Source organism: Somniosus microcephalus, chromosome 16, assembly GCF_052327205.1.
Source record: "Somniosus microcephalus isolate GS21.2 chromosome 16, FLI_Smic_1.0, whole genome shotgun sequence".
In the NCBI taxonomy this organism is placed as follows: Eukaryota; Metazoa; Chordata; class Chondrichthyes; order Squaliformes; family Somniosidae; genus Somniosus; species Somniosus microcephalus.
The window spans coordinates 46,207,417-46,279,505 of record NC_141002.1 but is presented as its reverse complement, the minus strand read 5'-3'; the positions used below and the strand labels follow the sequence as shown (position 1 = coordinate 46,279,505).

Below are 72,089 nucleotides of genomic sequence, written 5' to 3'. Positions count from 1 at the left end.
GGAACTACTTCACTCAGAGGGTGGTAGGTCCATGGAATATGCTGCCCCAAAAAGCTGTAGAAGCTACATCATTACATAAATTTAAAACAGAAATAGACAGTTTCCTAGAAGTAAAGGGAATTAAGGGTTACGGGGAGCGGGCAGGAATTTGGACATGAGTTTAGGTTCAGATCGGACATGGCCCTGTGGGTAGCGGAGCGGGCCCAGGGGCCGTGTAGCCTGATCCTGCTCCTATTTCGTGTGTCTAATTCTGTTAGATTCAGGAGATGGTTCTGTGATAGTAGATTGGCGGTTAGGATCAGATCAGCCATGATCTTATTAAATGGCGGAGCAGGCTCGAGGGGCCGATTGGCCTACTCCTGCTCCTAGTTCTTATGTTCTTATGTAGTATATGAGCCATATGACAACTCAAACTAACTTTTTGTACTTTAGTTGCTGTGAGATCTTGTACAATATCTGAGTAGACCAGTCACACTTGCAGTTCGAAGATCTAAATTTCATCTTCCCCATCTCAACCATGACTGTGGAAGGGTGAATGGGGCAGGTGAGTAGGCCAGCTCCGAGGTCGGAGCTTGCTGCGCGTAACCAGCATTACATTTATTATAGGAGAGCTGCAAATCCTTTGGTCTCCTCGCACCTCTCAGTAAGTAAAATAATATGCCTCATTATCTAATTGTTTGTGTAAGTTATAAAAATTGCTTTGTTTCACCCTTAAGGCTTAACTAAATGAGATGGGGAGAAACAAGTTGGATGTTAAGCCATTAGCTATTACCATTGTGTTGGTGTCTTTTCACTAGATCCGCTTGGGCCCCTGACTGGCTCGCCACCCTGATAACAACTCATGAAGATAGCAAAGAAATTGTTGCCTTCTTTTGCATCTATAGCTCTGTATGTTTAGCAAAACTTTCTTTACGTTTTCATCTTCAGTGGTTGCTTTTTGTATATGATGTATGTATGAAAATCCCTGGTCATCAAACTGCTGTTCATATTATGATCATATCCTGGGGTGTAGATCGGCCTTTGGAATTACTAGAACATTCAAGAAACTTTAGTGGCAATACCATTCTAAGCAATGCAAACATTGTGCACTCAAAAGACCAACTGGCCTCAAATCAGTATACACAATTTAACTACAGCCTAAATAATTTCAGTGAAATTGAACAAGTTACACTGCTCGTCTTGCGTTGGGCATCTCAAAATCAGTTGACATCAATGCAAAGTGTACAGCATAATTGCCCCCTAAAATTAATATTTGGGTTAAAGACTGAAGTTGACAGTGAGACTGGAGCAGACACGGGATTGGGATTTGAGTCAGACCAGGATTGGGGGCGGAGAGTTCAGACAGTGATTCAGGACTGCAGCCAGGAAAGGTTTTAGTTTTTTTGCAGTGCCTGATTTTGAGGAGTTCACTCTTAACTTGTTTTTGTAAGGTGACTCCATTCAGCCGAGAGTTTATTCATTCACAGTCCTAACAGAAGACCTTTTTTTGGCAAACGGTGGGGTCATGGGCCTGAACCTCTTTCTGCCACCCATTCTTTATCTGTTTCACCAGCAGTACCTCTCTAGCTTCCTTTCCATGCTGTCCTGATGACCAGGTACTGATCCATGCTGCTCACTAACGGCGAAGCTGTGCAGGAGGTGGCGGTCTCTCAGTACAGGGCAGCATTTTCAGTGATTTTTTGTCTGACTCGGGTTACAGCGAAGTAGTGAGAAAAAAGCCAGAGCCCGGACACCATCACCAGGCAACAGTAGGCCTCGAGAGATCAGCTATTACCATCACTGGACCTGCTTGGGCCCCCGTGTAATTGCGCGGGTTTCATGGCCTACCCCTGCCCTGTATAATACTGCTTTATTAAAGGTGCTGGCTTTCAAATAAAATGTTAAACTGAAGCTCATAAGAATGTAAAGATTCCTTGACACTGTTCGAGTAAGAGCAGGGCATTCTTCAAACTTCCTAGCCAATGGTCATCTCTCAAGAAACACCAAAAAGGGCTCATCTGGTCACTGATCTCATTTGTTCTTTGTGGAACCTTGCTGTGTGCTTGTTGGTTGTTATGTTTACCTACATTTATAAGGACGTGTCTATTCGCAACACCAAAGTTCTGATTGGTCACCTTAGAAGACAAGATTTATGACTGGTCCCCTTGGAGGACAAGACACCCAGCAGTTTCTCTGGAATGTGTAATTAGATCCTGCCTGCCATGTAATCAGTTACTTTCCAAAGTGTAATTCGAGTCATTCTGACTGCCAGGCTCCAGACAGAACAGAGCTCACATAGAACAGGGCTCACCCTCACGTGTTGAGACCTTCTCCCACTTCCTGCCCCCCACCCCGCCCACGCCCAAGTTTCTGACGACCTCCCCACCCCCCTTCAAGGTTTCTGATCTTCTCCCCCTGCCCAAGTTTCTCCCCCCAGCACCCAGCCCCCCGACCTTCTCTTTCCCTTCCCCACCCCCGACTCCATAGATGGTGCGGGGGTCATGGATTGTTAACAGGTTTACAATAGCAAAATACTGCGGATGCTGGAAATCTGAAATAACAACAGAAAACACTGGAAAAACTCAGCAGGCCAGGCAGCATCCGTGGAGAGAGAAACAGAGTTAACGTTTCAGGTCGAAGACCTTTTGTCAGAACTGGAAAGCAGGAAATGGAGCAGATTTAAAAGCAAGTTTAGGGGCTAGAAAATGGGGGAGGGGGACGAAAGAACAAAAGGGAAGGTCTGAGATAGGATGGAAGGCAGGAGAAGTAAAGGGGCATTAAGAGATATTCAAGGCAAGAGGAGATGGTAATGGGACAGGTTAAGAAACAAAGGATGGCTCTAGATGAAGTGTGAATTGCGCTGGCAGAATGAAAGACAGCTTGCCATGTGGGAGAATTTTTTTTTAAAAAGGCACCAACAAAAAGTGTGGATAAAAAATAAATAGTGATAGGGGCTGAGGTTATGATCTGAAATTGTTGAACTCTATGTTGAGTCCAGAGGGCTGTAAAGTGCCTAATTGAAAGATGAGGTGCTGTTCCTTGAGCTTACGCTGAGCTTCCGTGGAACAATGCAAGAGGCCGAGGACGGTGAGGTCCGAGTGGGAATGAAGGGGTGAATTAAAGTGACAGGCGACCGGAAGCTCGGGGTCCTCCTTACGGACTGAATGGAGGAGGTCACCTGTCACTTTAATTCACCGCTCCATTCCCACTCAGACCTCACCGTCCTCGGCCTCTTGCATTGTTCCACGGAAGCTCAGCGTAAGCTCAAGGAACAGCACCTCATCTTTTGATTCCGCACTTTACAGCCCTCTGGACTCAACATAGAGTTCAACAATTTCAGATCATAACCTCGGCCCCTATCACATTTATATATTTTGTATCCACACTTTTTGATTGTGCTTTTTTCCCCTCCCACATGGCAGCTGTCTTTCATTCTGCCAGCACAATTCACACTTCATCTAGAGCCATCTTTTGTTTCTTAACCTGTCCCATTACCATCTCCTCTTGCCTTGAATATCTTAATGCCTCTTTACTTCTCCTGCCTTTCATCCCATCTCAGACCTTCCCTTTTGTTCTTTCATCCCCTCCCCCATTTCACAGCCCCTAAACTTGCTTTTAAATCTGCTCCATTTCCTGTTTCTTTCCAGTTCTGACGTAAGGTCTTCGACCTGAAACGTTAACTCTGTTTCTCTCTTCACGGATGCTGCCTGGCCTGCTGAGTTTTTCCAGCGTTTTCTGTTAACAGGTTTATTGTGTATGAAGTGAATAGGGACAGTGTCGTGACTTCCAGATTTCGTTCAGTCCAACGATGTCCCTTGCCACACATGCACCAAGCTTTCCGAGAAATCAACCAGGTCAAGTGGGAGGAGAGGGAGAACATGGTGCGGGTGTAAAGAGTTGGAATAATGTAATACGTCTTACCATCTGGATCACGTTCTCCTTCTCGTTCCCCTCCTCCCCGCCCCCCCTTAGACCTGGATCACGTTTTCCCCCATCCCCGCTGTGCTCCTTACCCAACCCCTAAGTTCCTGACCCCCTCTCCCTCCGATGATCCTCTCTTCTACCCCGGCCAGCACGGACCCAATGACGAGCCTTCTCCAACGGAACTGAGAAAAGTGTGGTCCACGCTGCAATGGAGGCTTAAACTGTTGGGTACTGTGCATGCGCGGCCTTGGTACCTGGCACGCGTGCGCAGGAGGGGATCAGGTGCGCACGCGCGGCTCCGGTATGCCTCACGCATGCGCAAAAAGCCATAAAATGGTTCGGCAGATAATCACTGAATTTATAATACAAGTTCTTTCTACCTCCTTATTTCCACTGGCAAAGACCTGTCCATCTGGTGCATCAATCGGCAGCTACGGTGGTATAGAAGCCAGTCTGTCCCTCGTTTTTTTTTACTTCCACTATAATAGTCCAGCTGGCCATCAGTTATCAATGGACAGTTATTGTGCTAACAAAAACCTTTCTGATCAACAGTATTACAACAGCAAAGAAACATTGCTGATGAATGGAGGCACCATATTGCTACAACTATCAGTTTGTTTTGAGTATCAACTGGGGAGATAATCACTGAAAAGAGGAAGAAGGAAAAATAGATCAGTGCATACTTCCAAGGAAAAGGAAAGCAGGAAATGTAGAAGGCCAACAGAATTATGTTCAATAATTCCGCAACCCACACTCTCTCACAATTGGTAAAACTCAGTTATGAAGAATTTTGCTTAATCCTGAAGTCTTTAATTTGTTCTGTAATTTAAAAAAAAATGATTGCATTAGGAATAGTGCTCTGGAAAACAAAATAGGGTCCTCTGTGAGGGTACCAAGATATATAGATGAAATTGAAGCACCATTATATTAGTATTCTGATGTTAATTCATCAGTAGTGGCCTCAGTAGGTCATTAAAGCATATACACCCAGATATTTTCATCATTTTTCATGACTTAAATGAAATTCTCCAAAATAACCAAAAATAAGCAGAACAATTGGAAATGTTTATGTTAATCATAAACCTTCATAATTGTTTGATTGTTGAGAGGACACTTTGCTTCCCCCCCACCTTGCCTGGGCACTGGACAAACGGCGTGCACACAAAGTGCACTCAGCCTGTTCAGACCTCAGAGCATCCAAATTTGGTTGAGCAAGTCATTATCATGGCCCAGACGAATTTCTAAGCCTTTGTCCACTCCCTGGTAGGTCCTTGTGCTAGGAAACAGGAGTAAGAACAGAAGGGCAGCTGTGCTAAGGGACCAGCTGCCAGCCTTGGAGCCTTCTTGCTATTGTTGGAGAATAGCAACCAGAGGATCTCCAAACTTTAAGATCTGTTGGGGAAACGAAGAAAAAAGGAGAGCATTTACCTTTGTGGCATCCCTTGTTTTGCTGTCTGGCCTGTTCAGATCATCCAAGCCAAGGGGATTCAGGCACAAGGACCACCACTAGCTTCTCTGAGCACCTCTGAAAATGGGCTTCCTTTGGCTCCATCAAAAAGAAAGTGAGGTGGGATGCCCCTCATTACCATGCCTGCCCAGGCCCTGCATCTGTTCTAGGCACAGGCCCAAGACTGCTTATCTCTTGGGAAATATGAAGAGCCAGAGACTCAATTTCACTGGTCTCTGTACCCTTTTCATCTCCACAGCCCCAAGGATTCCAGCATTCCCCAGGTGGTAGAGGGAGTAATATTGAGGCCCGTGACTTTTCACACAATTATAGAAATTCAGCTTTCGTTATTATACTTTTATGTCCCTTTCTGTTACTTTTTTTAAATAGTGTATGCTGATGACATCATTAGCGTGCCAATGCGATTAAACTGAAATACCACCCTCGATTGAAATGAACAAGTCATAGAAAGGCCCTGATTTTAGCTCTGGGCGGGTTTGGGGGAGGTAGGTAGTAAGGTGAATCAGAATACGTGGGAAGTGAGTGGAAAGTGGCTACTGGACGGCCCATGGCCACTCAGCAGCATGCAGGTAGGTGTGGGGAAGGAGGTTCCAAGAGGGTCTCATGAGAAAGACCAAAGCAAGGAAGGCCTAATCTTTCCTTGTGGGGCTCTGAGGAGCAAAGGGAATTTTTTTAAATACCTGACCTTTCAGGGCCTCTTCACATCCCAATCTTCTGACTGTCTTCAGTCTGATGGGAAAGCTACAGCGGCTTCCCTGCTCAGGCTCGGAGTTAAAATTGCAGTCACGGTCCGAATCATCGAACCCCCATCTGTATATTTAAAGAAGGACCCCGCTGGTTTCAGGCAGGCGCCTTTGCTGCCTACTCAGAAGACCAGATTAAAAATCAGGATTGGTGTGAAGCATGCGGGAAGTCATCCAGGGCATTTTAACTGCTCACCTGCCTGGTTTTCGCCTTGTGTGTAGGGTTAAAATCCCCCAACCCATACCAAATGATTAGCCAAGTTAGAGACAAAAGTTCATCCTATCCACACCCCAATGCTGTGATAAATATTCATAGCCTGAATTTAAAAAATACATTTTAGAAACATACGGCCCCGATATTAACTGGGAGACGCGGTGGGAGTTGGGGGGGTTGGTTTGATATCGCGTGGGAAACCTGGAAGTATATTCAGCATATCTGTCGGTGGCTTTTTAACTGAGCCACCTCAATATAATTTTACTTCCGGGTTTGATGTCCAATGTGTGGCAGTAGGCGTGATGAGGACCCGCATGATGTGATCTCAACTCTAGTATTTAAAGCCCCAATCCAAAGATGCAATTTGGAGGAGTTGAAGTTGAGAAGAGAGGAGCCACTTCAACAATGGATTCGAGATGTTCAAAGGCTGTGCTGTAGGTTTTGGAGCCTGTGAGGGCCCCGCCAAAGACTGCTCCACCTGCTTGGCTTCACTGATGCCTCCCTTGATATGCTGCTGGGGGCTGTGAGGATCTGTAGGGACATACTATTCCCCTGCAATGGAAGGAGAAAACTGGTCGCAGAAAGAAAGAAAGAAGGCGTGGTTGGAGGTTGCCCAGGAGGTCAGCAGCAGGAGCATAGTGCAGGAAGCAGTTTAATGACTTAACCAGGTCAGGAAAGCTGAGTACAGCAGCACTTTCACCTACATACATCCTGCTTGCTGTGCACATCACCTCACGCCCTCATTCTGCTTTTTCAAGCCTACTGTATCACATCACTCCTCACACCCATTTACCTTGAAGGTGCACCCATCGATTCATCCAACACTCCCACTCACCCTCATTCTTAAGCAATTTTATGCCTCTCCCTCAAAGTCACCATCACCAAATGCTCTCCATCCATCAGCTGAACACATGCCATTACACTCAGTCATAGGTCTGTTCTTTCTTCATTGCAGGAGAAGAGAGAACAGAACACCAGGAAGAGGGACAGAACCAGGAGGTGGCCCTCCAGCTACCTCACAGCTGACAAGTGCAGAGGAGGAGGCACTGGAGGTCAGTAGAGCTTTGGTGTGGCTGGCAATTGGAGATGTGGAGACAAGGATCTCCCAGCTACCTGGTGACATCCTTCTTAGGCAGTCCCTCGGAACTGAGGATGACTTGCTTCCACATTAAAAATGAGTTCTCAGGTGACTGATGAGTCCAATGCGGGACCTACAGTCTCTGTCACAGGTGGGGCAGACGGTGGTTGAAGGGGCGGGTGGGTGGGGTGCTTGGGTTGACGTGCGCTGCCTGCGCTTGGCTTCCGCTTGCTCCCGAAGAGACTCCAGGTGTTCGCCGCCTTCTCGGATGCTTCTCCTCCACTTTGTGCGGTCTTGGGCCAGGGATTATCAGGTGTCGGTGGGGATGTTACACTTTTTCAAGGAGGCTTTGAGGGTGTCCTTGAAGCATTTCCTCTGCCCACCGGGGGCTCTCTTACCGTGCCGGAGCTCCGAATAGAGCGCTTGTATTTGGAGTCTTGTATCGGACATGCGGACAATGTGACCTGCCCATCGGAGCTGATCGAGCGTGGTCAAAGCTTCGATGCTGGGGATGTTGGCCTGAGTGAGAACACTGATGTTGGTGCACCTATCCTGCCAATGGATTTGCAGGATCTTGCGGAGGCAGCATTGGTGGTACCTCTCCAGTGCTTTGAGGTGCCTACTGTATATGGTCCCTGTCTCTGAGGCATACAGCAGGGCGGATATCACTGCTGCCCTGTAGACCATGAGCTTAGTGCCGGGTTTGAGGTCCTGGTCTTCAAACACTCTCTTTCTCGGGCGACTGAAGGCTGCACTGGCACACTGAAGGCGGTGTTGGACTTCGTCGTCGACGCCTGCCCTTGTTGACAGTAGGCTCCCAAGGTATGGAAAGTGGTCCACGTTGTCCAAGGCCTTGTCGTGGATTTTGATAATCGGGGGGCAGTACTGTGTGGCGGGGGCAGGTTGGTAGAGGATCTTTGTCTTACGGATGTTTAGTGTAAGGCCCATGCTCTCGTACGCTTTGGTGAAGGTGTTGACGATGGTTTGGAGTTCGACCTCCGAGTGAGCGCAGACGCAAGCATCGTCTGCATACTGTAATTCGACGACAGAGGATGGGACGACCTTGGATCTGGACTGGAGGCGACGGAGGTTGAACAGTTTCCCGTTTGTTCTGTAAATTAGCTCCACTCCAGCTTACTGAGGGTGAGATGGAGTATTGCAGCAAGGAAGATCGAGAAGAGCATTGGTGCAATGAGTCAGCCTTGCTTGACCCCGGTTCGTATGTGAATTGGGTCTGTGGTGGAACTGTTGGTCAGGATCACGGCTTGCATGTCGTCGTGAAGCAGGCGGAGGATGGTAACAAACTTTTGAGGGCAGCCGAATTTGAGGAGGACACTCCATAATCTCTCATGGTTGACAGTGTCGAAGGCCTTTGTGAGATCAAAGGCGGCCATGTACCTGGTGACATAATTAAATATCAGCCACCCACATGTCATACGGCACTCAGTGATGTTGACTTGATTTCAATAGCGAGTGAAATATGATCATCTTCATAATGATAAGTTGCAACATTCTTACCTTGCCAGTACGTATTCGTGTCTTTTATCTCCGACAGGGCCTTCACACGCGCAGCAGGAGTTGCTGAGGTCATGGACAAGAATTCCTCAGAGGAGCTGCATTCTTCTGAGGGTGCATCGTCACAGAACTCATGCATACCATGCACCAGCTCAGATACTCACCCTTCAGAGAATCATTGAGCAGCAGCAATGTGTGATGCACTGACAGGCCTTCCAAGCACACTCACCACAACTGCAGAAAGAATGGAGGAATCTGCCTCAGTATGAGTGGGTTGATGTCGCAGGCCATTGCAATGATATGTTCTTCCATGGATAGAGTGGCCAGTAGGACAGTTAGTTGGGTTTTCACCTGGTGACTCACACCACAAGTGAGCAAGAACAGATGGTGGTGGCAGGGATAGCAGTGGAGAATCCGTGTCTGAGGGTGCAGCCCTCTCCAAGCTCTGCTCAGCTAGACACAGATGCTGTACCTTGGGGGCTGTCGATGAAAAGGAAAATTATATGAGCAACAGCAGACAATGTGTGATGCATTGACAGGCCTTCCAAGCACACTCACCATGACTGCAGAAAGAAATGGAGGTGTCCACCTCAAGCATGAGTGGGTTGATGTCACAGGCCACTGTGATGATGTGTTCTTCCATGGATAGAGTGGAACATCAAAAACTCCAATCAAATGAGTACTTGCATGCCTTGACAACGGCTGTGCATATTCTGGATGACAAGATGTCTGCCACCTTAAATAGCATGACAGATACCTTAGCCTTGGCCTTACAGCACCCCACTGATCTGCACCAAGTGCTCCCCAGCACTGTGGTAGCAGTGAAACACGGCTGGGCCATGAGAGGGATGATGGCGAAAGGTGGCATGGAAGTGGGGACTCCACTGAATGCGCTTCCACTTCTCGCCCATTGCGCCCCCCTCAGTCAATAGCCCACATGCTGCCTCATCTCCCAATGGCCGAGTCTGCACCTGCACAGGTGCAGGTGGCGAAGTCTTTGGTGGGGCCCTCATGGGCTCCAAAACTCAGAGTTCGTCAGCCAAGAGCATCTCAGCAGTCAGAGCAGGGATGTGAGCAGCCTTCCTCTACCTCTGCTCAAGCCACAGGAGTTGCACCACATAGGAGAAATGGGAAAAGGAAGACTAAAGTTTTGTAGTTTCACAATGGTATGCATATGGGTGTATGGTAAAATGTTATGCACTTAAGTTTCTGTTCTTTACTTGAATCACATAAATATTATTCTTTTGCACCACTTTCCTGTCTTGTCCATTCTTGGATGCTGGGTGGCAAGTGGCTTTTTTAAGTTGTTTGATGACGAATAGGAAGACATGAATTAACGGGGACCAATGGGGGGGGGGGGGGGGATGTGAAAGGGGTGGTTGGTTGTTTGCAGGACTGGTTTGGGCCAGTGGCAGTGGGGGGTAGGGTGTGGTGGGGCGCGAGTGGCAGGAAGAGTGGCTGTTGCATGTGCTTGTGAGATCGGTCCACTGGTGTAACCTAAATGAACCTGACAATAGCAAGAGCATCCTGGCAGCAATGTGAGCAGCTGTTGGTGCATTGCCCTCATCATCCTCCTCCTCCTCGGAATCCTCCGAAGAGGATCTCCGCTCTGCACCACCTTCCTCCTACAGGTGCAAACCTCTCTGTTGCGCAATGCTGTGAAGAGCACAGCACACCACGTCCATTCTGGACACCCTGGCTGGTGTGTATTGAAGGGTGCTTCCAGATCTGTCTAGGCACCTGAAGCGCATCTTCAGCATGTCGATGGCTTGTTCAATCACAAATCTTGTGGTGATGTAACATTCATTGTAGCGCTGTTGGGCTTCATTGGTTGGGTTTCTGACGGGTGTCATAAGTCAAGTTTTAAGTGGGTATCCCTTGTCTCCTAGCAGCCACCCCTTAAGTCTGCTTCCAAGTTCGAAGACATCAGGGAGCTTGGACTGCCACAGGATGAAAGCATCATGGCAGGTCCCCAGCAATCTTGCGCACACCTGCATAAAGATCTTTTTGTGGTTGCACACCAGCTGTACATTGATGGAGCTGAAGCCCTTGTGGTTAACAAATACTCCTGGTTGATCTGTGGGTGCCCTGATTGCCGCTTGTGTGCAGTCGATGACACCCTGCACATAAGGGAAGCCACCCAGAGCTGCAAACCTGAGCATCCGCTCATTCTGACTGGCATCATAGCAGGCAAAGTTCACATAATTTCCGGCCCTGACAAACAAGCCATCAGTCACCTGTCTTATGTACTTTTCGGCTGCTGACTGCGAGATCCTGCAAACCTCTCCAGCAGAGCCCTCAAGGTAAGGATCTGGAGGCAAAAAAGTTGAGGGCAGAGGTAAAGCATGGCCAACAGGTTCAGCTGGCAGCAGGTTTTCTTCTAAAAGGCTGCAGATGTCTGCACCACCTGACACAACAACTGGAGCCTCCTGAGACACTGCTGTTCGGTCATGCCAAGGAAGATGATCCTCTGCCTGTAGACCCTGTGTCATGGGTAGTGCCTCCTGCAAGCTGCACCTCCCTGCTGCTACCCTCTCTCCTGTGCAGCTACAGGTCTATGATCTGCAGGCTACTGCTGGTCATCTTGTTCCTCATCTGATGTCCAATCTAAGGCAGCCAAAGTGCCACCCATCCTAATGTGATGGAACAAACCTCCAAAGCGTAGGACCTAAACTCTCAGCAAAAGTACTGTGGACAAACCCTTTGGCACTAGCAGGTAAGAAAGCAGCTGTGAGTACTGAGTATTTATTGCAATATTTCCATGAGATTGATTCAGCCCCCTCAATTGCCGCTGTGTTCTCACCTTGCTTTCACTGGCGAGTTTCAGAAGCCCGGGAAATCCATGGATCCGACGTTAAAGTTAAAACTGTTGAAATATTGCTTTAATTGAGCGATTAACGTATGTTAATAGGAAACTTGGCTCTCCCGAGGGGGTTGCGCACACGCAGCCTAACGCGCTGGAGTGAAATGTGCAAGTCAGTGGGTTGGTTTTAACCCCCCTACCCACACCCAAACTCACACGTTCCTCTGTATTTAAATTCCCCCCATAGTTCCTGAAGGCTAAAATGATAATGCACTACTAGCGTGGAACTGAGCCTTGTAGGACAAGTCGCAGATTAAATCACTGGTCTGTGCTTAGTTAGCTGATTTTCTCCAGGCTGCCAGTGGGGTGCTGGAATTTATGTCAGTGCACCTGGGATAAGCAGGGGAAAACTCAGCCAATGTCCCCCCTCCATTTGTACAAAGTATCAGAGGGTAGCCAACACCTGTGGAATCATACAAGCATGAATCAGCTCCTGCAGAGGCGGAAAGAATATTACAGAAAAAAAATCTTCTATATTAAAAATCTCTCATTAGAACGCAATGGCTATTCACAAACCCTAATTCCCTGGGTCACGATCTTACATTTCAAAATTCTATGTACACATTCTATTGGGTATGCTAATGTTATAATGTAAACACTTATCTGTAATTATTACATAAAATGCAACTAGTTGGCACAGTATTATCTATTCCCAACAAAAAAAAAACTGAAAATGCTTTCTGAAACCTTTTCATCCAACATAATGGGGTCACAGTCTCAGAATAAGGAGTTGGCCATTTAGGATTGAGATGAGGAGAAATTTCTTTACTCAAAAGGTTGTGAATCTTTGTAATTCTCTACCCAAAAGGGCTGTGGATGCTCAGTCATTGAGTATATTCAAGACAGAGATCGATAGATTTTTGGATACTAAGGTAATCAAGGGATATGGGGATAGTGTGGGAAGGTGGAATTGAGGTAGATGATCAGCCATGATCTTATTGAATGGCAGAGCAGGCTCAAAGGTCCGAATTGCCTACTGTTGCTCCTATTTCTTATGGCCGGAAAACACCGTATCGGGTCCTGACCGAATTTGTGGCCTTTCAGCAGACCGCCACCAAAATTAAGGTGCGAGTGCACTGGAAAGAACACAAATTTTCATGGTCCAGTTATCTACTGAGTTTCAAAATGGTAAGTGATAAAAATTAAGTACATAGGTAAAGGGATATTTATCAAATAAAAATCACTCATTTACAATTTTCACAGAATGAACAAAGTTGTGCGATTCAATTTTAAAAGCACCAGTAAAAAGCCCAGAATACTATTCAATAAAAATAGAATTTAACTTATTCAGCTACTGTAAATCAATGGTTCTGATGTTATGCTCCGCGTGGCATAAACACTGCTATTATAAAACAGCATATTGTCTGAACAGTGCCACGAGTGATCTACTAGTATTTATAAATAAAAAAGTAATGCTAAAATCATAATTCATTAGAACGGTTTCAGTTTTAAGCTGCAGTGATACTACACTGCCAGTCAGAGACTGGTAGCTGTAGATTGCAAAGCTCGGCTGCAAATTGTATCCTTCTGCCAGGATAGAGTTCTTGACAAGCATGCTAACCTGATCAGTTACACTCAAGAACAGCACTGCACAGCTCTGGCAGCTATATTTTAACGTTAGAAGAAAATAGGTGAGACATTAAACTAATGGCCCAGAAATTCGGGTCCCAACGCGTGAGTACAGACGGAGTACTCACGCGTGGACCCGATGGAAGTGCCGGAATCTTGCATGCACTACGCATGCGCAGGAAACCGGCACTTCCGATCCTCTGAACCAAGGGGTTCAGAGGTCGAACGCGTGCGCGCGGGAGTCTGCGCGTGCGTGTTGAACTTCCTTTTTTTTTAAACAGGTTTTAAAGTGCGGGTAAGTCTGTACATTTTAGAAATGTAAAACGCAGCCATAAGGACTTCATTTTCAAAGGTAAGTGGTCAATTATTTAAAATTAAAACATTTTTTCCACAGGTTTTTTACTTTTAAATACTTTAAAGCAAGGTAAGTTTATTTTTAGCCCCGTTTTTTTATAAAATTATTTTTTTCAAAAATTTAAAGTTTTGTTTAAAATAGTTATTTAATGTCATTTATAGTTTATTTACAAAGTGTGATTTAAAAATTTTTTTTATTTGAAGGTAAAGTACAGTTTTACAGCCTCAGCATTTATACGTTTTGACAGGTCTATCTGTCAAGACTTATGAATGGAGCATTCCCTGCTCCGATTGGCTGCCTGTTGCTCACGTGATCCCAGGGGACGCATCGCACTAACTACGCCCCTGGGACACGCCAGCATAGCGCGCCAGCCTCTGGGACAGGCCTCGGAGAGGAATTCCACGCAGGCCAAGAGGTCAACTGCCGGCGCGCTAGGTAGGTGTAGGTCGGGGGCTTGCACTCGCGGGAAGCCCCCGACCCAAATTTCTGGGCCATTGTTAAACTTGTAGTGTAAATGTGCACTAAAAAGCTTCAATAGTAACTTTATAAAGTGCACAGAAGGTCCAAATACAGCTTCTCACTGGACTGAAGTTATACTGTACCCAGTGTTAAGCTCATGTGGTAGAAGTGACCTCCTGGAGGTGGATCTCATACCACTGAGCTTTGTAGACCAATTATCATCTTCTAGTGGAATATTTTTGGTGCATCATTTGGAAGCAATTCCATCGACACTTCTTGTTAAATATTCTAATTCCTTTGTTATTCATGTGATTCTCTGTTTTTCTTAAAGTTCCTAAAAATACACAACTTTTTTCTTAAACTAAAAATATCTTGGAGTCCCAAATGCCTGTCTGTTTAAAACAAATACTCAGTATTTGGCATCCACAGATGACAGAATATTTAACCATTTCCTTGCAAAAAGAAAATTCCAGAAAGCGAGTTCTAATATTAGAAGTGCTGAAACAAAATAATGGGGAAGCAATGGCATTGTAGGTTCAACCCACTCACTCGTGACTTACCAATCTCAGCCAGAAATACGAAATAACAACAGAAAATGCTGGAAAAACTCAGCAGGTCAGGCAACATCCGTGGAGAGAAATTTGAGTTGACGTTTCGGGTCGAACCCTTCTTCAAAACTGGAAAGAAAAGAAACTAGATCGAAGGCAGGGCTGCGATCGGACAAAAGAATAAAAGAAATAAAAGAGATTAGAAGCTAGACGAGATGGTAATAGGCTGAGATTGGGTGTAAAGTGTACTGGCAGGGCAAGAGATAGCTGCCAGGTGTGAGAGAGAAACAAAAGGAAAGCGAGGGGGGGGGGTGGGGAGAAAGGAGTGGAAAAATTACAAGACAAAATGAAATAGGGGCCGAGCTTATGATCTGAAATTGTTGAACTCGATATTGAGTCCGGAAGGCTGCAGAGTGCCTAATCGGAAGATGAGGTGCTGTTCCTCGAGTTTACGTTGAGCTTCCGTGGAACAATACAAGAGGCCAAGGACGGTGAGGTCCGAGTGGGAATGGAGCGGTGAATTAAAATGACGGGCGACTGGAAGCTCGGGGTCACCCTTACGGACTGAATGGAGGTGTTCCGCAAAGCGGTCACCCAATCTGCGTTTGGTCTCCCCAGTGTAGAGGAGACCGCATCGTGAGCAGCGAATACAGTATACTAGATTGCGAGAAGTACAAGTAAACAGCAGATTCAAACTCATTTTTTCCCCAAGGTGAATGGTACTTGGACCCATACCTCTAAATAGTGTGAACATAAAAAAACACTGCTTACTACACCAGTGAGATACATGGATGAGTTTGCCATTCGGACTTGAATTTGAACCTATTTCCCCAGAGGTAAATGGTGTTGACCCACTATGTCACCTGGGCCTCACTGGGGAAAAAAACTTTAAATAGAGGGACAATTTGTGGCCACTATTCCCTACTGTTTCATCAGAAAAGTAGGATCATAAGAACGTATATAAACAAAACTGCAACAAATAATTCAATTTTTTACTTGTCAAATATATATTGAGCACAGCAGCAGTAAAACATGTTAATAGACAGCTGTTTTTATTTTCTTGTCAATTTTTCTCTTTCCCAACTCCCCGCCCCCCCCCCGCCCCCGCTCCCCTGTCCTTGCTAAGGTATAGGGTATAGTTCCATAGGTCCAATCCCCTCAGGTACCTCGTTCAACTGGTCCTTATTCATGTGTGAGACTTTGCGTCCATACAAATTTAATGCCTTGTTAAAAGGATGGGTAGAGGAATTTGGTATAAGCTTATTGAGTGTTAATATGGTGAAAAATTACAGGTGAGGTTGAGATTTATCAAAGAAGGATGGGCTCTTTGTGCTGAACCACCAGTTCCTGTTCCTAAAGATTCTTATGCTCAAGATGTTTTCACCTATATTAACTTCATCATATTGATAAAAGTATTGATTTAAAATTGTATTGACTTTATTGTACATTTTTCTTCCATTTTAACTTAGTTTTCAATCATCTTTTGAGGTTCCCTAATCCTCATACCATTTCTTGGATGAGGGTAGCCAAGCAACCTTCTCCCAGGGTACTGCGAATCTTGCTCTAAAAAAAAACCTAATGTACACTATAGAACAGTCCTAATTTTTTCTTATGTGATTTTCATTCCCTTGATGCAGCAGCTACAATACTTCCACCCAGAGACTCTCCCAATATCACAGCACATATCAGAAACTCAGCAATTTAGAGAACTGCACCCGAAACCCACACCATACCAGGTTGTAACGGACTGTGTTAATGTAAAATCACACAACTCAGGTATCAATGTCAGGTCAAATTCATGATTTTGCATTTAGACATCTTCTCATCTGCAGATAACATAAAACTTGGAAGTATAGTGAACAGTGAGGAGGATAGTTTTTTTATTTGTTCCTGGGATGTGGGCGTCTCTGGCAAAGCCAGCATTTCTTGCCCCTCCCTAATTGCCCTTGAGAAGGTGGCGGTGAGCCGCCTTCTTGAACAGCTGCAGTCCTTGTGGTGAAGGTACTCCCATAGTGCTGTTAGGGAGGGAGTTCCAGGATTTTGACCCAGCGACGATGAAGGAACATCGATATATTTCCAAGTCAGGATGGTGTGTAACTTGAAGGGGAACTTGCAGATGATGGTGTTCCCATGTGTCTGCTACCCTTGTCCTTCCAGGTGGTAGAGGTCGCGGGTTTGGGAGGAGCTGCCGAAGAAGCCTTAGCGAGTTGCTGCAGTGCATCTTGTAGATGGTACACACTGCAGCCATGGTGCGCCGGGAGTGAATGTTTAAGGTGGTGGATGGGGTGCCAGTCAGGCAGGCTGCTTTGTCCTTGATGGTGTCGAGCTTCTTGAGTGTTGTTGGAGCTGCACTCATCCAGGCATGTGGGGAATATTCCATCACACTTCTGACATGTGCCTTGTAGATGGTGGAAAAGCTTTGGGGAGTCAGGAGGTGAGACACTCGCCTGAGAATACCCAGCCTCTGACCTACTGTTGTAGCCACAGTATTTATGTGACTGGTACAGTTAAGTTTCTGGTCAATGGTGACCCCCAGGCTATTGATGGTGGGGGATTCGACGATGGTAATGCCGTTGAATGTCAAGGGGCGGTGGTTAGACTCTCGTTTGTTGGAGATAGTCATTGCCTGGCACTTGTGTGGCGCGAATGTTACTTGCCACTTATCAGACCAAGCCTGAATGTCATCCAGGTCTTGCTGCATTCGCGCATAGACTGCTTCATTATCTGAGGAGCTGCGAATGGAACTGAACACTGTGCAATCATCAGCGAACATCCCCACTTCTGACCTTATGTTTGAGGGAAGGTCATTGATGAAGCAGCTGAAGATGGTTGGGCCTAGGACACTGCCCTGAGGAACGCCTGCAGCGATGTTCTGGGGCTGAGATGCTTGACCTCCAACAACTACAACCATCTTCCTTTGTGCCAGGTATGACTCCAGCCAGTGGAGAGTTTTCCCCCCCCCGATTCCAATTGACTTCATTTTTACTAGGGCTCCTTGATGCCACACTCGGTCAAATGCTGCCTTGATGTCAAGGGCAGTCACTCTCACCTCACCTCTGCAATTCAGTTCTTTTGTCCATGTTTGGACCAAGGCTGTAATGAGGTCTGGAGCCGAGGGGTCCTAGCAGAAACCAAACGGAGCAGGTTATTGGTGAGTAAGTGCTGCTTAATAGCACTGTCAATGACACCTTCCATCACTTTGCTGATGATTGAGAGTAGACTGATGGGGCGGTAATTGGCTGGAGTGGATCTGTCCTGTTTTTTTGTGGACAGGACATACCTGGGCAGTTTTCCACATAGTCGGGTAGATGCCAGTGTTGTAGCTGTACTGGAACAGCTTGACTAGAGGTGTGGCTAGTTCTTCAGCACGACAACTGGGATGTTGTCGGGGCCCATAGCCTTTGCTGTATCCAGTGCGCTCTGTCATTTCTTGGTGTCTTGCGGAGTGAATCAAATTGGCTGAAGACTGGCTTTTGTGATGTTAGGGTCCTCAGGAAGAGGCCGATATGGATCATCCACTCAGCACTTCTGGCTGAAGATGGTTGAAAACGCTTCAGCCTTGTCTTTTGCACTCACGTGCTGGGCTCCGCCATCATTGAGGATGGGGATGTTCATGGAGCCTCCTCCTCCCGTTAGTTGTTTACTGATAATGGTAGAGTGAGGGATATGCCAGGCCATGAGGTTACAGATTGTGGTGGAATACAATTCTGCTGCTGCTGATGGCCCACAGTGCCTCGTGGGTGCCCAGTTTTGAGTTACGTGATCTATTCTGAATCTATCCCATTTAGCACAGTGGTAGTGCCACACAACACGATGGAGGGTGCCCTCAGTGTGAAGATGAGATTTTGACTCCACAAGCACTGTGCGGTGGTCACTGGAAAGATGGATCTGCGACAGGTAGATTGGTGAGGGCGAGGTCAAGTAGGTTTTTCCCTAATGTTGGTTCTCTCACCACCTGTCGCGGGCCCAGACTGGCAGCTATGTCCTTCAGGACTCGGCTAGCTTGGTCAGTAGTGGTGCTACCGAGTGAGGACAGCAGATTTCCTTCCCTAAAGGACATTAGTGAACCAGATGGGTTTTTACGACAATCCGATAGTTTCATGGTCACCATCACTGATACTAGCTTTTTATTCCAGATTTATTTAATTTACTGAATTTAAATTCCCCAGTGATAGAGTTCAAGTGATAGACTTCAAGAGGATATAGACAGGCTGGTGGAATGGGTGGACACATGGCAGATGAAATTTAACACAGAAACATGCAAAGTGATACATTTTGGTAGGAAGAATGAAGTGAGGCAATATAAACTAAAGGGTACAATTCTAAAGGGGGTGCATGAACAAACAGACCTGGGGGTATATGTGCACAAATCATTGAAGGTGACAGGGCAGGTTGTGAAAGCGGTTAAAAAAGTATACGGGATCCTGGGCTTCATAAAGAGAGGCATGGAGTACAAAAGCAAAGAAGTTATGATGAACCTTTATAATTAAGAATATAAGAACATAAGAAGTAGGAGCAGGAGTAGGCCATACGGCCCCTCGGGCCTGCTCCACCATTCAATAGGATCATGGCTGATCCGAACCAAGACTCACATCCACTTCCCTGCCCGCTCCCCGCAACCCCTAATTCCCTTATCAGCTAGGAAACTGTCTATCTCCGTTTTAAATTTATTTAATGTTGCAGCTTCCACAGCTCTCTGAGGTAGCAAATTCCATAGATTTACTACCCTCTGAGTGAAGAAGTTTCTCCTCATCTCAGTTTTGAAAGGGCAGCCCCTTATTCTAAGATTATGCCCCCTAGTTCTAGTCTCACCCATCAGTGGAAACATCCTCACCGCATCCACCCGATCAAGCCCCCTCACAATCTTATATGTTTCGATAAGATCGCCTCTCATTCTTCTGAATTCCAATGAGTAGAGGCCCAACCTACTCAACCTTTCCTCATAAGTCAACCCCCTCATCTCCGGAATCAACCGAGTGAACCTTCTCTGAACTGCCTCGAGAGCAAGTATATCTTTTCTTAAATATGGAAACCAAAACTGTACGCAGTATTCCAGGTGTGGCCTCACCAGTACCCTGTATAACTGAAGCAAGACTTCCCTGTTTTTATACTCCATCCCCCTTGCAATAAAAGCCAAGATTCCATTGGCCTTCCTGATCACCTGCTGCACCTGCATACTAACCTTCTGTGTTTCATGCACCAGGATCCCCAGATCCATTTGTACTGTAGCACTTTGCAGTTTCTCTCCATTTAGATAATAACTTGCTCTTTGATTTTTTCTGCCAAAGTGCATAACCTCACACTTTGCAACATTATATTCCATCTGCCAAATTTCTGCCCACTCAGCCTGTCTATGTCCTTTTGCAGGTTTTTTATGTCCTCCTCACTCACTGCTTTCCCTCCCATCTTTGTATCGTCAGCAAACTTGGATATGTTGCACTCAGTCCCTTCCTCCAAATCGTTAATATAGATTGTAAAGAGTTGGGGTCCCAGCACTGACCCCTGCAGAACACCACTAGTCACTGATTGCCAACCCGAGAATGAACCATTTATCCCAACTCTCTGTTTTCTGTTAGATAGCCAATCTTCCACCCATGCCAGAATATTACCCCCAATCCTGTGATTTTTTATCTTGTGCAGTAATCTTTTGTGTGGCACCTTGTCAAATGCCTTTTGGAAGTCCAAATACACCACATCCACTGGTTCCCCTTTATCCACCCTGTTTGTTACGTCCTCAAAGAATTCGAGCAAATTTGTCAAACATGACTTCCCCTTCATAAAACCATGCTGACTCTGTCCGATTAAATTATGCTTATCCAAATGTCCTGTTACTGCTTCCTTAATAATGGACTCCAACATTTTAACAACCACAGATGTTAGGCTAACTGGTCTATAGTTTCCAGCCTTTTGTTGACTTCCCTTTTTAAATAAGGGCGTTACATTAGCAGTTTTCCAATCTGCTGGGACCTTTCCTGAATCCAGGGAGTTCTGGAAAATTACCACTAATGCATCCGCAATCCCCACCGCCACTTCTCTCAAGACCCTAGGATGTAAGCCATCAGGTCCAGGGGATTTATCTGCCTTTAATCCCATTATCTTACCGAGTACCACCTCCTTAGTGATTTTAATCATGTTTAGCTCCTTCCCCCCCCCCACCACCCCCCCCCATTGCCCCCTGTTTGTCCAGTGTTGGGATATTTTTAGTGTCCTCTACTGTAAAGACTGATACAAAATATTTGTTCAGCGTTTTTGCCATCTCCATGTTCCCCACCAAAAATTTCCCGGTCTCGTCCTCTAAGGGACCAACATTCACTTTAGCCACCCTTTTTCTTTTTATATAACTGTAGAAACTCTTGCTATCTGTTTTTATATTTTTTGCTAGTTTACTTTCATAATCTATCTTCCCTTTCTTAATTAATCTTTTAGTTATTCTTTGCTGGCTTTTAAATGCTTCCCAATCTTCTATCCTCCCACTAGATTTGGCTACTTTATATGCCCTTGTTTTCAGTCGGATACTATCCTTTATTACTTTACTTAGCCACGGATGGCTGTCTTTTTTTTAACGCCCCTTTTTCCTCAGTGGAATATATTTTTCTTGAAAGTTGTGAAATATCTCCTTGAATGTACACCGCTGCTCATGTACCGTCTTACCCTTTAATCTATTTTCCCAGTCCACTTTAGTCAACTCTGCTCTCATACTTTCATAGTCTCCTTTATTTAAGCTTAGTACGCTGGTTTGAGATCCGACTCTCTCACCCTCCAACTGAATTTGGAATTCAACCATGTTATGGTCACTCATTCCAATGGGATCCTTTACTAGGACATTTTTTATTAATCCTGTCTCATTACACAGGACCAGATCTAAGATTGCCTGTCCCCTGGTTGGTTCAGTAACATACTGCTCAAGGAACCCGTCCCTAATGCACTCTATGAACTCTTCCTCAAGGCTGCCCTGCCCAATTTGATTTGTCCAGTCAATATGAAAGTTAAAATCCCCCATGATTATAGCTGTTCCCTTATTACAAGCCCCAACTATTTCCTGATTTATACTCCGACCAACAGAGTTGCAACTGTTAGGAGGCCTATAGACTACGCCCACTAGTGACTTTTTCCCCTTATTATTCCTTATCTCCACCCAAACTGTTTCACTATCCTGATCCTTTGACCCAATATCATTTCTCACTATTGTAGTGATTCCATCCTTTATTAACATAGCCACCCCACCTCCCTTTCCTTCCTGTCTGTCCTTCCTAATTGTCAAATACCCCTGGATGTTCAGTTCCCAGTCATGGTCACCTTGCAGCCATGTTTCTGTAATGGCCACCAGATCATACCCATGTGTAGTTATTTGTACCGTCAACTCGTCTATTTTGTTACGAATGCTGCGTGCATTCAGATAAAGAACTTTTAAATATGTTTTGTGACAATTTATTCCTGCTTTTACCCCCTTTACTACTTTACCTTTATCTTTATACATTCTATCCCTTCCTGACACGCTCTGGTTTTTAATTCCCCCACTGCTACCTTGCTCTATTGCCTTCTCCGCTGACATTTTTATTTTTTGCTCTCTTGAAACCTCCCCCTCACTAATTAGTTTAAAGCCCTCTCTACAGCCCTAGTTATTCGATTCGCCAGGACTCTAGTCCCAGCACTGGCCAAGTGAAGTCCGTCCCAACGTAACAGCTCTCTCCTGTCCCAGTACTGGTGCCAGTGTCCCAAGAAGCAAAACCCATTTCTCCCACACCAGTCTTTGAGCCACGCATTTAACTCTCTGATTTTATTTATCCTAGCCAAATTTGCTCGTGGCTCAGGTAGTAATCCAGAGATTATTACCCTTGTGGTTCTGTTTTTTAATTTAGCCCCTAGCTGCTCATACTCCCTCAGCAGAACCTCTTTCCTTGTCCTATCTATGTCGTTGGTACCAACATGGACCACGACAACTGGATCCTCCCCCTCCAAGTTTCTCTCCATCCCAGAGGAGACGTCCTTAACCCTGGCACCGGGCAGGCAACACAGCCTTCGGGACTCTCGCTCTCGGCTGCAAAGAACCCTATCTATCCCCCTAATGATACTATCCCCTACCACTACAACATTTCTTTTTACTCCCCCCACTTGAATGGCCCCTCATTCCACGGTGCTGTGGCCAGGTTGCTCATCCTCCCTGCAGTCCCCGTTCCCATCCCCACAGGGAGTAAGAGCCTCGAACCTGTTGGACAAGAGCAAGGGCTGCGGCTCCTCCAACACTACCTCCTGGATCCCCGTACCTGCCTCACTCATAGTCACACCCTCCTGTCCCTGACCACGGTCTACATCTGAATTAGTTCATCCTCAGCTGGAGTACTGTGTCCAATTCTGCACTTTAGGAAGGATGTGAAGGCCTTAGAGAGGGTGTAGAAAAGTTTTACAAGAATGGTTCCAAGGACGAGGGACTTCAGTTATGTGGATAGACTGGAGAAGCTGGGATTATTCTCCTTAGAGCAGAGAAGGTTGAGATTTGATAGAGGCGTTCAAAATTATGAGGGGTCTAGACAGAGTAGATAGAGAGAAACTGTTCCCATTTCGGAAGGCTTGAGAACCAGAGGACACAGATTTAAGGTGATTGGCAGAAGAACCAAAGACGACATGAGGAAAAACTTTTTTACTCAGCGAGTGGTTTGGATCTGGAATGCACTGCCTGAAAGGGTGGTGGAGGCAGATTCAATCATGGCTTTCAAATGGGAATTGGATAAGTACCTGAAGGAAAACATTTTGCAAGGCTATGGGGAATGGGCGGGGTGGGGGGGGTTGGGACTAGCTGAAGTGCTCTTGGAGAGAGCTGGCACAGGCTCGACGGGCCGAATGACCTCCTTCTGTGCTGTAACCATTCTATGATTCTATCCCAGTTTGTATGTTGGTGTATTTTTTCTAAATTAGTCATATTTTTCCAACATTGACAGATTCTTTGCTTATTATTTGACACAGGGATTATTTGTTATTTTTGCTAAAATGTTGGATGTGTGGGGACATTGACGAGGACAAGATCAGGCTTTGCCGGATACCATGTAGTTGGAAAGCCTGCCAGCATTCACTGCCAAGAATCTCTCATAAAAACTGATTACTTAAGTAAAGTACAAGAGACGAATAATATTCATGGAATCATACTACAGCAAGAAGTCAATGCCTTCAAGAGGGAAGGAAAGTGGCAGAAAAAGGAGCAGGAATTTTGTTTATAATTTAGTTTGTCACCACCCCAAACATTCATACCATTGCTATAATTATAAATCATAGGCTCATTTTTTTCTTTCTCTTCTTGAATTTGACATAAAGAACCAAGCAACAACCAATCATATAAACTGTTGTATTAACTTAATGGACTAGGAGACTTGTATTGAAAGCTTTTACAGCAAAGTCAAATCCCAAGAGTGTTATTGTGGATTGAAGCCAGATTTTGTTAATTTTGCATACAATATTTTTCTTTTTCCAGTATGCTTGCAAGAGAAAAAAATTCTTCCCATTACTTCCATTTCTATTTTTATCTTTAAATAGTAACATGCAACCAATAATCTTACCATCTCTGTAAACATAAGTTCTCTTGATTTTATTTCTCAAACTATCTTCCTAACATTTGTAGTTTTATGAATAACAATACTTGTGACCTTGATAGTTATGTTAGATTTCCACCCATTTTGTGTCTTTGCAACTTTTTGGTCAAGTTTTGTCCTGACGTTGGAAGTGCCTTCCAATTTTGAGTTGATTATATTAAAATTCGATCCTAACGACCTCACTTACTTTACAACCTTCTAGACTCAACATCGAGTTCAACAATTTCAGACTATAACCTCGGCCCCTATGTTTTCTTTTCTCTGTCACATGGCAGCTGTTGATGATTCTGCCAGTCATTTACACCTCATCCAGAGTCATTGTTTGTTTCTTAACTTGTCCCATTACCATCTCCTTTTGCCTCGCACCATCATCCCTTTTGTCTTTTAATCTCTCCTGCCTTCCATCCTATCACAGACCTTCCTTTTTGTTCTTTCCTCCCCTCCTCCCTTTCCCTGCCCCACACTTGCTTAAAAATCTTGTTACTTCTCCAACTTTTTCCAGTTCTGATGAAGGGCCATCGAACTGAAACGTTAACTCTGTTTCTCTCTCCATGATGCTGCCTGACCTGCTGAGTGTTTCCAGCATTTTCTGTTGTTGTTTTTGACCTCACTAACTTGTCTGCACAACTGTCCTGGCATTTATGCCAGTGTAGAGCTCAACCATTTACTTACCCATATAAAATGGGTACCATGGTGTAAATTTTATAGAGATGGCATTTAAGATACCTATGGCAAGATTTGTAGCAACATTGTCAGGCTATTTTTGTTTCTCTCATGTTTTCACTTAGTTGGTCAGGAGGATTTCTGCCAACTGTTGTGCCACTGCTATATTTCTGGTACATTCACAATTTGGGGACATTGGGTTTCTCAGTGGCACTCCCCTTTTACTAATGTTGTTTGGAGCAAGAAGAGGAGGGACAACGAGAGATGGTGGAGTTGAGGAAGCCATGATCTTACTGAATGGCGGAGCAGGCTCAAAAGGCCGAGTGGCCTGCTCCTGCTCCTATTTCTTATATTCTTATGAGATGCTCGGCAGTTAGGGTTACCAACTCTGGTTGGACATGTTCCTGGAGGGGTCATCACATGACCTCCTGCCTCCAACCTCCCCGCCCCCACAGCCCTGACATTGGTTGCCCAACACATCCATCCTCATGGGGCACTACCTTCCAACACCAATTGGAACGCAAATAGACTCTTCGGGCCCGATTTTGTGGATTGTGTGGGAAATGGTCGGATTCCCCGAATGTGGGGTTCTGACCCGAAAAAAAAATGGGTCAGCCAGCTGCACGCAATTTTCCCTCAAGTGGCCAATTAATTTCCAGCGTGTGGACAGCCTTGCTAAATGTCCATTTCTAGTCAGAAAGCCCCACAGTATGATGTCATCATTCGTGGTGCTTTCAAGGTCCACAGCAAGCATTGCTTCCTCTGTTGGCTTCCAAACGAACCATACAGGATGGCAGAGGAGCCTGCAGCAGCTGTGGCCATTGCCAGACCCCGAGCTGCCTCCAAATTCGACGAAGCTTCACTGCAGGCATTATTGGATGGGGTTAGGGCCCACAGGGAGGTCCTCTTCCCTAGGTCAGGCAGGAAGAGGCCTCCCACTGAGAACAAGGCTGCATGGATGCAGGTGTCAGCATATGTCAACTCGAATGTGCATGTAACCTTGGCATCACATCTCTAACTCCTTCCTCTACTCCCCCACAGGACCATCCAGAGCCCCCGTCCCCACTGTGGTGGAGGAAGAGGCTGTGCAGCCAGACTCCTCAGAGGAAGCTCCAACCTCTGAGGGCGCAGCATCAGCAGAAGTAAGCGCACCCAGCACCAGCGCAGACACTCACACCTCGGGGGGACCTTCGGGACATAGAGTAGTGTTGTCACCTGGTGTTTCACAGCTCACAAGTGAGCCTCAGCAGATTCTGGAGACAGGGACAGCAGTGGAGAGTCCTCGTCAGAGGGCGCAGGACTCTGCCAGCTCAGCTCAGCTGCGCTGCATGTCGACCCTCTGCCTCTGGGTCCATCCGCAAGAGAAGAGGTGATGGATCTCCATGCACAGATGCAGAAGTCTCTGGCAGGTTTTGTCTCCAGGGTCGCTGCGAGTGTGGAGCGAATGGAGGAGTCCATAGCGACCATGAGCAGAGCCTTTGTGGAGTCATTGGTGCATGAACGCATCACCATGGAAAGGTTGGCAATCTCCATGGAGGAGATAACTTGCCAGGGTACGGAAAACATGGTGAGTGCTCATAAGAGAATGACATCTCTTGAGGAGCGTTGGCCATCTATTGAACAGAGAAACCAGACCTTCATGGAAGTCCTTCTGATTAGGACTGCCAGTGCAGATACGGGTCCCCATGGCCCCCTAAAGCACAGCAAGATGCTCTCAAGCCACTTCCAAGCGCTGGCCCCTTCTAGCCTGTGCAGCTTCAGGTGAGTGAGCAGCAGCCTGGTGCTCCTGGTGCTCATCCTGCTGTTCCTGGTTCTGCTGCTGCCGCCTCTGCTGCTGGAGATCCTCTAATGGCAAGAAGGGAAGGAAAAAAATGCGTCCCATGCTTCTGGTAGATGCCTCCGCTGAGGAAGTGCTGAGTGAGGGTGGCGAGAGGGGCTTCCCAGGAGATCACATTGGAGAAGTGTGTGAGGCTCCAACCTTCCACAGCTGTGCCTAAGCCTTGAAGAAGTAGCCCCAAGCCTGCAACAAGGTCCTTCAACATACAAATGCTCTCCGATTAAATCGCAGCTTTCCCGAATGACCTGCAGCTGAGAGCAAGCAAGCTGGCAAGCTTCACGCCAGGTTTCATCAGCGGGCTTCCCCGCAGACGTGTTTAGCGTGGGGAACCCTTGAAAATCGCAAGGGCCCCTTAAAATGGCATTAAACATGCCAATAATTGGTGATTAGGGTCCCGACGGCCAGTCCCACCAGCGGCGGGCGGGACTGATACGGGTCGCAGAGAAACGGCGGTCCGAAAGTCGGACGGGTTGGGGAATCAGGCGGTGGGGGGGGGGGGGGTCGCGACCCCCTATTTCTGCGATTTTCGGCCCCCGCCTGCCTGAAAACCCGCCCGACGGCTGGCAGAAAATCGGGGCCTTCATTACCCGATTGGATGATTCTTGACTGTCAGCCAAACAGCCGTTTTTTCCCCATGTCCAATATTTTTATAACAAACAAAAGTGTTTGTAGAGAATTAAAAAAAAAACATTTTATTGCCTCGATGATATTTGCGCCTGCATCAGAGGCAGACTGCACACACCTGCCATTACCTCGACACCCACATTTACAGGCAGAAGTGCAATTTACTGGCAATGATCTTGCTACATAGGCTCTGGGTCAGTAGAGATAGACGCAGAGCTATGCTACCAGCTGCAAGAACTAACATGCACCATAGAGGTGGCATGCCAGTGCTAGTAATGGTCAGCTGTGCCTCATAATCTTTCTCTGTTTCCTTCCAGGCATGCTTCAGTGGAGTGGCAACCAGGGCCACCTTCCTCACTACCACCTCATTCAGCACCACCTGCAGTTCCCAAGCCAGCAACAGACAGTTGTTGTGCTGTTTCATTATTTGCCTACAGACTCAGTTTCCTGCATCCATATTTATTGTACCAACCACTGGGTTTTTCCAGACATTTTTGTTACCCAAACAAACTTTGAAAAAGCTGAAATGTATATTAGAATATAACCAGTCTTTGTAAAGGCTACCATTTTTATCCCCATATGTGGCCATTTACCTTCAAGTGCCTGCATTCCTTTAAACTTATACATTATCCATTGTAAGCAGTGGCTGCTTACACATACCTGCCACACTCTGGCAAGCTCCCATTGACAGTACTACCAAGCCCAACAAAATCCAAGTGAAGCTGACCTTGCTAAACTAGGTGAGGTCAGCACATTAACAGTGCCTGAATAACACTCAATTAGATCACATTTAGTAAAACTACACCATTATTTCTTCCAAATAACTCCCACATGTCTGTGATATGCACATTACACTCAATAGTGAAATGCTTAATTCAGTCCAAACACTATAATGTTCTTTTTCTGCCATATTAATCCTTACTGTCTCTTTTGTAGAGAGCACAGATCAATTTTTTCCAACTCTAACATGTTCTTTTGATGTATATTTTTATGCTGCTCTGGAGATTAAGGAGTCCCCAGTTTGAATCCTTTCAGGGTTCACTCAGCCTTTCATCCTTTTGAGGTGGTTAACATGAATACATTTTCTTAGGAGGGATGGGGGAAGGAAGATAATGCTGGGACTGTGCTGGTCACACCATAAAAAATATTCTCTGTGAACACTCCTGGCTGTGAGCAATAGTTCTACCTCATGCTAGCATCTGGTCATTAAAAGATAGATCTCACTGGGTTAGATTTTCAACTTGCTGCCCAAGCGTTAAACTGGCATTATGGATCGGCCACCTGTTATAGAACCAGCCTGATTTTCCTTTCCATTGAGTTCAAATGCAAATGAATATCGGGCATTTTCTGAAACAGGCAGCCAATCTCCAACACTAGTTTTATGCCCGGGCAACAAGTTAAAAAACTACCCCACTCTACATATTTATTTGATGTTTTTTTTCCTCTTCATCAAGGTGAAGGATGCTCATGCTCAAGAACTTAACACTTCCACTTTTGCATCCAAACTGTGCAAACACTTCCAGAGTAAATATAGCATAGCTCTATGCAGAATAAAGCTTCAGCAACATATCTTAGCTCTCAACCTCAGACGAGGACTCTGCTGCACCTGTGTCATACCTGACCTAGGTCTACTGAAGGATTTAACTAATTCTCAAGTGGAAAATTATCCATTGCTTTTTGCAAGCTCTTTTAGCAGAACGTTAAATTCACCCTCACTTGCCAATTTAAAAAAATGCATTGATATATCATTTTGCACGGTAAATATTGAGTGACCTTTGAACATGTCCATAATTAGATGCATGTTGCCACAGCACAGTACAACTTGGTAGTATGTAGAAGCAACATGGTATTTGTGAGGCACTTTGTAGCAACTTTTTATTTGTAGCAATTGTAGTGACATTGACATTTTAAGATGAAGATGACAGAATACTCTCCCAAAGTCTTCCCCCCTCCCAATTATTCTCACACTCCAGCCAAATGATTGTTAGTCACAAGCTAATTATGGATGAGGATGACCATTCAGCCCATCTTAATTCATCTAGAAAAAAAGACCCTAAGGTCCCCTCATTGCTGCATCCTTAAATGATTTCTGGGTTTTTGCCTCCATAGCTCTATCTTGAGGTCTATTCCAATGTTAATCACTCTTTGACATATATAATTTGGGAAAGAATAAAGGGTCTCAAATATGATAGGGCTGCTGGGCATGACAGCCTTCGATCTAGGGTGCTTAAAAGAAATGGGAGATGTACTAAGTGAGCCCCGACTTACATATTTAATAGCTCAGAGACTGGGTTTGTTCCCATGAATTGGAAGGAGGTTAATGTAGTACCAATATTTAAAAAGGGCAGCAAGTCAGAACCATGAAATAATAGGCCCATTAGCTTAACTGCAGATATTGGAAAACTGTTAGACGGGATCATTAGAGATACCCTGTATGACAGAGATACACCTGGACAAAGTAGGCTCCCCACCAGAGACTCCCCACAGGGCTTCTGGAAAATAAAGTCATGTCTCACCAACCTGCTTGAATTACTTGAAGAGGTAACTAGGTTGGTGGATGAATGTAGCCCTGTCAACATTATTTATTTTTACTTTCATAAAGCTTTTGACGAGGTACCTTACAATAGGTTACTTTATAAGAAATTCCTGTGGGATAGGAGGGCGGATCATGGATTGCATAGGGAAATGGTTGTGATCTTGCAGGTAGAAGGTTGTCATTAATGGTAGTGGTTCTGCATGGAGACTGGTTACTAGTAGAGTTCCGCAAGTAACATTTTTGCAAATAAGTGGTGGATAATGTCAACATCAAAGAAAAAGCCAAGGCACCTTCAATGACTTTCAATGGTACCACTATCGCAGAGTTTCACCACCATCAATATCTTGCAGGTCAGCAGGTAAGCTAAACTGGAGCAGCTATAGCAGCACTGTGGCTACAAGATCAGGGCAGAGGCTGGGTGCTATGATGAGTGGTTCACCTGTTGACCCCTTAACATCTACAAGGCTTAAGGCAGGAGTGTAATGGAATACTCACAACTTGCCGGAATGTGAACACTAAAAAGTGCAGCACCGTCCCAGGATAGAGCAGTTTACTTGATCAATGCCCCTGCCACTGGACTCAATATCCACCCCCTCCATCACCAACACACTGTGGGTGCAGAATGAACTGCAGCAATTCCCCAAGTTTACTTCAATAACACCACCATCTCCTATGACCCCCAGCACCGAGAAGCACAAGAGTAGCAATGTTGTGGGAACACCATCACCTCCAAGTTCCCCTCCAAGTCATGCACCATCCTAATTTGGATATTATCACAATTCCATCATCATTACTGTTGTCAAAATCATGCAATTTCCTACCCCATACCATGTGGGTGTACCATCACCACAGGTCTAAGCGGTTCAAGGAGAAAGCCACCACCAGATTCTCAAGGCAATGAAGGATGGACAATAAATGTAGACTGGCCAACTTTACCCACGTGTTGACAACAATTTTTTTTAATGCCTTTGTATCTTCCCTGCTGTCAGAAACCTAGAGGAAATGGAAGAAACCTGGTGAAAAGGAAGAGTTAAATCTTCATAAAAAGATCGACTAAGAAAAAGAAGAGTTCCACTAAGACAACTGGAGATAGATCAAGCAGTAGGAGATCAAAACAGGTAAAGAAACAAAAAGCGTATAGATTGTGAGGGACTAGTCAAAAAGATCACAAGATATGGCAGGAAATGCGGGGGTGGGGGGGTGCCGGGGGAGGCACTGCAGAGTAAGAATAAAGGGAATTCTTGGGATAGGGTGTATGAAAGAGAACAAAACAGAGAATGCAAAGGGAAGCCACATGGATTACAGGAGATGTTAGAAGTGTAACAGAATGGGAAGAAAGAGAGTGTGATGAGTACAATTAATGGGAAGGAGAGAGCAAGAAATCCCATGAGAAAGAGAGCAAAAGATAACATGGATTGCAGTGTGACAGACAGATGAGTGAAAGCAAGAGATACTGTGAATTGCAGCTAAAAAAACCCCAGAAATACAGAGGAGGGAATAGAGTACAAGGAACTTGCAGAGCAGAGAAAACAGATGGCAAGGAATAGAGTCAGATGAGAGCAAAGTAGCAAGGATTGCAAGGGACAAGTAGTCTTGCTCAATTTTTGTTTGCGAACATTATTCATTTGGTTAAGTCTTGGTATGCAGGCAAAGGTTTTTAAATAAAACATGTGAGAATTTGGCTGAGAGGAGCAGATATAAAGAGTGGGAGAAGCAGCTGAGAGGAGCGGATATAAAGAATGGGAGGATCAGCTGAGAGGAGCAGGTATAAAGTGCGGGAGAATCGGCTGGGAGGAGCAGGTATAAAGCATGGGAGAATTGGCAGAGAGGAGTAGTCTGGATGTGATGCAGGGAAGAATCTGAAAAAAAAATTCTAAATTTGAAAAAGTGACGTCAGAGGAGTGTTGGAGCCCGAGGAACTGCAGCTAAGCGATGAATTTATTTTATAACCAAGTCAAGTGTACAATTTATTAGTTAATCAGATCTAACGGGATAAAATTTAAATTAACTAAATAGAGGATACTAACCTTAAAGGGTTCCGAATTTTCATTAAATTAAAATCTGACATATATAAATAATAAATAAGTATGTAATTTGTTTTTTTATTTTTTTTAAACTAAAGCAATCTACCTAATTTTAATTCAGGCTATCAATAAGCAAATAAATATAAAAAACTGGAGATGGCAGGGTAGGCTATGTGTTGGGGCTATGTTATGTGGGAGTTTATGGACAACGAGACTGCCTGGAATCCATAATCTGCAGGAAATATCTCTGTCTTCAGTCACTCCGGTTCAGAGTCATTGAGCTGGAGTGTGAGTTAGAGGCACTCCGAAACATAAAGGAGGGGGAAGAATTTCTAGATAGTTTTACCCAGAACACAATCAGGATGGGGAGTGTGCAACTTTCACGGAGCCAGGTAGCAGGGACTTAGGTGAGGTTGAGAAGGAGGTCCCGCCGACACTGGTCCTGTCCAACAGGTACGATGTACTCTCTACCTGCGGGAAAAGGAGAAAGACTGTGGGGAGGAAAGCCACAATGCAGACCAAGGTTCAGAAGGCTGTCCAAGTGGGGGAAGAGCAAAATAGAAACATGGTAGTGATAAGGTGGTAAGGGATTCTACAGTTAGGGGGATAAATAGCGTCCTCTGCTGCCACGAACGAGAGTCCCAAAGTGTGTGTTGCCCGAGGAATTTGGAAAGGGAAGGGGGGAAATTCAGTTGTCGTGGTCCATGTCGGAACAAACGACTTAGGTAGGAAGAGGGAGGAGGTCCTGCTGAGGGAGTATCAGGAGTTAGGAGCTAAATTAAAAAGCAGGACCTCGAGGGTAATAATCTCTGGATTATTGCTCATGCCAAGTGCAAATTGGCATAGAAACAATCAGATCAGGAGAATTAACATGTGGCTAAAGGGCTGGTGTGGGAAAGAGGGGTTCCTTTTCATGGGACACTTGCACCAATACTGGGACAGGAAGGAGCTGTACCGTTGGGACGGGCTCCACTTGAACTCTAATGGGACCAGTGTCCTAGCGGAAAGGGTAAATAGGGAGGTGGCAAAGGCTTTAAACTAGTAAGACAAGGGCGGGGGGGATCTACAAGAAATGAAACCAGCCTAAATATAAATGAAACAGGAAAGGAGAGCATAAGACAGACTAAACTAAGGGAGGACATAGATGGCCAAGGAATAAATAGAGTTATAGAACAGGAGTGTAAAAAGATGGTTAAAAATAAAGTGAGAGGAACTGCTATTAAAAATGAGTTAAACTGTCTGTACAGCAATACACACAAGGTCAGTGTTAAAACAGGGGAACTGGAGACAATAATACGTTGCGAGGAACCAGATATAGTAGGGATTACTGAGACATGGCTACAGAAAAATTAGGACTGGGAATTAAACATTGCAGGGTATAACATATTTAGAAAAGACAGAAAGGGAAAAAGGAAAGGTGGAGTAGCTGTACTTATTAGGGATAACATAATGGCAGTTGAAAAAAGTGACACAGCTATCAGTAAGACAGAAATAGAATCTATGTGGATAGAAATAAAAGATAATAAAGGATCAATTACACTAGTAGGGGTAGTCTACAGACCACTTAATAGTGGAAGGGAGGTGGAGGAAGAAATCTGCAAACAAATTAGGGAAATTAGTAAGAAACATAGAATAATCATCATGGGAGATTTCAACTACCCTGATATTAATTGACCAGAAGAGGTAGGTAAAGGGAATAAGAATTCCTACAATGTGTACAGGACTCCTTTCTATCCTAATATGCAATAAGCCTTGACATGAATCAGTCATTCATGAAAGAAAGACTTATGAAATAATACTGAGTGGCCTACAGGTGGTGCTGTCCAGGGAGAGTATAAATACTCTGGCATGGGCCCAGCTTGCGCAGGACATTCTTAACAGGAACTAGTGAAGGACACAACTAGACCTCCATGTTGTAAAACAGTTGATTAAGGCTTTGTTTAATGCTTAGACCAAGTGCCTATTAGTTTTCTTACGTCAAGCCTGACAAGGGAGGATTCGCTACTGGATCCAGTAATGAGAAATGATCAGAGCAGATAAGAGAAGTAAAAGTAGGGGAACATCTAGGCAATAGTGACCATAATATAATATGCTTTAAGATAATAATTGAGAAGGCCACAAGTATAACAAAGACCAGGGTAATAGATTGAAAAAAAGTCAATTTTGAGGGGCCGAGAATAGAACTTGGGAAAATGGACAAAATTAGTGGCAAACAATGATGTAGATCAGCAATGGAAAACATTGAAAACAGTGTTCAACAGAGTCCAAGAAAAATATATTACACTAAAAAACAAGAACAAGATAAACACTAATGAGACACCATGGATGAATAAAGACATAAGGGAAAAATTGAGAGTAAGGAAAGAGACATGGACAGCAGAGGAGAGCATGACAAGAGAGAATACGAAGAGATTAGGACAGAAGTCAAAAAAGGCAAAGAGGAACTATGAAATTAAATTATCAAGGAACCTAAAACAAAATAGTATAATATTCTACAGACACATAAATGAAAAAAAGGTAAGTCGGGATAGGAATAGAGCCACTAAGGGATGGACAGGATAAAATCACAGGCAGCAATAGCAAAATAGCAGAAACATTAAATAATTACTCTGCTTCAGTATTTACCAGGGAGACAGGTCAGGTGGACATGACATCAGATGATGAGATTAGAAATGATCAAACTCAGGATAAAACCCCATGGTCCAGACAGATTACAGCTGTGCAATTTAAAAGAATCTAGAAGAGATAGCAGAAGCACTACTACACATATTTAATTATTAGTTAGACCGCACTTGGAGTACTATGTACAATTCTGGTCACCATATTATAAAAGGATATTGAGGCACTAGAGAGGGTACAAAAAAGATTTACATGGATGATACCAGAAATACGAGGTTATACCTATCAGGAAAGAATGAACAGGCTGGATCTTTTTTCTCTTGAAAAGAGGCCGAGGGGGTGACATAATAGGAGATCTTTAAAATTATGAAAGGTTTTGATAGAGTAGACACAGTGAGAGTGTTTCCACGTGTGGGGAAGAGCAAAACTAGAGGCCATCAATATAAGATAGTCACTTCTGTACCCAAAGCGTGGTGAGAATGTGGAACTCACTACCACAGGGAGTATTGAAGCAAGTAGTACAGATGCATTTAAGGGAAGGCTTGATAATCGTATGAGGGAGAAGGGAATAGAGTGGTATGCTGAATGAATTAGATGAGGAAAGACAGAATGATGCTCGAGTGGGGCATGAACGCTGGCATGGACTGGTTGGGCCGAATGGCCTGTTTCTGTGCTGTATATCCTATGTAATCCTATGTAAATACTTGCCAAAGTTCCACGCACTTACCTTACCTCAAATGGTCACTGAATGCAGTAGTAGGGTGGCAAGTAATATTTCAAATGTAGTGCGGAGTATTAAATACTTAACTGAAAACTTAACTTAAAAAAAGAGGGAGTGCCTCTTCTATTAATATTCCTCCTGGATGGTTTACTCTGAGACCACATTTACTGGTTTGCAAGTTTCATAATTTCACAGCAGTCAGATCTACAAAAGTCCTATCAAGAGCCAATTTTATAACTTAAAAAACATAATTGATTCTTAATTATTTGTAGTAATCACGTTTGTATCAGTGCTCCTAGCTTATTTGGAATAACAAGACTTCAAACTGAAACCAACACAAACTGCCACAATCCATCCAAGTTGCCTAAGCACTTCAGTATTTAAATATTTGAACACTTTAAATGAATATTAAGTAGTTTAAACCTAGCAGAAGGGACGTACATTTTTCACTTGTGACAGAGGATACATACCAGGGACCTATTGGCATGTTTATCCTGAATGAAATTCATATTAGACAAGTCATGAGTACATTATAAAGTCATGAGTACATTATAATGTTGGGTCCCTTGCTGGATAAACATCATAACCAATGAATACTAATTTTTTTTGGCCTTTGGACATAAAAAGAAATTCAATAGATTTTGGTTTATAAAATGTTAAAACTTACAAGTAAAGGTAAGATAGATTTTCCATGGATGCAGGTGATGTAGAATACATTTGTCATAGAAAAAATTACATGAACTCAAAACAACAAAATAATTGGGATAATGGAAATATTTTTCTTCCTCTCTGAGCAAAATCAAAAATGACAAGAACAAATGCAGTAACGTTAAAGACTGAGAAACAACAGAGTAAGAAGAGAAAACACTTCATGAAAGTACTCTGTAGCCATTGCTGATTTACCAAATACTGGTGTGAAGAGCTTTGATAATAATTCAATGTTACTGTAAAAACTGATTTGTTCCTCACACTTTAATGAGGTGAATTCAGCTGCTGCCTTGTACATTAAGGTTATAATTTTGGCTACTTCATTTACCTCAGTAGTTAACAGCATTGCATACCGATAACAAAATGCTTATATAGTGAATATATTCATATACAATGAATGAAACGAGTTTGGTGAAAATCATCCATGAAAGTATTATAAGTTTTAAAACACAGCCCACCATGCAAAATGTAATAGACAATAATGGCTTGCCAAATTGATTCTCTTTTAGTGGATTATAGGGTGTATTCTAATCACAGAAGTAGTAGAAACTTGGTGTAAGTTTATTGAAAACTTTTTTTTATCTGTTGAAAGTCTAATATATTGTCGAGATTCAGTTTACACTGAAAAAAAGCTGGTATTTCACATATTTGGTACAGCAAAGTTTGTGTACAGCGCAGTATCAGTTACTCCATATATGGTGCAAACTGGGAAAAATTTCCTTCTACATTAGAGGAGCTGAAATTTTAGAGCAGAAGCAGCTGTGTTGGTAATGGAGGAGGCAATGTTTATTCATTTGGTAATTCAAATAGACATGATAAAGATAAAACTTTAAGACATAATGGGGGTGATCTTTGAGTTCCACCCAAAATGGCGTGAAGTCAGCATGCTGTCCAGCCAAAGCCAGCATTGGGAGGCCCAAATTATGTTATATTCCTCCCTCTGCTTCAAGTATTCATCCACTTTTATCTTTGGTAAAGCATTCTATGCTCCAACAACCCGATGAAAAGAAGAAATTTCTCTCCTCACTCTTAGTACCCATTTTAAACTGATGACCCTCATCGCCAACTCCTGCAACCAAAGGAAGTGGTCTTTCCCTATTCATCCTATCAAAACATTCATAATTTTAAAACTTTAATTAAATCTCTTTTTCGCCTTCTCTGCTTCAATGAAAATATCCCAGTATTACAAGTGTATCCTGAAAACTATTCTTATCACTTGCATTCTTCTGGTGAACTTGCACTCTATGCTCTCGAGCTTTTTTAGTGGAATAAAAAGCAGGCATTTACATTTTGAGTCAAATCTTGCATTCAATATGAAAAAGAAGTAGGGCAAAATTTCCTACCTTGAAAAATTCTGCTAATCAAGCATTTCATCATTTCTATACCTGCATCAAGTTGTGATGTCACAAAAAGTACAGTACTTGCACTTGACAGCTGTCTGAATCATGCTGGTTGTGGGAGGGCTCGAATTGGCTGTCTCTTACACTGAGCTAGTCAGCAGATTAGGCCATTGTGGGGGGGGGGGCAGGGGAGGGGGTGGGCTGCTCCTCCTGACCCCACAAAAACAGCATTTAAAAAAAAAGTCCTTGGTCCTTTTTTGTGCAGCCTCCGGTGGTCCCTTTAAGGATGGGCAGAGTGTACTCAATGCATGCTCCTCCCATTTGTAGCTGAAAATTGCAATTGGGGCCCTACAACTGGCATAATACCCCAATTTGTTTATTTAAGGAGCCTCCATAAAGGAGACACCATAAACAGGCAGGCGGGCTTGTAAGAATTCGCAATAATTTACAGTTCTGAAGATTCATGTTTTTTTGATTAAAGGATCCCTGAGCGATGTGCTTTTAAAATTTCCAGGGATAAAATGGCAGTCACCACATGGCCGAGACAAAAAGGCTTGGAATGCAGCTTTCTGTGTCTGGAAGTAAGGTTCAATGAAGACAAAGGACAATGCTTTGTTTACAAAGCAACTGAATGCTATTAGCATTTGTTTAGATACACCTGAAAACTGCAGAAGAGACTTTTTGTATCTTAAATGGGAAGCGTTAACATTTGAAAGGATTTTAAATCACCCAGTACTGGACTATAGAGCAGATGTATCTCCCTTTTGTTTCAGCAAAGGGAGCTTTGAAAATCACTAACTCAATCTAACCACTTTGAGTTAGCCTATCACAACTTTGGGGTTAATTTTGCACACAGCCCTTGCAAGGCAGAACGGCAGGGGGGCTCACCAGGTATAAAGATAGATGCTGAAGCCAGCTTTTTCTCTGGACTTCCTGGGACGATAAGGTGAGCTCTCTCTCTCTCTCTCTCTCTCTTCGCTGGACCATGTGAGCAGAGATTTTCTGACTCCACACAAGGCAACCTAGCAGGAGTTAAGGGGGGATGGTGATTTAAGGGAATTGCTAAGATTGTTTAAATACATTGTAGCCATTGTACCCCTCATTTTTGCCGTGTGTACCCCCTTGATATATAGTTTTACAATTTTACTGTGTTCGTGTGGGATAGTTTGATATTGTGATTGTAGTTTCTTTTAGTTAATAAAGCTTGATTTTTTTCTCTCATCCAAACCACGTGTTCCGTTTTAATATCATTAATTATAAGTTCCTCCACTCAGAACTAAAGGAGGGGTAGCGATTTGAAACCGCTGTTTGTAAATTGGTTTAGAGTGCAGCAGCGAAAAGACTGCTGGCCAGGTAGATTACCTTAAACCAGTTTAAAAGAAGCCACCGCAATCCTTACAGGGCTGCTCACCCATTTACAGGTCCACCTGAAAATTGCATCGGGAAGGTCTTCGACATTAATGGGTGGCCAAGGTGCCTCCTCCCCCACTCCATTTTCAAATGCTTGCTGCCCCTTTTTCAGGTGACAAACAAGCCGCCAGCAGTTGAAAATCGCTCCCTCTCTCCTGTAGAAGATGCATGTGGCCTTTTTTTTTCAATTCATGGTCACTTTTACTGATACCAGTTTTTTTTTTTTTAAGTTCCAGATTTTCTTTTATTTTTATTTTCAGATATTTTAAATAACTTCAACAGCTATAGTGGGATTTGTACCCACATTCTCTGGATTATTAGTTCAGTAACATAAGCTCCACACTATTGTACCCCCACTCTCGCAAGAAGTAAACACATGATTCAGACAGCTGTCAAGTGCAAGTACTGTGCTTTTTGTGACATCACAACTTGATGCAGGTATAGAAATGATGAAATGCTTGATTAGCAGAATTTTTCAAGGTAGGAAATTTTGCCCTACTTCTTTTTGGTATCAACTGCAAGGATTTGACTCAAAATGTAACTGCTTGATTTTTATTCCACTAAAAAAACTCAAGAGAGCATAGAGCACAAGTTCACCAAAAGAATGCAAATGATACGAATAGTTTTCAGGATACACTTGTGATACTGGGATAGTTTCACTGGAGCAGAGAAGGTAAAGAAGAAATTTAATTAAGGTTTTAAAATTATGAATGTTTTGATAGGGTGGAGAGGGAAAGACTATTTCCTCTGCTGCAGGAGTTGGTGATGAGGGTCATCACTTCAAAATGGGTACTAAGAGTGAGCAGCAAAAAATTTTTTCCCATAGGGTTGTTGGAGCATAGAATGCTTTACCAAAGGTAATGACTGGCAGAGACCATTGCCTTTAAGGTAAAAGATAAATATTTGAAGCAGAGGAAGGAATCAAGAAAGGAGCGAGAGAAAAAAACAGGGAACTATAGACAACAACAACTTGTATTTATATAGCGCCTTTAACGTAGTAAAACGTCCCAAGGCGTTGCACAGGAGTACTATGACACAAAAAATTTGACAGAGACCAGTTAAGTCTGACATCAGTAGTAGGGAAAATGCTAGAATCTATTATTAGGGACATGGTAACAGGGCACTCAGAAAATCATAATGGCCCAGAAATTCGGCTCTCCCCGGGTGAGTACGCACGGGGTACTCACCCGTAGGCCGAATGGAATTGCCGGTTTCCTGCATGCACTGCGCATGCGTGGGAAACCGGCACTTCCGATCCTCTGAACGAAGAGGTTCAGAGGTCTAACGCGCGCGCAGGGGAGGCTGCGCGTGCGCTTTGAACTTAGTTTTTTTTTTACAGGTTTTCCCGGGAGGGTAAGTCTGCAGGATTTACACATTTAAAAAGCAGGCGTAAGGCCTGCTTTTTGCAAGGTAAGTGGTCAATTAATTAAAATTAAAACATTTTTTCCACAGGTTTATTATTTTTAAATACTTTAAAGCAAAGTAAATTTATTTTTAGCCCCGTTATAATATAAAACTATTTTTTTCAAAAAGTTAAATTATTGTTTAAAATAGTTATTTAATGTAATTTATAGTTTATTTAAAAAGTGTGATTTAAAAAAAAAAATTTGAAGGTTTACTGCTATTTTGGGCCCGTAGTATTTATAAGTTTTGACAGGTCTACCTGTCAATCTTATGAATGGGCTTTTCCCTCCTCTGATTGGCTACCCATGGCTCACGTGATCCCAGGGGATGCATCGCACTAACTACGCCCCTGGGATACGCAAGCACAGCGGGCCGGCAGCTGGGCCAGGCCCCGGAGCGGAATTCCACGGGGCCCTACAGCTCAACTGCCGGCGCGCAAGGTAAGTGCAGGTCGGGGGCTTACACCCACGGGAAGCCCCCGACCCGAATTTCTGGGCCAATATGATTGGGCAGAGTCAACACAGATTTATGAAAGGGAAATCTTTGACGGTGGCTGGACAAGTTGATAAGGCCGTTAAAAAAGCATATGGGATCCTTGAGTTACAAATAGAGGCATAGAGTACAAAAGCAAGGAAGTTATGCTAAACCTTTATAAATCACTAGTTAGGCCTCAGCTGGAGTATTGTGTGCAACTCTGGGCACCACACTTTAGGAAGGATGTCAAGGCCTTGGAGAGGTTGCAGAGGAGATTTACTAGAATGGTACCAGGGATGAGGAACTTCAATGTGTGGAGAGACTTGAGAAGCTACGATTTTTCTCCTTAGAACAGAGAAGGTTACGGGGAGATTTAATAAAAGTGTTTAAAATTAGGAGGTGTTTTGATAAAGTAAATAGGGAGAAATGGTTTCCACTGGCAGGAAGGCCAGCAACCAGAGGACACAAATTTAAGGTAATTAGCAAAAGAACCAGTGGAGAGATGAGGAGAATTTTATTTACGCAGCGAGTTGTTATGATCTGCATTGCATTGCCAAAAAAGGCGGTAGAAGTAGATTCAGTAGTAATTTTCAAAAGGGAATTGGATAAATATTTGAAGGGGAAAAACTTGCAGGGTTACGGGGAAACAGCAGGGGAGTGGGACTAATTTGTTAGCTCTACCAAAGAGCCGTCACAGGCACGATGGGCTGAATGGCCGCTTGCTGTGTTTTATGATTCTAAGTTTAACGCAGCATTTGAAAAATAAAAATTAGGTTACCAAATTTTGATAGTACTTTGATATTTTATTCAGAATGATCTAGAAATCAGTAGTGAAAACAGTGGCTTTTAAAGTCTTTTAATTGCCATCTTTTTCTTGCATTTCAAATATATATATAAATAAATATTTAATTATGCTTTCCATAAGGGATAATTATGTCACTTGATAAGAGCTGCAGAAGACCATAATTAGGGATGTGGTTAGACTTTATTTCGTCCCTTTTTTATATCCTATAGTATATAATGAATTTTGGTCTGCTAAAGCCAGGATTGCTCATCGTTTTTGTTGCTATAAACATGTAAAACAGCAGGGGTAATTTTTACCTTCACCGCCTGAGGTAGAGCACATCGCTTGCTTGCTGTAGAATCCACCTGATTTTCATCTCAATGAAAACAATGTTTCAAGCCCATATTTTTCCATTTCTGTGTTCGGCATGCCAATTCCACAGTGACTTCTTCAGTTTGTGTGCCTTACTTTCTTACTCTCTGAAAGATTCAACACTTTCTTTTTCTCTCAAACATTGCTCTTCCTGCACCACACTACTGTTTTTGACACAATATTGTGGCATTTCCTCCATTTTCTGCTTTGCAGCCATTTTCAGCTGACGAGTTTTAAACAACCAAGATTTACTTTCCGCCACTCCAAGATATTCACGAGTTCTGACTGGAAATATTTTCCTACACTTTTGTCTGATCCTTTGTTTCATTCTTGGGAGACTGTCCCTGTGATTTCCTATTAAAGGCCCTACCTGGAGATTACGGATGGTGCAATTTGAGCGCCTTTCACGTAACAGAAGGTGCTGTTCTACTGTCAATAATTAGTCATGCAAAGTTACATTCACAACACTACCTACCTGTGGAATCCCAAGATCACTCAGTTTTTAATATTTAATGTACAATAGATATATAATATTGACTATGGTGGATCTACTCTGTTAGCTATTACAGTGAAATTATAAAGAATGAGTTTATGACTTAGCTATAAAAAGCAAATAGAGGAAATGTTCTCACTGTGCTACTTCACAGGTATTATTGCTCAAATTTACAAAGATCACATAATTACTTCCCCTGAATGGACATCGTTAGGCATCAGCTACTCTTTAATATAGTGGCTGTTGATGTTCTATTAGCTACTGACTCAAAAGCAAAAGGGACGAAAAAGAGAATAAACTTTGTCCATGAACAATATGCGTCATTAAAAATAAATTTCAAAGGTCGTTGATGGTTATAAACTGGTTGACTTTTGTGTGTGTGTGATTTAAAATGTCACCTGCATCCCACAATCAGATTTACTTCCAGATATCCATTACTCTAGATTTAAACCATCTGAACCTCTTGATTAGATTACCGCCATACTGTCATTTCCCAGGTGTTTGTTACTCTGTATATAAACCATGTGTATTTCTTAATAAATTACAGTCTAGGAATCACTTCCAGCTAGCCATTCAGGTATCCATTATTCTATACATATCTGTAAACTGCAAAGAAACAAAATTAAGTTTCCAGTTTTTTTTAACCATGCAAATTTGAACCAACATACATTTATCCCCTATATTTGTTGTTATTTTCCAGTCTTCATTAGGTTCCCCCATAGTACTGTACACTATTCCCTCACTGAGCCATTGCCATGATTTCTGCTTGTGTTGGGAAGTGAGTAACACACATCAGTCTGGTTGCTTACAAAACTGTTAAATCTCCAACTTCTTCCAGTTCTGATGAAAGGTCATCGACCGGAAACGTTAATTCTGTTTCTCGCTCCACAGATGCTGCCTGACTTGCTGAGTATTTCCAGCCTTTTTTGTTTTTAAGTCCGATTCATGCTCCAATTTTCTCTTTCCTTTTGTGGAAAAGACACTGGCTCGTCAGTTATCTAAAGAGTCAAATCCTAAATAAATTTCACACATTTATATCAATTTCAGACACTGCTCTCAACTAAATTTACAATAAGCAAGTCAACATTTGAATAACTGGGTCATAATTTAATTGTCTTTGTAACCTATGTTATTTATTTTGTCATTTAACCCCATCTACTAAATAGTTGCAAACTTACTGTTTAAGTGCTGCTAACTATGATTCCAAAGTTAATAAACAATTGCTGGTTCACAACATTGTTGTCTGTCTGTCTTTGAAAATTGGCAAGGAACAGGTTAATTCATTCACTCAGTAGCCTGTGCGGATATTGATGGGAGATTGGTAGTTTAAATGCTCATACCTACCTAAACTAAATGAGTCAACATCAAATTTTAGATTGTGCTTCCCATTCCCAAGTCATCTACATATTGATAATAAAAGTGGATCCAACATGGACCTGAGGTACACCAATTTCTTCTTCAATCTGAACAACATACCTTAACCATTACCATTTGTTTCAGATCCATCAGCCAACTTTCTACAATAGCAAAATACTGCGGATGCTGGAAATCTGAAATAACAACAGAAAATGCTCGAAACACTCAGCAGGTCAGGCAGCATCGAGGAGAGAGAAACAGAGTCAACGTCTTGAGTTGGGAACCCTTCGTCAGAACTGGAGAAGGTTAGAGAAGAGAGATTTTTAAGCAGGGGCAGGGAGGAGGGGAGGAAAGAACAAAGGGAAGGTCTGTGATAGGATGGAAGGCAGGAGAGATTGACTGACAAAAGGGATGATGATGCAAGGCAAAAGAAGAGGTAATGGGACAAGTTAAGAAACAAAAGATGACTCTAGATGAAGTGTGAATGATGATGACAGCATCATTAACAGCTACCACGTGAGAAAACAAGAGAAAAAAATATATAAAGAAATACAGAGGCCGAGGTTATAGCCTGAAATTGTTGAACTCGATGTTAAGTCCAGAAGGTTGTAAAGTGCCTAATAGAAAGATGAGGTGCTGTTCCTCAAGCTTACGCTGAGCTTCATTGGAACAGTGTAAGAGGCCGAGGATGAAGAGATCCGAGTGGGAGTGGAGGGGATAATTAAAGTGACATGCGACCAGAAGCTCGGGGTCACGCTTGCGGACTGAACGGAGGTGTTCCGCAAAGCGGTCACCCAATCTGCGTTTGATTGCCCCAATGTAGAGGAGACTGCAACGTGAGCAGTGAATACAGTATACTAAATTGTAAGAGGTACAAGTAAATCACTGTTTCACCTGGAAGGAGTGTTTGGGGCCCCGGACGGTGGGAAGAGAGGAGGCAAAAGGGCAGGTGTTGCATCTCCTGCGCTTGCATGGGAAGGTGCTGGACGAAGGGGAAGGGGCGTTGGGGGTGATAGAGGAGGGGACCAGGGTGCCGCAGAGGGAGCGGTCCCTTCGGAATGCTGAAGGTGGGGGGGGGGGGAAGATGTGTTTGATGGTGGGATCACGCTGGAGGTGGCGAAAATCGTGCGGGATGATCCATTGAATGTGGAGGCTGGTGGGGTGAAAGGTGAGAAAATGGGGAACCCATGCTGCTACATTTCTTCTTAGACCATACCCCAGAATTTTTCAAACAAGCCTCTCGTGAGGCACCTTATCAAATGCCTTCTGAAAATCCATATGCACTGCATCTACTATTCATGATTATCTCTGATCGAGTCCAGCATGGTTGTTCACTTAGCTGAAACATCTTCAAGTAGGTGGCACTGTGGATGCTGCTTTCCCTTCTCCACACCACAGCCACCTGCTGCTTCTGCCTCCCCCAACTGCAACCCTCAAGGTTCCCCTTCCCTAGAGTGCTAAAAGCTACATTCCTGAACATTACCAGAAACTTTCAACTTCTCATACTTTTAAAATGACTGAAAATGGTGAATAGCTTGGAAATCGATTCCCAGTAATCACTAGGAACAGTTTTTGCCACTCCTGGGAGGGGCGGTTGGCTGTGACTTCAGGACTCATGGCGTAAGGTTATGTGAGGACAGGTTTGTTTGGTTCAAGGTACATGGGGGTGGCCACACAGAGAAGGGCAATTTGTTCAAAGGATTTCCTCAAATTAATTTGCATTATCAAAAATACTCACCTGTACTATCTTCCCCCTCCTGATTCTCTCTTGCCACCCAGATCCTTGCAAACTCCCTCCTCCCATGACCTTCAATCCCAAGTCCTAGGATCATCTTCCCAACATTACTAATCCACACAACCCCCAACAGGTGGACGTAAAAGATCCTATGGTACTATTTCGAAGAAGAACAGGGAATTTCTTCCCAGAGTCCAGGTCAATATTAATCCCTCAAACAACATCTTTAAAACAGATTTGTTGTGTATGCACCTTTAAGAGAATAACTGGTCTCAGACTGCAATACCGGCAGTGACCACCCCTGTATAAAAGGCGCTAGTGAGCCTCTGTGTTTTTAGTTTCACTATTGACTTCCACCACTAAAGACTTATTTTGTTCCACTCCTGCTGTCCGTGTCTCAATCATTCACGGACGTAATACTGGCGCCGAGTAAGAAACGAACTTACCTGCAACTCGGCAGCACCTCAGACAACGTTATTGAAGGTCGAAGCCAGAAGAAAGAAAAAAAAAAAAAAAAATCCAAAGAAACTCGAGAAACGGGCGTCGACCGGGGCCAACCGCCCTCCAAATCGTCGGATTGAAAACTTGCAGGAGAGACTGTCAAGAGCCAGGCTTGGTTGCCCGGTCTGTGGTTTCCCAGCTAATCGGGCTGGTGGCAGGTAGTGCACTGATCCTTCCTGGGCTGCGGCGGGCTAGAGCTCGATCGGGTGGCTTTTCAACGGGGCCGGGCAGCGAGTCGGGAAGCAAAGAGAGAGAGAGAGAGGGTGGAGCACACAGGGCGCGGCCGGTGCTTCGAAGCCGGGCGGCGTTCGGACCTAAGAAGAGGGAGGGAAGTGTCCCAGAGGGCCCGCTCCACGACGGGAAAATAATAAAGAAAAAATATTAAATGCGCAAGAAACCGTGGAAAGCAGCGCTAACAACAGCGGGGAAGAAGGCAAAGCGCGGGAGGCGCCATTTTGTTAAATCGGGGAAGAAGGCAAAGCGCGGGAGGCGCCATTTTAGATTTGCAAGATGCCGAAGACTGGCTGTATCACTGCTTTTGAGAATACAATAGAGGACTGGACCACGTATGTGGAAAGAGTCGAGGTATGTTTCGAGGCAAACGAAATAGCGGAGGAGAAAAAGGCATCGATATTGCTAAACTTAATGGGCGCTAGAACGTACGGCCTATTGCGGGACCTGATTACTCCAGCCAAACCGAAGGCGAAGAGGTTTAACGAAATTGTTGCTGTCCTACAGGAACACCTAAACCCTGCACCGCTGTCGATAGCAGAAAGATTTAAATTCCACAGGAGAACTCAGCACAAAGATGAGAGCAATGCTGAGTATCTTACGGAACTACGCAAGCTATCAAAGCACTGTCAGTTCGGAGCAGGACTGGCAGATACCCTACGGGACAAATTTGTCTGTGGACTCCTGAGTGAAGGAACACAGAAGAAGTTACTCTCAGAGAAAGAGCTGACGCTAGATAAGGCTTTCAGCATGGCAGTATCATATGAAGCAGCAGCCAGGGGAGCTGCAGAAATTCAACAAAAACCACAGGAATACAGCACCCACGAAATGACACGGGGATTTGCAAAATGTTATCGCTGCGGCAGAACTAACCATGACCAGAAGGACTGCTGGTCCAAAGACAAAATATGCAGGCAATGCGGGAAGATGGGACACATTGCACGAGTTTGCAGGTCTGGGAAGAAGACCAGCAACAACAAAAAGGCTACTAAGGAACCGTACAAGAAAGTACAAAAGATGACGGACAGTAGTTCCGAAGACCAGATGAGCGATAGTGAATCCGGGAACAGGAGACTAAGCTGTCTCAAACTTCACAATGTAATCGCAAAAGAGGATCACCGAACCATTTGGGTCACCCTCACGATAGCAGGGTCCCAAGTTAAAATGGAATTGGATACAGGATCAGCGCTAACCGTCATGAATCGACGAGACTACGAGCGGCTATTTTCACACATACCCTTGAGAGAGACATCCATCGTCTTGACGACGTATACGGGGCAAAAAGTATACCCCAGAGGAAAAATAAGGGTGCCTGTCGAATACAATGGCAAGAAAATACGGAAATTGTATCTCTACATACTGCCAAATGGTGGACCACCGTTATTGGGACGGGAATAGATCAGGAAGATAAACTTAGATTGGCACTCCATTCATGCAATGACGGTGGACGGTAAAAAAGATGAAGACGTCACTCCTGGACGATTGTCAACAATCTTAGCTAACGCCAAAGAGGTATTTCAACAAGAACTGGGCACACTTAAAGGCGTAACCGCCTCGATAAAAATAGAAGAGAATGCAGTTCCCAAGTTTTTCAAAGCAAGACCGGTACCATATGCAATTCGCCCAGCCGTCGAGGCAGAGCTGGAGAATCTGGAGAAGGCGGGCATGTTGTCTAAGGTCGACTGGAGCGAGTGGGCAACACCCATCGTTCCTGTCATGAAGAAAACATTAAGCAATAAGTCCGGGGAGCCAAGGAAGATTCGCATCTGTGGGGATTTCAAGGTGACGGTGAACCCAGTCCTTCACACAGTACAATATCCTCTTCCAAGGATAGAAGACATCTTCGCCTCACTGTCTGGAGGGAAGCGTTTTACAAAAATTGACCTAGCACAAGCATATTTGCAGATGGAGGTTGAAGAGTCCTCTAGGAAGTATCTCACGATAAACACTCACAAAGGTCTTTACCAGTATCATCGATTGGTATTCAGAGTAGCATCGGCTCCGGCGATATGGCAAAGAGCGATGGAACAAGTCCTGCAAGGGGTTCCGGGGACTCAGTGTTACTTGGACGACATCCTTGTGACAGGTGAAGATGACAGTGAACACCTTAACAACCTAGAACAGGTGCTCACTAGACTACGGGAACATGGGCTGCGAGCCAACCGCCCCAAGTGCGAATTTCTTAAGAAACAGATATCGTATTGTGGCCACGTGATTGATGAAGAGGGGTTACATAAGTCCCCTGACAAAATTGAAGCGGTTGTTAAGGCCCCAGCGCCTGAAAATGTGTCGCAACTGAGATCATTCCTCGGATTGGTGAATTACTATCATAAGTTTTTGCCGAATTTGTCGACAATTTTGCACCCACTGAACGCCCTGCTACGAACGGGGGTAGCATGGAAATGGAGCGATGATTGTAAGCGTGCTTTTCAGAAGAGTAAGGACTTAATCACTTCAAGGGAAGTATTGGCTCACTACAGCCCAGCACTGCTGATCAGACTGGCGTGTGATGCGTCTCCCTACGGCATTGGGGCGGTACTGTCACATAAATTCCTTGATGGTTTAGAGAGGCCGATAGCTTTTGCGTCACGCTCGTTAACTTCTGCCGAGCGTAACTATGCTCAGATTGACAGAGAGGCCCTCAGCCTAGTGTGGGGGGTGAAGAAGTTCAATCACTACCTGCACGGTCAAAAATTTACTCGACTAACCGATCATCAACCTCTTGTCTCCATTTTCAACCCTCAGAAGGGCGTACCGATAATGACAGCGCAACGGCTGCAGAGATGGTCCCTTTTCCTAGGGGCACACCAATATGACATCGAGTACAAAGGAACTAAACAGCATGGAAATGCTGATGGATTGTCACGCCTACCGTTGCCGACGGTGGAAGAAGATGACCTTGCAGTGGATCCAATGGAGTTATTCCACTCGACCATAGTCGAATGTCTCCCTGTGACGAATGCAAACATAGAAAAGGAAACACGGAATGACCCGACACTATCACGGGTCTATGATTTAACGGTGAAGGGATGGCCAGCACATGGCGAACCACTGCTGCCAGCATTCTCGCCGAGAAGAGAACAGCTGTCAGTGTGCAGAGGAACCTTGATGTGTGGATCCAGAGTAGTAATTCCACCTAAGTTGATGGATAGAGTGCTCAATGAGCTTCATGAGGGTCATCTGGGTGGGGTAAAAATGAAGAACTTAGCCAGAGCGTTTGTGTGGTGGCCGGGAATCGATAGAGAAATCGAAGAGATGACCAAGAGCTGTGCAGGATGCCAGAAGGTCCAAAACGCCCCACCACAAGCTCCTCTGCATCCATGGGAGTGGCCCTCATCTCCATGGCAAAGGGTGCACATTGATTTTGCTGGTCCCTTCATGGACTCGATGTTTTTAATTGCGGTGGATGCACATTCAAAGTGGCCAGAGGTAATAAAAATGTCCTCAACCACCACGGAAAAAACTATCACAGTTTTACGAACCATATTCGCCAGGAATGGGCTGCCTGAACAGATTTGCTCTGACAATGGACCACAGTTTGTGTCTGAAGAGTTCCGGAGGTTCTTAAAGAACAATGGTGTTAAGCACTATACATCTGCCCCATATCATCCAGCCACTAATGGATTGGCCGAGAGGTTTGTCCAAACATTCAAGAAGGCTATCAAGGCAATGTGTAATGAAGATATACCCCTACAACACAAGGTGGACAACTTCTTGTTTGCCTACTGGAATGCGACACATGCAGTTACCAACCAAACCCCAGCCATGATGTTCTTCAATCGAAGACTATGATGCCGCTTGGATTTGGTTAAACCAAACGTCCGAAGAGATGTGGAGAACAGGCAGTTTCAGAATATGAATGAAAGGCCGACCAGGAGTTTTAAGATAGGTCAACCAGTTTTGGCCCGGGACTACCGCACTGAGAAATGGCATCCAGGAATGATTTGTACACGGCAAGGACCTCTCATGTATACCGTGGACGTTGGAGAGAGCATTGTAAGACGCCATGCTGACCAGATTCTAGAGTCACTGGAAAACGTCAACTCCACACCACGATCTGATACACCTGGCAATGAAATCGACGTACCAATTGCAGCTACCACAGAATCGGTGATATTGGAAGATGAACCAAACAACGACATTGATCTCGACTCAACATTGCCAGAAGAACCTGATACCCCAAAGAGGCGTTATCCAGACAGAATCAGGAAGCCTCCTCAAAGACTGAACTTATAATTGCTTAAACTTAACCAATGTATCTAGCAACCGTAATTGTGATTGTAATTAGTTATCATTTAGTTGTTAAATGAATGTTATGTACTGTTTATCTAAAAGGGGAGGAATTGTTGTGTATGCACCTTTAAGAGAATAACTGGTCTCATACTGCAATACCGGCAGTGACCACCCCTGTATAAAAGGCGCTAGTGAGCCTCTGTGTATTTAGTTTCACTATTGACTTCCACCAGTAAAGACTTATTTTGTTCCACTCCTGCTGTCTGTGTCTCAATCATTCATGGACGTAATAAGATTATCTGGTCATTATCACATTGCTGATTGTAGGACCTTGCTGTGTGCAAATTGGCTGCAATGTCTCCTACATAACAACAGTGAGTACACTTCAAAAGTATTTCAATGGCTGTAAAGCGGTGTGGGATGTCCTGAGGTCGTGAAAGGCGTTATATAAATGCAAGTCTTTTTTCTTACTGGTTTACAGTTTTCAGGAAAATATGCACATAATCATTCAATGCAAGCCTGAAAGTAACACTCATATGTAATAAAACACAAGCTTCAAATTAGTAGCCCTGATGCTATACTGTGCGCTACAGTGCATAAAGCAACATACTATCCAACTCATCAATGCCAGGGGAGGTCTACTAACATGTAAAAAAAATCCATGGATATTTGAGACAAAATAATCAGCTCACTTCAACATCAAAAGCATTTTTTCATTCAAATCTATTGAAAAGTCCTTAGTGGGAAAAAAGTTTTTCATTTCAGCTTTAATTAATAAACCTCATTATATTACTACGAGTATCGCTTAGAGACAATAAAGGTTCAGTTTTTAACAACAATAACAACTTGCAAGTCCCAAGGCGCTTCACAGGAGCGTTATCAATTTGATACATAAGAAGATATTAGGACAGGCAATCAAAAGCTTGGTCAAAGAGGTAAGTTTTAAGGAGCATCTTAAAAATGAGGAGAGAGAGGCAGGGAAGTTTAAGGAGGGAATTCCAGAGTTCAGGGCCCAGGCAGCTGAAGGCACAGCCTTGATGAAAATCGGTGATGTGCAAGAGGCCAGAATTGGACCATTTGATATGCAGTAATTATTTTCATCAGTTGATTATCACAATGATTTTCTCACAACCATTTTTAAAAATTGTATCTTATTAACCATAGTTCTTTGCCCCCCTGTATTTTTTAAAGACAAAATCTGCATAATCTAGTTTTCTCAAAATTTATACCTGATTAAAAGAACAACTTTACAGCTGTGACCACCATGTATAAAATAAAGATGTGCTTTTTAGCAAACTAACCCCAAATAATCTAAAGAATGATCCCTTTGGTAACCCACTTTTAACCTTTACCATTTATGACCACCCTCATTTTTCAAGCCGTGACTATTTATATTATGGAATCCTTTCTTTCTCTCTTACTTATTCACCAATAACTTTCTGAAAATCCAATTAAATGATTTCAATAGATTTTTTTCTGTACTGCGTCTTCAGACTAGTTAGACATTTCCTAAATTCTGTTAACTGATCTCAACAGGTTAAGCTTGTCCAAGTGTCCATGACTAGATCTTTCCAGAACATGTAATTACACCTACAACTGATGCCAGACTTAATAGTGTGTAGTTTCCAGATATGTTTCATGAGCCTTTTTAAGTAATAATTACGGTAGCCACTGTCAAATTCTCAGGGATCTGTGTTTTAGACTGCAAATTCTAGTAATGTAATATCCATCCATTCTTTTGGTTTTGGAATTGTGTAAGCATTTCGATATGTGCCCCTGGAAGAGCTACAGCAGGGGTGGCTGTGATAGTTGAGTATTCCTAAGAGGATGAGAAGAATCACAGGGCATCCAGTGAGTTCAAGGCGAGCGAAGCCAATGAGCAAATTTGTGTGAGGTGACAAAAAAATGGAAATCATCCCCTTCCTCAGTCTCTTGCAGATCGTTTTTAGTTTAATATTTATACTTTATAAGCTCAAAGACAAACTGGAGCTTGTGAAGCATTTTTGTCCAACATTTAGTGTGGCATTTGCTTCTTTAATTCGGTCATGGTACAAAAAGGATTAAAAAACAGCATCACACATAGGAGTGAGTTCCAGCTCATTTTGATATAATCGTTGCCAAATTATTAGGTGTTGTGAGGCAGATGCCATTCAATTCAAAATACAAGTATCTTGTGTAATTTATTCAAATATATTTTTGATTGTAAATTCAAAAAAGCTATCAAACAGTAATTTACATTCACTGGGCCTCAGTTCCATTTTGGAAGGTATTTTTAGCCTGTTTAAAAAAAGTCAGAGTCTGTCTGTAGACTTCAGAGAGATAGGGGTCGATTTTAACTCAGGTGCGGGCAATTGTCGGGTTCCCCGAATTTCATGATTCCCACACGAATCTAAGTGGATGTGTGAGATTGATGCAATTTTAACTCAATTGGCCAATTGATTTCCAACGTGTGGGAAGCCTTTGCAAGTGGGTTTTTCATGACTGCAAGTCCCCTCCGATGATGTCATCATTGCTGCTGCATTTAAGGTCCACAGCAAGCTTTGCTTCCTCTGCAGGCTTCCAAGCACAGGAGCCTGCAGGAACAATGGCCAGCAGGAGGGCAAGAGCTGTGCCTAAATTTGATGAGGAATCACTGCAGGCATTGTTGGATGGGGCTACGGCCCACAGGGAGGAAGAGGCCTCCCAGTCAGACCAAGGCTGTGTGGCTACAGGGGTAGTCAACTCCTTGGGGCTCACATGGCGCACCTGGATGCAGTGTAGGAAAAGATTCCATGACCTTCATCGCACTGGAAAAGTAAGTATGAAGTTTCCATCACCCTCAATTTGAGCCCCATTGCCTTTCCTCACCAGCACTCAGCTTTAGCAATCTCTTCCTCCACATCCCACTTGACACTCACATCCATGCACCCTTAGCCATTCCCTCTCTCTCTATGCTCACATTCAACTAACTATTCGACCATGCAGCCCTCACACTCCGATGCTTTGAACACAACTGACAACACACAGGGAGGGCCCTTGGTCTTGCAACCTCACTCCATCTTTGTCTCCTTCTAAGTATCTATGTTATGCAATCTCTACACTCACTCCTTCATTCTCACTCAACCTCCACTTGTCTCCCTCATTGCAGGAGAAGAGTGCTCACAACAGGAAATAGTGAGCCAGGACAGGAGGAGGGCCACCCTCATTAGCCCAGCTCACCCCCTGGGAGGAAGCCGTCCTGGAGATTGTCGGGGCTGACACAGATGCAGAAGTTGGGGAAGGACAGACAGGTGCATCCCTGCAAGCTGGTGACAGAATAGTTTTCCATCTCTCTCATTGACATTGCATGAGTCGCTGATAATGATTCTGAAGCTACATCATATGGACTTATGATCATCTGCAAAATGGAATGTGCATGTATCCTTGGCATCACATCTCTAACTTTTTCCTTGACTCCCCCACAGGACCATCGCGAGCCCCCGTCCCCACTGTGCAGGAGGAAGAGCCTGAGATTCCAGACTCCTCAGAGGAATCTGCAACCTCTGAGGGCGCAGCGTCAGCAGAAATAAGCGCACCCAGCACCAGCGCAGACACTCACACCTCGGGGGGACCTTCGGGACATAGAGTAGTGTTGTCACCTGGTGTATCACAGCTCACAAGTGAGCATCAGCAGATTGTGGAGACGGACAGCAGTGGAGAGTCCTCGTCGGAGGGCACAGGACTCTGCCAGCTCGGCTCAGCTGCATGTCGACCCTCTGCCTCTGGGTCCATCCATAAGATCAGAGGTGATGGAACTCCATGCACAGATGCAGGAGTCTCTGGCAGGTTTTGTCTCCAGGGTCGCTGCAAGTATGGAGTGAATGGAGGAGTCCATAGCGAACATGAGCAGAGCTTTTGTGGAGTCAGTGGCGCATGAACGCATCAACACGAAAAGGATGCCTACCTACGTGGAAATGATTGCTGCCTCTATGGTAAGGCTGGCTACAGTAGAGGAGAGGAGGGCTATGGCCATGGAGGAGGTTAGTCACCAGGGTATGGAAAACATGGTGAGTGTTCAGAATAGAATGACATCTCTTGAGGAGCGATGGGCATCTATTGAACAGAGAAACCAGACCTTCATGGAAGTCCTTCTGAGTAGGACTGCCATTGCAGATACGGGTCCCCATGGCCCCCCTGATGTGCAGCAAGGTGCTCCCAAGCCACTTGCAGGCGCGGAGGGGGAGCTGACCCATGAGAGGGAGGTTGGTGGCAGGCCTCAAGGAAGTGGGGGTTCCTCTCCAAGCGCTCACACGTCCATGCCACTGCAGAGCCCTCGGTCAGAGCCCCACCGGAGTCCACACCCAAGTGAGATAGACATCTCAACCCCTGCACAGCCGCAGGAGCAGCAGACTGCTGACGAGCCCTCACAGGCTCGCCACCCCAGAGGACGCCCGCCAAAGGTGTCGAGACAGGAGCAGCAGAAAAGTGAGCAAGGGGCCTCCACATCTGCTAAAGCCACAGGGGAACCACTACACAGGAGCACGCGTAAGAGGAAAATAAAGCACAAGTAGTCACAAGAGTAGTCACTTGGGTGAAATGTTGTGTATATTGTAAAAATGCCATCAGTTGGTTCTTGTGCATAAAAATTCTGATGGCAACTGTTGCCGTTCTGGCGTGTGTCATTTTGCAAATGGGGCTTTCACATTGAGGGCTTAGGATTACTTGCAGTTGTCAGGATGCTGGTCAAATAGCTAGGAATCCACAGGGTTTGGCCATTGTCGATGCTCAGGTAAGAAGCTGCGAGGCAAAAGAGTTTGATTTACTAGGCTAAGCAAGTCTGGCCAGGATGAGTGCGTTCCTTGCATCCTGGGCAGCAATGTTCTCGCGTAATGCTACCGCTGGTTGATGGGCATCTGCAGGATGCTCGTTTTCCTCCTCCTTCTTGTTTTCCTCCTCCTCCTCCCTCCTCCTCCTCATCATCTGAGGAGGGTATGTGAGGAGCCACTTGGTCCTCAGGAATCTGCAAGCCATGACGCTGTGCCATGTTGTGGAGTGCACAGCAAACCACGACAATTCTGGAGACCCTGGCTGCTGAGTACTGTAGGGCTCCACCTGATCTATCCAGGCATCTGAAGCACATCTTCAGCAAGCCGATAGTTTGCTCGATTATGGATCTGGTGGAAATGTGGCTGGAGTTGTAGCGCTCCTCAGCTTCGTTGGCTGGTCTCCTCAATGGCGTCATTAGCCAAGTCCTTGTCTCCAAGTAGCCATCCGTGAAGTTGGTCTGGCGGCCTGAATAGCGGAGGCACACTAGACTGGCGCAGTATGAAGGAGTCATGGCAACTGCCAGGGTACTTGGCACAAACATGCAAAATCATCTTCTTGTGATCACACACCAGCTGAACGTTAAGGGAGTGGAAGCCCTTGCAGTTGACAAAAATACCTGGATTGTGATGGGCCACATGTGTGCAGTCAATGACGCCCTGCACCCTTGGAAAGTCTGCCAGATGAGCTAATCCAACTGCTCGTGCCGTCACATTTGCGCGATCCCTGGTGAAATGGATGTGATTGTGCGCGAGGGCAAAGAGGGCATCGGTTACCTGCGTGATGCAAGTCTGTGTGGCCGACTGGGAGATGCCACGGATGTCTGCTGATGATCCCTGGAATGAGCCTGAGGCAAAAAAGTTGAGTGCGGTGTTGACTTTGATGGCCACTGGAAAGGAGTGTCCACCTGTCGCGAAAGTTGGAGCCGCCTTTGGCACTGCTGCTTAGTCATGTGGAGGTAGCTGACCCTGTGTCTGTAGACATTTGTGGGGTATCTCCTGCGCCGACGTGCTTCCATGGGCTGGCCCCTTCTGGCCTGTGCTGCCTCAGGTGGGTGAGCAGCAGCCTGTCTCTCCTGTTGCTGGTGCTGTTGTTGTTCCTGGTTCTGCTGCTGCCATGCCTGGTGCTCGAACTTCTCTAATGCCAAGAAGGGAAGGAGAAAAATGACTCCCATGCTTCTGGCATATGTCTCCGCTGAGGAAGCGCTGAGTGAGGGTGGTGAGAGGGGTTTCCCTGGAGATGTGTGTGAGGCTCCAACCTTCCACAGGTGTGGTTAAGCCTGGAAAAAGTTGCCCCAGGCCTGAAACAACAACAGTCCTGCCACCGGCAAATGATGACTGATCAAATCTCTTTAATGGTTGACCTGCAGCTGATAGTCAGCAAGCTAATAGTGCTCACGCCAGGTTTCACAGGCGTGATCCCCACCAGACGTGTTTTACGTGGGAAAAGGGTTCAAAATGCAAGGGCCTGTTAAAATGGCATTATAAAGGCCAATTATTGCTGATTAAGGGCCTTAAAGACCAGTCCCGCCTGTTGGAGGCGGGACTGATTCGGGACCATCAGATATGCCTGGGTTAAAATGGCTCAGGGTCAGGAACCGGGGCGGTGGGGGGTCCCGCCCACCAGTTTTAGCTTTTTTTTTAACCCACCGCACGCCTCAAAGCCCGCCTCACGGCTCAGTTAAAATCGACCCCACAGCTTTCAAAGATCACAAGGAAAGGATAAGAAGTGCTACATTAAAAAAATACTTGTATCATAATTTAGCACAGTTACAAATTTATTATTTTCTGCTACACAAGGAGCTTAACTAATTATGATTAAAAAATTATGTTGGGTTATTGCTATTATTTGTTCTATTACTTTTTAATAAATTTGCTTGGCAGTTAAATTCAAAGTCAAAGTCTTGTGTAATGTTATTCGGCTGCCTTCTGAAGACAAGAAAGGTCATGTGAGGGTGCATGATGAAATCAGTAGCTGAAATAAATTGAATAAGATTCACTATTTGTTCCCTGGAAATGCTACAAGTTTTACCTAGATAGCTGGGTAAATGATTTTAAAAAAAATACCCTAGGATATAGGGAGCAAGGAATTACCTACAAGGGTACTTCAAAACACACAAGCCAAAAATATCTACAGTAAAAAAAAAACTAATACTTGCATGTGTACAAGTCAGTCTGTACAAATTTAGAGGATCTAAAAAGTACAAAGGTTAAACTTGTACACTAAAATTTACAGTTGGTGGAAACTGCGGTGTATTTGTTATCCAGATTTTAACAGCCGGTGTGAACCAATAGCAATGCAATGATGTAATGTGTTGGATTCCACTGTGGTATCACTGCACTGGGGATCACAGGTTTAATCTTCTGTAATGCTGATCTCAACTATGCTGCTGCAGGGAGGTAGAAAGAAAGGTCATCTCCCTATAGAAGAGAGGGAAAATTGGAGGGCGAGTTATTGCTGGGCCACTGTCATGGCTCTCAAATTAATCAGCTCAGGAAAAGCATTTAGAAAGGCTGGGAGTGGACCATCTATTCACCTGTTGATGCCACATTGCCCAGGGAAATTAGAATAAGAATAAAGGGATTCAATCACTTGGAAAAATTAATTACATTAACAGACCTTATTTTAATTTTGAAATGACAGTACAAAACAGAGCTACAAATGATCAATTAACCAGATACCTTCCCATAAGGGAAGGAAAACTGGAATTTGAATGACCTTACCCCACACTCCCTCTTATATACTTGGATAATATTAACAAAATACAAGTACAATGTATTTTTTTTCTCATAAAGAGGTTGGTTCCCTAGTTTCTTTCCAACTTTTATCTCATTCATAGTCTCTTTCTCCTTGCTTATTCTCAGTAGTCAATTTCTTTCTATTTCATTAGTCCATAGGTACTTTTTAATAAGTCCTGCAGGCCAACCGTGGCTTCTTTTCCAATTGAACTTCCATTCCCAGTGCCATTCCAATTCGTATTCCCACAGAGAGTCCTGCTGCTTCTCCACTGACATCTCCCAATGTGGCATTGGAAGATTGTGTCCACAAAAATAATGCTCCATCAATAGTTGTGTGGTTGTTCGGTCACTTGGTGGAACTCCGATAGCCCCCTCCACTGCTCCAGCTCCACAACTGATTGAGCATTACAAATGCGATTTACAGGAGAAATCCTAAGGCTACACAATTTGCATAAAGTACATTTAACTGGCCTTTAACCAGTCTTTTACAAACTGTGCATGATTTATCCCAGTACTGTTTGCAAATATTTGCTATATCAAATTATGCAAGAGAGGAATTTTTGGAGAAACACTGGATGCCGATGAATTAGTTCTTAGTGCAAACTCTAAAAGTTCCTCCACATGAAAATCAATTTGTGGCATAAATGTAAAGTCTAGAGGAATGTTTAGGTTTAAGTCAATGTCATGAATATTTTCCATGCAAAACTGTTGGACTTGTTTATTTACTGCATGAAATGGTGATAAAATACTACTTTACACTAAGATACTGCGTGCTTGAAAAAAATGGCTTTTTGAGAAAACATAAAGTTTAATTATTCAACAGTCAACAATGGCACAAACATGATAAAAATTACTCACCAACGCAAACACAACTGGCATTATAACAAAATGACCTAAATTATATAGAGAGAAGGATTCTACTGGAAAAATAAATCAAGTCCTACAGGGCAGTAGCATAATGATGACACTAAAATATTTTGTACTAATATGAAAATGTATGGGCAGATAATATTCTTGGCAATGTAATCATGCACATATACCAAACTTCCCCCTCTATTTTTAAAAACTTACATTTATAAACAGGGTGTCGCTAAGCACTTCGCAGCCAACTAATTACATTTCAAGTGTAGTCACTATTGTTTTGCAGGCAACCACAGGAGCCAATTTGCATGCATCAAGATCCCACAAACACCAAATGAGATAAGTGACCAAATAATCTGTTTTGGTGGTGTCTGAGAGATGAATGTTGTCCAGGATAGAGAATAAGGGACAGGACTGAACTGGGATCATGCTTGGATAAAGAGAACCAATAAAGGCAAGTGGCTCGCCATCAAGAGTTTCCTCCAAGTCAGTGTGCTTAGCCTGTTCTCAAATAGATCGCCACTCTTCACTTCCTACTTCCCATCAATGTTAATATCAATGTCTGAACTAGGAACTAGTGAAGAGCAGGTGATCAGTCTCATTAACAACTCTCACAGAACTCAATTGTAATACACGCTTTAATAAAATCTCCAAAACAAATGATGTTTGAAATCCAATATGAAACAGATGTGCTTCTTCACATATGAAGCTTCCCATGGAAAAGATTCATTTGTTGCAGTTTGTAATGAACAGGTGCCTTGCTATGTCACATGTTACAAGCACTTACCTATGGATAGGGTCATTTCCAGATAAAACCACACTGGCAGTGTACTGTGTTCCCATTAGCATCACTGTTGCTGAGGCAACCGTTGTTGCCAGGTAACCATGAAGAGACGAGAATGCAGATTTGATTTATGATTTTTTTTGGAGAATGACGATTGTTTTAATGAAAATTATATTCAAAGCTAAAATCAACCAACCAATCAACTACAATGCAAATGCCAAAAAATATCAACTCTACTTGATTAAATTACAGCACAAAAAATTGACAATTGTTTTGTATATTAAAATAAAATAGATACTCTGCAATACACCAGTACATCAATGAAAAGTCTAAGTTATTGGGCAAATGCTATTTCTCCAACAGGCTACTGGTCTTTTACAGCCTCAAAACAATTTAATGAGTCAGTATGAAAAATTTTAAACCATGGATCCATCAATCTCATTAATAGTCAGGTCACACAGATTTCTGCCACAGCACAATGTACTAGAAGGAGACCAGCACTTGTTTGCACAAAAGTATGTCCTCTCTGTATTACAGATTTTCAAATATTTTTCATTCAGGCAAATTATAAATAATTTAAGGGACAACACAAAAATGCCTAAAAGTTCCATATCAAAAGAGAGATCTTGATGGATTACATCTAGTTCTATTTTTTTTATACAACCTTATAACTGGCAAACTAGAAATCTTACTTCCAGTACCACAGATGAACCTTGTCAATCAAAATAATTCCTACTGTTTACTAAGCATCAGGGGCTGCTAGCAACCCCACTTAGCCCATTTTCTGGGTGTACTTACTGACAATACTTTGAAGTTTATGTTTCCCCTATTGATCATGTGTATGTGATACACTCATACTGTTTGGTTATGCCTTATTCACTTCTAAGTCATGTATGCACTCTCATATGTTACATGCTCTAATATACTTCTCTATCCCATGCCACCTTCCATTCTGCTCTATCTTCCAATATCCATATTCATTTGTCTATTATTCTATCTTCTACCATCACCAAGCTCCATACATTATTTTTATGTTTTTTCTTCTCCATGCCAAACTCCATTCTCCATGTCCTATGTGATTCTCTGTGGCCTACTCTTTGCAGTTCTTCTTTATCCATTCTTTATTACATACTCGCCAGCCTCTAATCCTAATTCGCTATTTCCTGTCTATCTACTCAACAACAACTTGTATTTATATCGTGTCTTTAAAGCAAAACATGTTCCAAGAAGTTTCAAAGGTGTCATCAAGTAAATGGACGCTGAGTTAAAGGAGCTTTTAAAATGAGTGACCAAAAGCTTGGTCAAAGAGGTAGGTTTTAAGAAGGGTCTTAAAAGGAGAAGACGGAGGTGGAGAGTTAGAGGAGTTTAGAGGTGTTCCAGACCATGGGGCCTAAGCAGCTGAAGGCACAGCCATCAATAGTAGAGGAAATGGAGGGGATATGAACAAGGTTAGATTCAGAAGAACGCAGAGTTTGACAGGGTTGTCGGGCTGGAGGAGGTTACAGAGGTCAGGTGGGGTGAAGTCATGAAGCACAAGGATAAGATTTTTAAATTTGAGGAATTGGGGAGCTGGGAGCCAATGTAGGTCAGCGAGGGTGAGCGGGACGGTGCAGGAAAGATACAGGCAGCAGATGTTTGGATAAGCGGATGTTTATGGAGGGTGGAGAATTGGAGCGTGGCCAGGAGACAATTGGAATTGTCGAATCTGGAGGTGACAAAGGCACAGATGAGGGATTCAGTGGAAGATGAGCGGAGGCAAAGCCAGAGGGTGGCAATATTACCGAGATGGAAGTAAGGTGGTCTTTGTGATGGACAGGATATGGGGTTAGAAGCTCAGCTCACATTCAAGTTAAACCAAGGTTGCAAACAAACAGTCTGGTTCAGCTGAAGGCAGTGGTCAGGAAGGGTAATGGAGTAATTGGCAAGGGTAGAGTTTTGCCATGAGCCGAACAGTTTTAACTGGAGGAAATCATGACTCATCCAGGACTGGATGTTGAACAAGTAGAATGACAACACTGTACCAGGGTTTTGAGAAGTAGAGGAGAGGCAAAGCTGGGTATAGTCAGCAGACAAATGAAAGTTGACCCCATGTTTGTGGATGATGTCAGCAAAGGGTGACATGTAGATGAGGAAAAGGAGTAGACCAAGAATAGATGTTTGGGGGAACATTTGGGGAGCTTTTTGTGCATCTGGCCTGCAATATACATAACCTGGATACTCAAAGCAAAAAAATGTTTCATTCACCAATACGGGTACCCCACAATTTGATGAGCTCAAAAGTTCACCCAACATTACATAAATTAATAATGATGAAAGGGATTTTATCCTATATCAGAAAAAAATATGGACTTTCACTCGCCTTCAAGTGGATTAGGGAGTTTGAAGTACTGTTTTTCTGCTAACAGTTATCCCAAATGTGTATTTTTTTTCCAATACCTACACACTTGGCACTTACCAACCTTTCCCGTTAAGTTTAAATTTAGAATATATAAAAGTAGGGCAACCTGAAAAATAGATGAAAAAAAAGACAGCTTGAAAAGGGCAGCCTCATTCCCTGTTGCTAGGCACCAAGCAGTAAGAGGAGGACTGAAGGACTTACACTTCAGGCAAGTCTTTTTCGTCCTCCCACTTGCTGCAAAATCTTTCTGAATGGAGACGAAGTAGGGACCAAATAGTTGGCAGAATAGATCGCGGACATGCAGACACTTCATTTCAAAATGGTTACAGTCCTTTCTTTCTATAGTAAATCATATTTTGGATATTTATAACTTTATATCTTCCAGTTTGATACACAACTAGATTGTAAAATAATTAAAAAGTATTAGTTCTAAGAACTTAGTAAAAATGAATCAGTGCTTTTTTGTAAACATCAGGAAATATGCTACTGCAATGTATTTTTCATTAAGACAGCATTTCTAGTTCTCCCTCCGCCACCCCCCCTCCAAAAAAAACTAGGCGTCAAATAAAAAAAATTGAACATTTGATAAAGTGCCACATAATAGGCTTGCCAGCAAAGTTGAAGCCCATGGAATAAAAGGGACAGTGGCAGCATGGATACGAAATTGGCTCAATTGTAATGATCAATAACATGTCATTCTATAGTGGACACTAGGTGGAGCCGTAGAGCTGTATATAGCTGTATGTATAAGACTACACTACCCAGCTGTATGTATATTAAGACTACATTACCCAGGAGGCAATAGGCTACCCACAAGGCAGCAGTCAAGATGGAAGCCTCTACAGATACTGTACCTAGTCCACATGTGCTCAATAAATGTGTCGAGCAAAAGCTAGCTGTGTTCATAATAAGAATGTCTATTTATTAATGAACATAAGATGGTACCAGGATGGTGAAGATCTGCTGAAAATTGTGAAAAGCGACATGGAGAATTTGAAGCCACCAGAGCGTTTGAAACTCACAGGAAACATCGACTACAATTGGCAGACTCTTAAACAACAATTCGAACTCTACATTGCAGCCATCGGATTCGGTACGAAGCCAGACGCAAGGAAGATAGCGTTGCTGCTTACGGTTGCAGGCCCACAGGCGATAGAGGTATTTAATACATTTGTATTTAATCCAGAGGAGAACAGAGAAAAATTAGAATATGTGCTAAAAAAAATTGATGCACATTGCTCTCCCAAAAAGAATGAGACCTATGAAAGATACATGTTCTGTTCAAGGACACAGCAGCAAAATGAGACTTTTGATAGCTTTATAACTGATCTGAAACTGAAAGCACAGACATGTAATTTCTCTGAGCTGAAATCATCCATGATCCGTGACCAGATTGTGTTTGGTATTCATGATAAAAAAAGTCAGGGAACGTCTGTTGAGAGAAACCAAACTAAATTTGGAAAATGCGGTGAAAATATGCCAAGCCAGCGAGCTAGCTCGAAAGCACGCGAAGACTTTCAGTGAAATCAATAATGATGCGATTGTAATGAGTGATAATGCTGCTGTTGGTGCTGTGTCCTATAAGGGGAAGAAACATGGGCAGAACAGAAATGAAAAGCAATCGGAGGATGAAATTTTTAATTGTAAACGCTGTGGTTACAAACACCAGTTAAGACAATGCCCAGCGTTTGGAAAAATGTGCACAAAGTGTAATGGAAAGAATCACTTTGCCAAACAATGCTTTTCAAAAGTACAAACTAAGAAAGGGCAACGAGTTAATGTAATTGAGTGTCACGGCGAGGCTGGTTCTGGACCCAAGTGCAGAGACGAGGCTAGAGGCAGGTATAAAGTTCAAACAAAGAACTTTACTTAATAAACACAAAGATACAATTACACTTTAGAAGCTCTGACAAGCAACCACTTGGCACAAAGGCTTGTCAAGACTGAGCACAGAGAAGGGGGAAAACAGAACTTATATACTACAAATCACAGGTGAAACTCATAAGTCCAATAACAGTCAATTAAGGATTAACACAGGGGAAACTACTCATGAAGGTGCCACCTAGGGGTTACTAGGAGAACTAACCGGCACCCTCACACAAGCTCAGTCTGTTCCTTGCGGTCAGAGGAGCAGGTTGTGTTGCTGAGCTGCTCCTGCTGCTGTGGGGAGAGAGTGTGTGGTTGCCTTGGCCTGGGAGTAGAGTGGAAGGAAGGAGTGACCCCAGGCCACCACCACTACAACCTTCCCACACCAACCCATCTACATCATCGACAGAGGTGCCTGGAGAGGAAGGAGTGGAGGACAGAGGAGGAGGCCAGCATTAGAACGGGAGAGGCCTTTTCCAGCACTGCCTCCCAATTCGGCCTCCAGCCCAGGAGAGGGAGAGAGGATACAAACAGCTCCACTTGGAAGGAGGGGAGGAGCTGCAACTCCAACATCTGCAGGTGGGTGTCTCTGTGTATTCCCCCTAAAGACTTTTGCATTCTAGGCGGGGGGAGGAAAAGAAGACGGGCCGAAAGCCTGGCCTGGGTTGGCTGGAGCCTGCCCAGGTGAAGCTGCTTCCCTCATCGAAAAGACCTGGTGTGGGCTGAACCTGGGCTGTCTCCAGTCTGCCCAGGCGAAGACATCTTCTCCCCCTGCCCGAAGACCACCTTAAAAGACTTTGCTTTTACCATCGGGGGAGTACACCCTGCCGACACCCACCCACCGCCTATCATCGTCGAGTGGGGACCTTGCCTTTGCGGCCCCCCCCCCCTCCTTCCCACCCCCCTTCCTTCCCACCCCCCTCTCTCTCTCTCTTTGTCCTCTCTCTGCCTCTCCGATAGGCACCTCCCCTTATCTTATTTAATTTTCCAATTGAGCAGAGGGAAGAAAGGGCCCCCTCCCAATTCATACCATCAAGGGGAGAGGTGGCCCAGTACATTTACGCTCCCTCTGCTCAGGGAAGACCTTATTATACCGAGGCCATTTTTGACACCTTCGGGCCTGTGACTTTTGGGGTGTGTGTGGCTCTTTTTTAAGATCCACCCCACTATGGCATCTACATCTGCGGCGGCGACGGGGCCGGCGAGAACTTATGCGGCAGTGGCGGCCAAAGCTGCGGCCGCTCCCGCTTCCGCTGCTGCCCCGTCGCCGTTCCGTCTGCTGACTGAAAAACTTGGGGTGAAGAGCTACACCCACCCCAACATGACAATCGAGGCGTGCGTTAAGGCTATGGCCGGGGTTGTCGGCCCTCCGGCCATAGTCGTCGCCTCGAAAATGTACGGGAAGGCTGTCTTTTTCCTGGTGTCCGAGCGGGCGGTGGCCCTGGCCATCGCCCAGGGGCTCACCGTGGGCGGCACCTTTCTGCCGGTGGACCCGCTGGAGGCCACCGCGCAGAGGGTGGTCCTGTCCAACGTCCCGCCCTATATCGCTGGTGAGCTCCTCCTCCCCCACCTACGTCAACTTGGGGAGGTGAGGTCGGGGATTTCCCCGATCCCGCTCGGACTCCGGGAAAGCAGCCTTCGCCATGTCTTCTCCTTCCGGCGCCAGGCTTTTGTTCAGCTGGCGCGGGAGGGGGAGACGGACGGGGCTTTCACGGTCCTCCACGGGGGGACCCCGCACCGCATCTTCTGGACGACGGACGGCGTGCGGTGCCACGCCTGTAGGGAGGTGGGGCACGTGCGCAAAAACTGCCCCGCCTCCAAGGCCGCCAAGTCATCTGGCGTGGCCAAGGCTGGCGCCGCCGCCGCTCCTCCCTCCGGGTCTAGCCGCGCCCCCTCCCGAACAAAAGCTAACGGGGCGCGGTCGTCGTCGGAGGCCATCGTCGTCCAGGCCTCCGGCGGGGGGGAGGAGGGAGGTCCGGTCGGAAGGAAGGCGCTGGGAAAGAATAAACACCGTAGGGTGGGTCCCCCCGTGGAGGGCGAACCCTTCGATATGGACCCCCTGACGCCCGAGAGCATCGCGCCGTTGTTCGTGGAGTGCGGAGCTGGGGGGGACCCCGTGCCTGAGCCCGTGGCCGCGACCGCCGAGGCGGGACCACCAGAACCTGCGGCCGGGCTTGGGTCCGGGGGACCCAAAGAACTCGCTCCTCTGGAGGGAGCAGGGGGGGCCCCTGAAGACATGGAGGCCTCCCTCTACCCCTCCGCGCTCAAGCGAAGGCGCGACTCCGGGGACGAGGGGGGGGACCGGGAGGTGGAAGGTCCCTCCGGTCAGGGGGAGTCGTCGCCCGCTGCGGGCGCTGCGCCCCACCCCACCGCTATCACCATCGCGAGCGAATGGCGGGGGTCGCCCGTCCCCGGGGAGGCTGAGGCAGAAGCGTCTGCCCAGCTCGTGCCTCCCGGGGACGGGGACGAGACCCTGCCCGTGGGGGGGGTCGCGGGACGTCCCGCGGCGGGGATCGATCCCCTGTTGGTGGCGTTACCCCTCGACGGGTCGGGCGGCCAGGGGACCGGGCCGGGCGAGTCATCCGATGATGAGCTCGGCCAGAGCGGCCCGGACCTTTCCCAGGTGCTGCTCGACCTCGTCGAGGTTTGTCAAAATTTTTCCCCGTCTGCTGGGTCGGAGGCCGGGGGCGTTGCGGAGGAGGGCCCTCTGTCTGTGTCTCCGGCGCCGGGCGACTTGGAGGGAGCCGGGTTTTCGTTTTCTCCGGTCTCTCCAGTCGTTCCGGCGCCTGGGGCGGTGGGGGTCTCCGAGCCGCCGCCGCCTGCTGGCCCGGCCCCCCTAGAGGAGCCCGGGGGGGAATCCTCCGCTACCGATCCTGGGGGTGGGATTCGGGCGGAGGTGGGGCCGGCTGTCACGGCCGGGCCGCCCGATGCGCACTGCGTGGCGGACGGTTCGGCCGCCGGTGGCGACCCCCCGGAGGAGGACGGGGACTCGATGGTGGGGGCGGAGGAAGACTTAGAGTCCATCGCCGACGAGGCGATGGATGACCTCGCGCCCCTCGCCGGGACCCCCCTCGTTCTTATTCCCATCAGGGAGCTCCGGGAATTTGTGGCCACGAGCCAGGGTCGCCGCAGGACCCAGCAGGCCCTCGACAGATGGTCGGGGCTGGCGCTGCTCATCGGGTCGGCCCGCGTCGCCTATAAGACCATGGGTGCGGACGCGGGCGTGAGCCCGTCCGAGCTGTGTCGGTTCCGGGCATCCCTCACCGGGCTGCTAAGGGAGTGGCGGTTGACTAGCGGCCGCCCTCCCTTCCCCCGTTAGGTTTAAGTAGGGGTTGGTTGTGCTTCTGAAATGAAGATAACCATAGCCAGCCTCAACGTCAACGGCAGCAGGGAAGCTAGCCGCAGATTTAATAACTTTTCGGTCCTTCGGGACGGGAAGTATGCGGTGTGCTTCCTGCAAGAAACCCACACCGTTCCGGGAGACGAGGCCACGTGGCTCCTGGAGTGGCAAGGAGGGGTCAACATGAGTCACCTCTCCAATGTTTCCAGTGGGGTGGCTATCTTGTTGGCCCCGCATTTTCAGCTGGAGATCTTGGGGGTCAAGGAGCTCGTGCCGGGCCGCTTGCTCCAGGTCACCGTTCGCCTGGGGGGCGTGCCGTTCCATCTAGTGAACGTGTACGCCCCTCGGGCCGGTGCGCAGCAAGCGCGCTTCTTTGAAGAAGTGTCCACTCTTTTGGGCTCCATCGACGCGGGCGAGTGCGTCGTCCTCGGGGGGGATTTTAATTGTACCCACGAGGCGAGGGACCGCACGGGTACCCAGCCGAGCCCGGCGTCGGTGGGGAAGTTGAGGGACCTGGTCGGGTCCCTCGACTTGGTGGACGTCTGGCGTAATCTCCATCCCGACTCCAGCGCCTTCACTTTTGTGAGGTCTGGGGGAGGAGCGTCCAGGATTGACCGCCTCTACATTTCCCGGGCATACGTCTCCTGCGTTCCGACGGCTTCCGTGCGGCCGGTGCCGTGCACGGACCACCACCTGGTGTGGGCGGAGCTCGTGCCGCCGCGCGCCGGGGGGGGTCCGCGTACTGGCACTTTAACAACCTGCTGCTGGAGGACGCGCGGTTCCGGGATTCGTTCGGTCGGTTCTGGGCCGGCTGGAGAAGGAAGCAGGGGGGCTTCCCCTCCTTGAGGCTATGGTGGGATGTGGGCAAGGCTCACATCCGTCTCTTCTGTCAGGAGTACGCGAAGGGGTCGACCAAGAGGCGGGAGGCCCGGGTCGGGCAGTTGGAGAAGGAGGTGCTCGACCTGGAGTCCCGTCTCGGTCAAGTCGCCGAGGACCCGGCCCTGCGGCTGGCGTACGAAGAGAAGAAGGGCGCGCTGAAGGACCTGCGGCTCGTCGGGTCCCGAGGCGCGTACGTGAGGTCGCGGATCCAGTTCCTGCGGAACCTGGACCGCGGCTCCCCCTTCTTCTACTCGCTGGAAAAAAGACGGGGGGTCCGTAAGCAGCTTTTGGAGCTGCTGGCCGACGACGGATCTCCGGTCTCGGATCCGGAGGGAATCCGCGCGGAGACCCGCGCCTATTACGGGGCTCTGTTCTCTCCGGATCTGTCCAGCGAGGACGCGCGCAGAGTTTTGTGGGAGGACCTGCCGAAGGTCGGCCTGGAGGGCGCCGAAAAATTGGACGCTCCTCTGAGTTTGGAGGAGCTGTCCGGCGCCCTCCGCCAGCTCTCTAGGGGGAAGTCCCCGGGGCTGGACGGGCTGACCGTGGAGTTCCACAGGGCGTTCTGGGGCGTCCTGGGGGGCGACTACGTGCGGGTCCTGGGGGAATGTTTGGCGACCGGGGAGATGCCCCTCTCGTGGCGCAGGGCGGTGATCGTCCTGCTGCCTAAGAGGGGTGATCTCCGCCTCCTTAAGAACTGGCGCCCGGTCTCCCTCCTCAGCACGGATTACAAAATCTTTGCCAGGGCCATGTCTGTTCGCCTTGGCACCGTGCTGGCCCGCATGATCCATCCCGACCAGTCCTACACGGTCCCGGGCCGGACCATTCACGATAACATCCATCTGGTCCGGGACCTGGTCCACCATTCCCAGAGGGCTGGTCTGTCGGTCGCCTTCCTTTCCCTGGATCAGGAGAAGGCGTTCGACAGGGTGGGTCACGAGTATCTTTTCGGGACTCTGCGCGCTTTCGGGTTCGGGACGCATTTTGTCGCCCGGATCCGACTTCTGTACGCTGCCGCGGAGTGTCTGATTAAAGTTAACGGGTCCTTGACGGCGCCCCTTCGCTTCGGGAGGGGGGTGCGTCAGGGATGCCCCATGTCCGGCCAGTTATATGCCATTTGCGTGGAGCCTTTCCTGCGCCTCTTGCGGAAGAGGTTGGCGGGATTGGCTCTGCAAGGGCCGGGCGTGGAGGTGGTCCTCTCGGCTTACGCCGATGACGTGCTCCTCATGGTCACGGATCCCGTTGACTTGCGGAGGATGCGGGAATGCCAGCAGATTTACTCGGACGCATCCTCCGCCAGGATCAACTGGGGGAAATGTTCTGGACTCCTGGTGGGTCAGTGGCAGGTGGACTCTCTGCCGGAGGAGTTCAGGCCCTTCGCCTGGAGTACTACGCACCTCCTCTACTTGGGAGTCTACCTCAGCCCGGCCGAGGACGCCTGGCCGGCGAACTGGCACGAGCTGGAGGCCAAAGTCACCGCTCGCTTAGGACGCTGGACAGGATTGCTCCGAGTGTTGTCCTACAGGGGTCGGGCGTTGGTCATAAACCAACTGGTGGCCGCCATGTTGTGGTACCGGTTGGTTACTCTGATCCCCCCCCCTGCGTTTGTCGCCAGGATACAGAAGAAGCTCGTCGACTTCTTCTGGAACAACAGGATGCACTGGGTCGCTGCCGCGGTTCTGAGTCTCCCGCTTAGGGAGGGCGGTCAGGCGTTGGTGTGCCTCCGCACCCAGGCTGCGACTTTCCGTCTTCGGACGCTGCAGAGATACCTGTACGTCGAGAATCCTCCAAGATGGTGTGCGCTGGCGACGTATTTTTTCCGCCAGCTGCACGGCCTCAATTACGACACGCAGCTCCTGTTTTTGGAGGTGAGCGGCAGGCGTGAGAGCCTGCGGGAGCTGCCTGTCTTTTACCAGGAACTACTATGGGTTTGGAATCACGTCGCCTCCAGGCGGAGCTCTCCCCCGTCAGGAGTGGCGGCTGTCCTCCGGGAGCCGCTGTTCAGGAATCCGCACCTCCACGTCCGCGAGTTCGGGTGGCTGGCGGAACGCAGGGCTGTGCCTGGCAGGGTGACTAGAGTCGGGGACCTACTCGATGGCGGAGGAGCGGGCTGGATGGCGCCAGAGGAGCTGGCGCGGCGCATGTCGTGGGACGACGTCCGGCTCGCGGTCAATGCCATCGGGGCGGTGAAAGCGATGCTGCCCCCCGGCGCCACGAGGTGCGTCGAGGCGGCTCGGGCACGTGGGGAGATCCCGTCCGAGCTTACTCCCGTTCGGATGGAATTCCTTATCGGCGCCTTGCCCCGAAACTCCCCTCGGGGATCGGTGCTTCACAACTTGAGCCGTCTCGAGGAAATACCCTCCGTGCTTTTTCATTCTGCGCGGAGGGGTTTTCTGTACGGGCTGCTCTTGCACACCTTCCACTTTGCCATCTTCGCCTGCCGTCCGGACACGCCGTGGCGTGCCGTTTTACCTCCGGACGGAGGCGGAGGTCCCCAATGGGGGGCTCTCTATGCGGGAGTCCTCCCTTGTTCTATCGGGGATTTGACCTGGAGGGTGTTGCACAGAGCAGTTCCGTGCAATAGATTTTTAAATAGGTTTACGGACTCCCAGACTGCCTGTTTGTTTTGCGGTCTGGAGGAGTCCGTCTTTCACGTTTATATGGGGTGTGAGAGGTTGCAGCCCCTCTTCCACTTTTTGAGGGGGCTGCTCCTCAAATTTTGGTTGCACTTCAGTCCCACGCTCCTGATCTACGGTCACCCCGTGCGGAGGGGAGCGGGCGGGTCGGAGGACCTCCTCGTGGGCCTGCTCCTGGGCCTGGCCAAGAAAGCCATTAATTGGTCCTGGCAGCGGGCGAGCGAGGGGGTCGTCCGACCGGATTGCCTCCCCCTCTTCCATGGCCATGTTCGCGCCCGGGTGGCCCTAGAGATGGAGCACGCGGTGTCCGCCGGCACGCTCGAGCTTTTTCGTGACCGGTGGGCGCCGCGGGGACTGGAGTGCATAATTAATCTGGACAACCAAATTTTAATTTGATTGGTGGAGGGCTGTTTAAAAGGGTCATTGGGTTTTTGTCAGTTTAATTGTGAACTTGTTTTTGGTTGATTAAAAGAGAGGGAAACTACTCATGAAGGTGCCACCTAGGGGTTACTAGGAGAACTAACCGGCACCCTCACAATTGAGGACACTGATTTAAGTGAGACATTTTTTGTAGGAATGGTATCATGTGACGATATCAAAAAAGATACAGAAAATGTGCAGCCCTCAAATGGACAATGCTGAACATAAAGTCAATGCAGTAAAAGTGGACAAATGGATGATCCCACTGCAGATAAATGGAGCATTAGTTACATTGAAACTGGACACTGGGGCAAAAGCAAACTTAATCAGTATGAGTGACATAAAAAATATGAAAGAAAAGCCCAAAATACAGAAAAAGTCAGTACTACTGAAGAGCTATAATGGTCAGAAAATAGATAGCTTAGGTGTATGCAGACTTAAAGTGACAGTCAAAGACAAAGTGCATCATCTCATGTTTTCTGTTGTGGCTGAAAGACTTGATTCGATACTAGGTGACAAAGCTTGTGAAGACTTAGAACTGGTCAAGAGAGGCTACCGTATAAACTGTGCCATAAGCAGACCAGATGACTCAGGTGATGAAGCAGAGAGCCCATCAAGGTTGAAAAGGCCAAAGGGTATCCATGTCTTCAAAAAGCCTAGTTTCTCCAAGAAGAAAGAAAAAGACTTTAAGGTCAAAGAGAAGCCAAAGGAAGAAAAGCACAAAGAGGAAAAACACAAGGAGGAAAAAGTCCAAAGATATAACTGCAGCAGATGTTGTTAAGCAGTGCAAAGAGAAAAAGAAAAAGAAGAAGCCTGCACCAGAGCAGGAAGCAGTTCCGGTGGATACTCCTTCTTCCCTCAGGCCAATCTTTAGTGTTCCATTAGCCGAGGCTGCTGAGAGGACTATGCTGTATGATGGGATCCAGCTGCCAGCAGTTTTTCGAGAGTGCATTGACTACATTGAGAGTTATGGCATGAAGAGTGAAGGAAACGCTGAAACCCTCTCCAAGCAAAGATCGCAAGGAGA

General features: G+C 45.7%; 1 long non-coding RNA gene across 1 annotated transcript; it reads left to right on the top strand.

Annotated features, from left to right (window-relative positions):
• Positions 1-13,868: 13,868 nt before the first annotated feature.
• On the top strand, positions 13,869-44,720 carry LOC147106121 (uncharacterized). The gene is made up of 3 exons (XR_015081364.1): positions 13,869-14,143; positions 30,946-31,074; positions 43,806-44,720. It is a non-coding gene; the product is annotated as an uncharacterized LOC147106121 (long non-coding RNA).
• Positions 44,721-72,089: the final 27,369 nt, after the last annotated feature.